Source organism: Gymnodraco acuticeps, unplaced genomic scaffold, assembly GCF_902827175.1.
Source record: "Gymnodraco acuticeps unplaced genomic scaffold, fGymAcu1.1, whole genome shotgun sequence".
Classification (NCBI taxonomy): Eukaryota; Metazoa; Chordata; class Actinopteri; order Perciformes; family Bathydraconidae; genus Gymnodraco; species Gymnodraco acuticeps.
Genome location: NW_022991091.1, coordinates 785 through 72873, shown reverse-complemented (window position 1 = coordinate 72873; position 72089 = coordinate 785). Strand labels below are relative to the sequence as shown.

At 41.2% G+C, this 72089-nt stretch overlaps 1 pseudogene; it reads right to left on the bottom strand.

Annotated features, from left to right (window-relative positions):
- Positions 1-42359: 42359 nt before the first annotated feature.
- Positions 42360-60879, bottom strand: LOC117560073 (annotated as a pseudogene).
- Positions 60880-72089: the final 11210 nt, after the last annotated feature.

Here is a 72089-nt window from a genome sequence, read left to right as displayed (position 1 = left end):
CTCTACCCCACAGTTTGCCGCTTGGGTATAACACATTAATAGGTTCTTAAATATTAAAATCCCTGAGACACAGTGTCGTGAAAAAAAAAAACCCGTTGGGGTTTAACAGCTTAAGAAGGAGTTTTTTTTTTTTTAAAGTAATATTTCAAATAACAGGTACTGGAAGAATATTATACCAAATACAACCAGCCAGAGCAAATGAATAGCTCATATACAGTATCTTCACTTTAAATAGTCAAACTGAATGATAGACTTTATTGGAATAAAGGTGAAAGTGGGGTTACACCTTATCAGGTCGATTCATGCAGAATTGACATTTATATGTAGGTGCTGGGTCCCGGTCTTTTATGGGATTTTCTTTCTGTAAATCCAATGTCATGGAAGCTGAATCTGAATCACAATTTTCTTGTGAGGATTTTTTGTTATGATGTATTCAAAAAAGTGATTGCCCGAGAACTGTACAGCTTCTATCATGAGACGTCGCGGCTGTCTGTTAATCTGCAGAAATGTTTTACCTCTCCTCACAGAATCAGTTTCTGACCCCTTTGTTAGAGGAACAAAAGGTGGGCACGGGGCTAGACCACAGGGAGCTTAGTTTGCATTATTAAAAATACTTTAGTAAGCCTCTTGTTCGGCTACAAGCTCTCTGACTGAAGCGTGTGGATTTATCAGTAAGACATTATGCAGCTGTATCTACCACTGATGCAGCAACTCCAGGGAGACTGCTACTTGCATATAGTTTCATCATGTCCAAAGAAATCCCACAGACGGTACTCCAGTTGTGCATCAAAGAAACTTTGAAGATCCATACGAACCCTTTCTTAAAGTTTGTCAAGCTCTTTCAGATGTGGTCAGTGGTTGAGCAGGTAGAAGTTCAACACCCCATGTTCAGACTCCTGAATGCTGCTGCTCAACAAAAAATAAAAGATGGTCTAGAGTGTGGCTTTATAGTACCGTACAGTGTTTCTGAGGTCAGGGTCAGGGAGGAGGTGCTTTACAGTATGAGTCTAGAATTTGTCCATAAATCATTCATTGGGTGAAGAGATAACAATACCTGGAAAATGATTTGTGGCTCAAATGCTGCAAAAGCAATCATATCTCCTGCAGATACATTTGCACACAAGCAATTTGCTTTGACAAACAGAATTGTGAAAATCTAAGTCCTAGCTGATTTGAAAAAGTGGGAATGATTGTAAATGGACTCAGTTGATTGAGTTGGAAGCGGAAAGGAAATGATCTACTGTTAATGACTGGAGTCAGCATAAAGATAGTCTTTTTCATTATTTCTTCCAGGTTAGGAAAATATTGTGGTTTTGGTCATATTGAAAATGTAAATGTATCTCATCTGATTACAATATTTTAGTACAACCCCTTTCACATATGAACTACACAAGTGAAATGATCAAGGAAGGAGCTATATGTCTGAAAACGAATGACATGTTTTGGATGTCAGGAAAACAAATAAATATGTTTATATACAACATTTCCTTTTAGGAGACTCCAGGCAAGAGTTCTAATAAAACACATTTGCTATAAGTTGTAGGCCAGAAGGGCTAGAAAACAGCCTGTCCACTTTTCATGAGCACATTCAAATGAGTTTGACCACATCATGTTTTGTGTTGTCAAGTTCAAGTTACATTGCGTCCTTTTATGGCGATTCTCCCCAATGCTCTCTCAGATTGTATCTCTTTTCTCCTCTCCGGATCTTTACAGGATGATATTCGCATGTTAATTGAGTGCAGTTTTATTCGGATTCATCATTAGCGGCTCAATGTCGCACAAGTCACACCTTCCTTCCTTTTTCAATGCCTCAATAGCATGACCTTCCCAAAGCTCCGTCTAGCCAATATGTCTCATTACTGCGCCATGGGGGGCTGTCACACACCCACACACACACACACCCACCCACACACACACACACACACACACACACACACACACACACACACACACACACACACACACACACACACACACACACACACACACACACACACACACACACACACACACACACACACATACACACACACACACACATACACACACACACACACACACACAAACAAATGTACACACGCAAATGAAAAAGACACACACAGATCACAGATAAGTAAAGATAGAGAAAATAATACTGACAGGCACACACAAACAAATTATTTGCATACACATAGCTCTGCAACGTTCTACTTCAAGCACACACAAAGATGCTTTGCAGTGTGTGTCTGTGTGTGTCTGTGTGTGACTGACAGAACAACTCCAGAGAAAAAGAAATAGGTCTAAAAAATGAAATAGAATGAAGGTTTGAGTGATTTATGCACACACACGCACACACACAAACACACAACACACACAATCACGCAAAGGAAACCTTCTGCAAAACAAAAGTAGAATAAATAAACACAGAGTATTATTTGAAATGGGTTTTCATATTTGAGGAGAGGGAGGTGTAAACCTCTATAACATGTTTGCCTTTCGTTTGTTCAATAGTCACAAGGTAAAATCTGTCAAGTGGTTTTTATATTAGTTCAGGTTCGGAATACATCACAAAGATGATTGGGGTCTCAAATGTGGTTATTATTTCAAGCAGAGAAATACATTTGGTACAAAGATCTTTTAATCCTTTTTTATGACTTGCTGTTAAAAGTGCTCATGTATTTTAGATGCCAGTGTTCATATTACATCAATAACTAATAAAACAACCCAGAAAAGTGTGTTACGTCAAAGACCAAGGTACCTTAGTTCAGCTTGTGTTGTTGCCCTGAAATGATATGTTGATAGAACATTCAACATTTTTTTAATGTAACGTGTAATGGACATAATTCTGAGTAGATGCTTTAGAGAGAATAACATATTGTCTTGTTAAATCACCGGGATCACAATAAGGAAATGTTCTGCCGCTGCTGCAGGTTTCAGAAAAGTTTCCACCAAAACCTGATCTTCTGCAACATCTCTGTTAACCAATCGAAATAGAAACGTTGCTCTATTGTTTATTTCTCACTGACATCCTTTAGGAAATAACACCCAACTGAGACCTTCAGTCACCCATTTTCACAGCAAACTGTGCAAACTCCAGCTGGTATGTAGGGCGACAGACTTTGATTCCCTGAATAGAGTAATCACACACTTATGGCGTGCCACAGAACACACCCTTCTTTACACACACATTTCATGCAACATTTATCAGGCCCTGGGGCAGTATCTTCTATCCTGGAAAAGACCTCCGCTGTGGAGTGTGGGAGGCGGATTTATCCTCAGATGTTATTGTATTATTCTGAGAGAAAGTGGTTGGTGCCAAAATTGTGTTTTTCCTCTTTCTTCATGTTTTTACAGACTTTAAATAAATTCATTTGGGCTCAATCATTTGTTTCCTCATGCAGTAACTCTCCATTTTTTAGCCATTCCTTATTCATTTTGTATTGCTGCCACGCCCTAAAAAGGGCAGATGAGGTAGTATGGTATCAGAAAACTTTAAAAACCAGGATAAGCAGGAGGAGTGTAAAAACCCTAGCATGAATTCAAAAAGTTAACTGAAACAAAGGGTACAATCTAAACACCAACTCCTGTCTCTCATATGTATACAAATCATGTTTACCTTCTCAGTGTCACATAACTGGAACCAACCAACTTCCCTGCTAAGTATAGGGAGAGTTTAAAAGAGCAAGCATCCAAAACACACAATATAAATAACCAACCATTAATACAACATTCTCTCTTTACTGCTCACATGTCAATATATCTAAAGCATCCAATCTATACCAATGAGTACACCAAATATAAGTATAGAATGTAATTTACTGCAAAACGATATTTTACCTATCTTCCTACATCCAAACAGTGACAGAATTAGACACACCTGTTTGCACTAAATTAAGCTTCCCATGAAGAACAACAGAAATCCTATAAACCCGTCAAACAGTTCAACTTAACAGCCTGTGTCATTTATACACCTTAATTAATTATGTGTCATTAGGCAGACACAGACAAGTTTTAATTATGGAGAACATGAAGTAGTGCAAAGGGAGAAAGACACAGTTTTACCCGTTTTGTTTCAATTAAGAATATATCACAGAATATGCCATTTCTATACATTAATACAAATAATGGTATACAAAGTTGGATTTAAACAGTTGTTTTGCTTTTGAGAGGTTTGAAACAATACAAGGGAGGATTGGTGCATGGTTGAACATATACAGTGAACTTGTTTCATTTTTAGATGCAGGTGACAGGCTAGCACGTCATCAAGGTGGATCATTTGTGGTGCAATCCTGCCATAAAAAAGCAATCAATGTGTGACTCATACAATGTCATTTGGATTTCTCCAAATGGGTATCCCGCCCATAAGTGTGCTATCAGGAATCACAGTCAGACCACTGTCCTAAAAACCAGCTGATGGTATACCTTTTCCAGAAATACTCATGTATGTGACTTAAAAACGCTTGTAATTCTTTACCTTACATTTAATATATCCAACTTCTATCATAAAAAGACTGTAGTTCATCTGCTTCCTCCCCTCGTCACAGTCCAGACGCTTTTATAAATGAAGCACGGGCGTCTGTGGCGACACGGGGGACGATATGATAGCAAAGGGACAGATAATCGAATGTCATCCTTATCATAGACATACATGTACAGAGCTGTAGATGAAAAATGTCAGACTCCCAAATGAAAACATAAATATGCTTTAATGTGAGCGTACAGGGAACCGAAGCCTCGAGGGTGAATTTGTGTGTGTGTGTGTGTGTGTGTGTGTGTGTGTGTGTGTGTGTGTGTGTGACAGGTAGAGCGTGTGTTCACAGATGACAAATAGCCTCTCTAGCAGACTGCGTGTTCTTGCAGTGTCACTCATTTGTCTCCCATGCAGTGCTCACACACACACACACACACACACACACACACACACACACACACACACACACACACACACACACACACACACACACACAATCAAATGTACACGCGCAAATGAAAAAGACAGTGTGTGTCACTATAGTAGTGTAATGGCTTTATTGACCTGGGGCCCAAGGACACCACAGCACTCACTCCCCACCTATGGGTGCTTAATGGATGGCTCTCCTCCTCCTAATTTGATCCACAGTTTCCTCTCTTCCTGATATCCTCCCATCTGGTAGACTCCTTCTTCTTCTGATCCTTCCTCCTCTCCTTAATCTCCTCAATCTTTCTATAATCTCCTGCTCTTCTCAAAGTCCTATATGAGTGAACAGAGAAGAGAGGAATGAAAGACAAGGAACTGTAGCATTTTACTTCCCAAATACACACACACACACACACACACACACACACACACACACACACACACACACACACACACACACACACACACACACACACACACACACACACATACACATACACATACACATACACACACACACACACACACTTTTGACACTCCATTTAAAGTGAAATTGAGTGTCTGGTGAAAGCCGCCCTTCATTTATCCATCAGATAAAATAAGGGGTAGCTTGGATCTGTGCATGAGAGCTGTGTTAGGAGCAAGAACACTGAAATTAAAACATATTTCTGTGTATGTGTGAATTCTCATTATTATATTTAATAAAACTTAAGATTGGTGTGTTTATATTATCTGCCAAGTTTGCATAGAAGTTAGGTTTGATATTAATTATGATGCTAATTTTGGCTAGCAAAACCTTGTCAGGACTCAAGTCATGTTAGGGGCTCTGTGAGGCTCCACTGAGGCAGAGCATTTATTTTAGCTAAATCAATGTGTAAGGATGCTAATACTCTTTCAGGAACAGCGCTAACATTTCAATGTTTAGTAGGTATAATATTTATCATGTTAACCACCGCATGCTAGCTGTGCCTGCTAATTAGCACTCAAAGTATCGCTGAGGCTAGGAACATCCTGTGTTTTTTTTAGACCATCCAAGTATTTAGACATGAAGAAAGGATTGAAAAGTAAAATGTTGACGTGATGGTGGTGTTTGAGGAATAAGGATTTAAGAATTACAATTATTTGAGGGAGACACTAATGTCTGATCCAAACGTATTGGACCAAAGTGGTGAAGTGTTGTTTGTGTGTGTAGCATACATGAGCTACTTTTTACAAAAAGTGTGTTACAACTGTATGACTGTGCACTAATAAGAGGTCTTCACAATTTCATTGGTCACCTGCAGGAAATCTCCAAAGTCCCCTCAGCACTATCAGTGTCTAGCTACTTTTCCACCAGGGAAAACAGTCGTCTGCTGTCTTCACAGGTTGTTAATTAATTTCAGAATGGGGTCTAATCACTTAAGTCCCCTGTGTAAATTCTGTGCTCTTTTGCAATTTCACTCACACAATAAAAACTTTGAAAAGTGACACCATTGGGGGGTGAGGAATCTCAGAGGTGATTTGTTTCTCTCGAGGTGTGACATTTCTGTCATTTATATTCTCTGCTACATCCACTGTTCATTCTCAATCACCCGGATCCACAGATCAATGAACTATGAAATGTTCATCTTGTTTTTTGTGTGACTGGCTTTTGTGTCACTGTAATATGTGTTTGTTTCGATATAAAAATGTTCAGGAAATATATAATAAACCTAGGGGAATTATTTTATCAAAAAACAGGAGAAGGAACAGAATTGTTTTTAATGGATTTCATTTAGCAGGCTCCTTCATGGGCTGACTTTAAATTAAGCATACCCAACAACTTGAATGGCAGAAGATCATAAAAATGTAATTGTAATACCCGCACGTCATCACCTGCTCCTGTAAATGAACGGTGACAAGACTTAAATAAACATGGCGGCACTGACAGCCCTGACAGATGACAGCTATGGAAATAAAGGGTGCGTTAAACTTAAGTTCCTTTAAAGGAAAAACTCTGTTCAAATCATTGAGCTATAATTAGCTGCTGTTACATTTAGATAAGCTTGGGAACCTTTTTATTTCAGCTGGTTACCTCACAAATCTGCATCTGCAGTGTTCCTTGAGATTTAGTCAGACAGTTACTATGATAAAAACACATAAAGAAGGACAGAAAACAACTGACACGCTACAACAACTACTTAGTGATATTTTACCCCTGAAAAAGAGCAGAGGCACACAGCACTTCAATGTCCCTGAGGGGCAATATTTCTCATGGTATAGCTAATATAAAAAGTACATAGGTTAACATTGTCGCTTTTGTAATCATCATTGTCACTGAGCTAGGAATAAGGGGATCACATCCACAGCTGGTAACAGGCCAAATTGCATTTTGTTTAAAACGCCAGTAGCTTGTAGAATACATTACTTCATTTACCTTTTAAGGAGGTAAAACCTCGTCCTAATGGAAGTAAATTAATCTCATTGTGAAGAGGGCACCGGACTTCAGAAGGATGACGATGTCTTTGTCTAGAAATGACTTAATATACGACATGTAAAGTGCATAGGGCCTTTACCAGCATAGACTCCTGCATATACTGCAGCCATTTGTATTCAATTATGAATCAATACAGTTATAAATGTAAACTATTGCTCTATTGCGAAATACATTCTTTTGAGTTTATGACAACAAATCTGTTAGGTGACCAATCACATCATGTCTAACTCATCACAATATATTTACTTTGTATTTATGCACAGACATGTCCTTGCCTTTCTCTGTTTGCTAGCCTGTTGCTCACAAAGACCTTTTCCCATCTGCTTCAATAATGGACTAGGATTGTCTGAGGTACAAACTATTTTCACTAGGGCTGTCAAGTTAACGCGTTAATAAAAAAATAAAAATTAACGCCACTAATTATTTTAACGCGATTAACGCATGTGTATTTTTTTTCCTCGGCCGCCCCGTAGTTTCAGAGCGCATCGAATTTAAAATACCATCTACATGCTGACAGCCCCGCTCCTGCCGCCCGCTTGTGGCAGACCACACTTCCACGCTCACCGGCAGGCACCGACTGGCTGTTGGGAGGACCGGGAGGGTGTGTGTATGTGTGGCCCGAGCGAGCGAGAGAGAGACCTTACGTTAGGGCTGTGCGATTATGGTAAAAATCATAATCACGATTATTTGGTCAATAATTGATATCACGATTATTTTGACGATTATTCATTGACCATTTATTGAACTTTAAAACAAATAATATTTTACCAATAAACAAGATCAACAAATATGTTGGAGCGCACTTCCAAAACCATACTAAACATATATTATTAATATGATAAATAAAAATAAATTAGACCAAATTAAATCAAATATGATGCAGTGCACTGTCACAACCTACTGAAAACTCCTTAACATATAGCCAACATTTTGGTAAAACATATTCAACATATTCCACTCAGTTAAACGTTGAAGGCTGGCCAACCGTCATGGTCCAGAAGTAACAGGAAATAAATGTTGAACTACAATTTAAGACCAAATAAAAATGTTTAGGCCACCATGGCAAATGCTGGTAGGGCTGCTCGTGTCATCTCTTAAAGATTTTTTGCAAGAAACACCAGCCTGTTTACATGGTCTGGTTTCAGAGATGAGCGCAGGCAGGTGACGATATTGCCACCTGTACTGAAGACCCTCAGCCACGCCCCGACACATGGGGTGACGCCGGCCAATCACAAAGCTTTGATGCGTTCAAGTGTATTATTCTGGCACAGGAAGATTATGGCACAGGACATTAACTATAAAACAGAATATTGTTGTTCTATTTTTAGACACATCTCGCGATCGACTGGTTGGGCACCCCTGGGCTAGACCATAGGTATGTTGTGGTAGCAAAGTAGTCAGCTGAAGCCACATCTCTCTCAACTTCCCCACGGCATTTGTCATATAGTGCAGGCAGCGCAGACCTGCTGAAATAATACCGAGACGGCATCGTGTAACGCTTGTCCAACGTGTTGACAAGTTGCTTAAAGCCCTGGTTGGTAACAGTGCTAACTGGGCACATATCTTTAGCGATGTGAAATGTAATGGCACCTGTAATATCTCTGTGTCTCTGTGAGCTCGTCGCGTAGGCCGTTGCTCTGTACAATGCGTCCTGAATCCATGACTGTGATGATCTGGTGGATGAAGTCGAGCGGGCATCTGCTTTTTGTTGTATTACTGCCCGGTCGTATTGCACTTTGTGGTTGTATTTCAGATGATTAAAGAGATTGGTTGTGTTAGCGTGTGGTGCCAACACAACCTGGTAACAAATCCTGCACTCTACTTTATTTTGCTCCACGTCGGACTCCTGAAAGCCAAAGTACTTGCAAATAGTGGAAATAGTTTGACCCTTCTTTTTAACGAGTTGCTGCTCTTGTTCTGACATCTTCGCTCGCGCTGAACACTCACAACACATGTCACTCCCACGTGGCCGAGTGGGTTTTTAGGGAGGGGCGAAAGCGCACCCAGCAAAATAATCGTATTTTGTCAATTATGCTGTTTTCATAATCGTCGCAAACCATAATCGTAATCGCGATTAAAATACGATTAATTGCACAGCCCTACCTTACGTGCATTGTTGTTGTTAGCATCTGGTGCTAGCTAGCTGCGCTAACGGATATAAGGAGCTGTTTAAATGAAAACAGAGGAGCGACATTTCGCCACAACTGCGCCGAGCACTTGACTTTATGCAGGAAGCCAGACAGTGGGACATTGTACGAAAAGTCAGCACACTCAGCACGGATAGTGCGCAACATGATTGCAGCGTCCAGGCAGCTCCCGTTCGAGCATACGCCTTGAGTTGCACATAGCTCCAACGATCCATCACACACAAACACACACACACACACACACACACACACACACACACACACACACACACACGCACCCACACACACACGCGCGCGCACACACACACACACACACACACACACCATTTGTATTGTATTATTGAATGAGAGAGGTTCCAGGTTGAATTGAGGCGAATATTTGTAATGTTCAGAGGTTGTTGTGTTTAATATTCATGAGAATATTTGTCATTGTTCAAATTATAATAAACATTAGCATAAAGCATATTTGTCCACTCATATGTTGATAAGAGTATTAAAAACTTGAAAAATATTCCTCTAAGGTACATTTAGAACAGATCAAAAATGTGCGATTAATTTGCGATTAACTATGGACAATCATGCGATTAATCGCGATTAAATATTTTAATCGACTGACAGCCCTAATTTTCACATATAGTCTGCTCGAGCTCTATAAGGCACATCAGCCAGTGAGAGGTGACACAGATTTCCACGTCACTGGAAACAGGATATGTTAAATGTAATTACAGATTCAAAGATCAGTTGAAGGAGCCACTTTTGGATAACCTCTTAACCCCATGCTTCCTTTCTTGGTGTTTAACATGTGCTGGACCTAACGGAGGTATAATTGATATTCAATTTCTCATCAGATTGTGGGAATTGACGTCAAACAAGCACTTTTCCCCCAATTTGTTTCCAAAATGTGTCACAAAAAGATAACTCACATTGTTAAAGGCCATTACTTCATCAATAACAATTTAAAGATTGAACTTAGTTAGGGAACTCTTAACAGTAACAATCAAAAAGCTGTCACCATTAGGGCCATAACCTGTTACCCATCACTTCTATTTGCTTCAACACTGTGGCGGAATGTGTTGGTAAATTACACCAGGGGGACCTAGATTCTATTCAATTCATGTGTCACACATTGATTCCACTGTAATAGATTATCGACCGTGGTGACGTAGCATTGGGTCAGCATACAAAGTAAAGAAGCTCATTTTGTCTTCTGAAAGGATTGATAGCAACGTGTGATATCACCCGACGCCGTTAGCCCCGTGCTTCACGAGTTACAAGTAGCCTGTATTGCGAGGAAGCAAAGTGGTCTCTTCCCAGAAAAAGAAAGGAAAGGAAGGAGGGATAAGCCAGACACCTGAGAGAGGAGATTGTCATTCAGCAGGCATGTGATGGCTGTCAGGCAGTTTTCCTCCACTGCAGATGTGACGCAAACATAGACTCGGCTCTCCGCTGTGTCATCCTCCTCCCCCTCCTCTCCACTTCCCTTCATCTTCTTCTTTCCTTTCTTTGTCTGCTGTTCTCTCTCTATCTCCTTCCTGCTTTCTTTATAACAATTTGCCCTCCCACCTCTTTATCCCCCCCCATTTCATTCTTCTTCTCTCAATCCTCTCAGCAGAGATGAGTGGGTGGAGGGAAGCATTGTGCCCTGGAGATTGTTGTGTCATCCTCTTTTCAGATGGGCCAGACCATGTGTTTGTGCTGGCTGTGTAAATGTGTTCATGCATGTGTTTGTGTGTGTGTGGGATCGCCCCAACACAACAAGAAAAATGGACAATCCCTTTTTACTAGGGCTTAAATAAATGATCTGAGTTATTGGTTCATCGTTGTTGTCCTACAAATACATACATCTCACTTAAAACATGACAGCCTATTTTCTCTTTCTCCGGCCTTCCCTGCATAGCTTGATTTTACATTTAGCCATTTTTCACAACAATTTTTTTCTCTCTGATTTCTCTCTCCCTCATGGCTTGTCCTCTTATCCTCTTTTTCCTTCCCATGTCAGCTCAGAGAGAAACATATCTCCCATCGTCTCTCGCTATATTCCCACATATCTTTTCACTTACCCTGCTTTCGTCTCCGCCCCTCCTCCTCTACGTCTTTGGACATTTTTAGACAGTAAATCCCACCCTCTTCTACAGTATTTCTCTGAGAGTGTCTGTCTGAGTATGTATGCAAGTGTGTGTGTGTGTGTGTGTGTGTGTGTGTGTGTGTGTGTGTGTGGTGTGTGTGTGTGTGGTGTGTGTGTGTGTGTGTGTGTGTGTGTGCGCGTGTGTGTGAGAGAGAGTGTTTTAAGAAAAAGCAAGGGATGCACTCAACCCTCTTACTGTAAATTCCTAAACACACTGACTGTGATACTGTTAACCTTCAAATGCTATTTTCCAACATTTAATCCTATTTGCATTTGTAGAAAAGTGAGAGGGAAGGCAGTTTTACCAATTCTCCACTACAATAATTGGTTTCACACAGTGCTTAGCTAGAATGGAAAAAAGCGCATCATTGGACGAATCAAGGCAGTTTCCGAATGTTTCCTGAACATTAGTTTGTTGAAACTCATTTGTGATGTTGTTTTCTATTCAAATACATTGGCTGTGCTCTTATTCGGATTATTGGGTTTGTTTACTGTGATTGAGGTGTTTGAGTTTTATTTTCTCTCTTCCACTCTCTGCAAGGTGAGCTGCACTGTTTCTCCTTGAGTTTGTGTGGGTTGCTGAGTGCCATTACCAGTATTTTTCATTTTCTCATCTTCTTAAGTGCTTTCAAATAGTATGTCTAAGCCCAAAACCCTTATATTGTTGATGTTCTATTAGAAATACAGTGGGGCAAACAAGTATTTAGTCAGCCACCAATTGTGCAAGTTCTCCCACTTAAAAAGATGAGAGAGGCCTGTAATTTTCATCCTAGGTACACTTCAACTATGAGAGACAGAATGGGGGGAAAGAATCCAGGAAATCACATTGTAGGATTCTTAATGAATTAATTGGTAAATTCCTCGGTAAAGTAAGTATTTGGTCACCAACAAACAAACAAGATTTCTGGCTCTCACAGACCTGTAACTTCTTCTTTAAGAGCCTCCTCTGTCCTCCACTCGTAAACTGTATTAATGGCACTTGTTTGAACTCGTTATCAGTATAAAAGACACCTCAAACAGTCACACTCCAAACTCCACTATGGCCAAGACCAAAGAGCTGTCAAAGGACACCAGAAACAAAATTGTAGACCTGCACCAGGCTGGGAAGACTGAATCTGCAATAGGTAAGCAGCTTGGTGTGAATAAATCAACTGTGGGAGCAATTATTAGAAAATGGAAGACATACAAGACCACTGATAATCTCCCTTGATCTGGGGCTCCACGCAAGATCTCACCCCGTGGGGTCAAAATGATCACAAGAACGGTGAGCAAAAATCCCAGAACCACACGGGGGGACCTAGTCAATGACCTGCAGAGAGCTGGGACTAAAGTAACAAAGGCTACCATCAGTAACACACTATGCTGCCAGGGACTCAAATCCTGCAGTGCCAGACGTGTCCCCCTGCTTAAGCCAGTACATGTCCAGGCCCGTCTGAAGTCTGCTAGAGAGCATTTAGATGATCCAGAAGAGGATTGGGAGAATGTCATATGGTCAGATGAAACCAAAATATAACTTTTTGGTAAAAACTCAACTAGACGTGTTTGGAGGAGAAAGAATGCTGAGTTGCATCCAAAGAACACCATACCTACTGTAAAACATGGGGGTGGAAACATCATGCTTTGGGGCTGTTTTTCTGCAAAGGGACCAGGACGACTGATCCGTGTAAAGGAAAGAATGAATGGGGCCATGTATCGTGAGATTTTGAGTGACAACCTCCTTCCATCAGCAAGGGCATTGAAGATGAAACGTGGCTGGGTCTTTCAGCATGACAATGATCCCAAACACACCGCCCGGGCAACGAAGGAGTGGCTTCGTAAGAAGCATTTCAAGGTCCTGGAGTGGCCTAGCCAGTATCCAGATCAAAACCCCATAGAAAATCTTTGGAGGGAGTTGAAAGTCTGTGTTGCCCAGCGACAGCCCCAAAACATCACTGCTCTAGAGGAGATCTGCATGGAGGAATGGGCCAAAAATACCAGCAACAGTGTGTGAAAAACTTGTGAAGACTTACAGAAAACGTTTGACCTCTGTCATTGCCAACAAAGGGTATATAACAAAGTATTGAGATGAACTTTTGTTATTGACCAAATACTTATTTTCCACCATAATTTGCAAATTAATTCTTTAAAAATCAGACAATGTGATTTTCGAGATTTTTTTTCTAAATCTCATAGTTGAGGTATACCTAGGATGAAAATTACAGGCCTCTCTCATCTTTTTAAGTGGGAGAACTTGCACAATTGGTGGCTGACTAAATACTTTGTTGCCCCACTGTATATATTTTACAACACTGATCTGTAAAAACTGATCTCAGATACTGGCATTAAAGGTCTATGAAGACCAACATTTAAATGAAGTGTGGGGAGATCACAGATATATCCAAAAGTCAAGACTGCCAATAACTGAAGGGAGACTTTTGTTGTATTATTGTTAAGCAATATCATCTCAATTAACCTGACAATTGGCTCCTATCAGCTGTTTCATAAAGGTGATGAAACTGTGGTATTCTTTTAAGCAACATTACTTACATCACCACATAAAATGATGCCTGGAGCTGTCTGACGTGCTCAACGTACCTCCTGGTTTATATAACAAAGCCCCGGACCTCACTGATATTTGATTGCCATTACCACCTTTAGACTTTCTCTTTACAAAAACCACAATAGACCTTCTTCTCCTTCACCTACACCAGGTACTTTTAATGGAACACTAGAGGCGCTTACTGAGTGGAGCCTGGCAGGTAAGAGAGAGCCATGTCATATATGAGTAATGACCCTCCTAAAATACTGCACGGCAGCAAGTCAAGCTTCTTATAGCTTATTGCATGGTCCATTTAGGGAAATGTAATTTCATTAAGAAAGAGAAGAAGAGGGTTCTTTATTAAAAAATAATCTGTTTTTCACTCTGTTATTGTATACAAACAAACTATACATTATGAATACAGATATGCACAAACACATGTATCATATGGAGAGGTGCTGGAGCAAAGAGGCTGCCAGGTTTTTCTGTACTAGTGAGCAGTTGGGGGTTCAGTAGCTTGCTCAAGGACACCTTGGCAGTGCACAGTAACTGGCACCTCTCCAGCTACTAGTCCAAACTGTGATCTGTTTTTGTCCAAAAGGGACTTTAACCGGCAACCTTTCAGTTCCCAAGCAAAGTCTCTACAGACTGAGCCTCTTAGCCCCACTGAGCTACTGCTGCCCCTCATGTACACAGAATCATATATACAGTATTTCTGCAATATTTAGCAAACAATACACAATACAAAACACACAACTAATGCACACAAATATTATGAGTAAAGACCTGTGTAAAGACCTCCATCTGTATTCATCCTGGCCTCTCACCACCTGCTGCCTACCATATAAACCAGAAACCAAACCGATCTATCTGGCCACACAATTAGACAGCACAGAAGGGTCCATCATTAGAAATAGATTAACTGAGATGCATAGCAAACAAACTGCAGGGATTGAAAAACTGTGAAATGAGAGCTGTGTGATTAGTACATTCTTTATTGGCTCTGCATGAGGTAGGTTACAGAAACGTGGTCCAGATTCTGAGCTGCATGGCAAGGGTTATTAGAGGAAGCCTTAATGTCCTCAGATGTCTGTTGCTTTATTACTTCATCAAAAACAATTAAAAGCCAAATTAAAGCATGATATCTGTAAATGACGTAACAAAGTTGCCTTAAACGAAAAGAACAACACAATTGGTTTCATAGTTGAATTCAATAAATGGGTACTGTATTTCATGGAATATTATAATCATTACATTACATGTCACTTGTTAGACGCTTTTATCCAAAGCGACTTACATACTCAATACTGTGGGCAATCCCCACAGGAGCAACTTGGGGTGAAGTGTCTTGCCCAAGGACACAACGACATGCTGACTGCAGTGGGGTTTGAACCTGTGACCCCCTGATCCGAACACCAACGCACAACCCACTGCACCACACGCCATCACCTTAAATATGACATGATGTAATACAGTTTGTTTTATATGCGTATGTGTTTCTTGTTTCTTGTGCCTAATGTGTGTTCATGTACTGGAACTGCGTGTTTTGTTGATACACTGAACAACTCAACGTGGGTTGACGTCTTTATTTGAAGCTCTGCTGAAGTCTGTGACAACGTTTTAATTTGACAAGGTTATACGGAAAACAAACTTTAAGATTAATCTCCTTTCACGACAAGCGGCCAACGAGGTATGTGTTTTATGTTTTCATGTTTCCTATTTTCATTCATATATGTGTAGCACAATATGCTAATATGTTTGGCTATGTATGTACGTGTTATTCGTTGTTGTAACGGCGTAACGGAAGATGGGAGGCTACAAGATGAAAACTCCAAGAAATAAACGCCCGTTTTAAAGAACCGACCTGTCGTGAAGTGAGCTACAATATCAGTTTCTGTGTTTTTATAATGTAACAATTATTACATTTTTAACAGTCACCAAGGTTAAGTTTTTTTATGTATATGGCCCATTTCAGACACAAGGCAATTCAAAGTGTTTTATAGGCAATAACACATAAAACAATTCAAAATAAAATATGTTGATCAAAAAGACAATTCCTAAAAGAGATAGAAATTGATTAAAAAATAAACATTGTAAATACACATAATGCGATTCTCAGGAAGTTTGTTCCAGATCTGCGGGCATAAAAACTAAAAGCTGCCTTAACAGATTTGGTTGTGACCCTGGGGACGATGAGTAAACCCGCCCCGATGACCTGAGAGCTCTGGGAGGCTCGTAACAGATCAGCATGTCAGACATGTATTGTGGTCCCAGTCCATTCAAAGCTTTATAAGTTAAAAGAAATATTTTGAAGTCTATCCTTTGGGTGATTGTTAACCAGTGGAGAAACATAAATCCCTGTCTTACGTCATATGCCTATGAAGATTTTGGCCACAATGTGACTCAGGCATAGTGAATTAAGGGTGAAATGTTCTTATGTTAGATATGTCAATGCTTTTAAATGCAACATTAAAATGCCATGTTATACAATAAGAATGGACCAGGTGAGGTGTGTGTGTGTCCACCCATCCATCCATCAGAAGCCTTGACAAGGTACACGTTTAACTCAGACCTGGGTTATCTGGCCTTTCCCATAAGCCCCTGCATGCCTGGAAGATTAATGACAGTCTTAATGTAACACGTAGAGACTGTTAATAGATGGACCTCGCACTCTGCAGGGAAAATAGACCCTCATTTTATTTTGTACGTTTTTGTGCTTGTTAGGTTAAGCTTTTTTGTGTTTTGCATATTTTCATAACTCTGACTCAATGATATTCCTTTGAGTCCAGTTCCTCCAAAGAGAAGGTCATTCTGTTTATCGTTTCAGTCACTGAGAAACTCATCAGCGGCTCTATTAGACATCTGCTGCCACATCTGTTTTGCAGACTGACTTCAGATCAGGGAAAACGTTGTTATAACTGTTTGTATTGTGTTGTATTCCCCCCTCTCCTTTTATTTCAGATACATTCACATGATGCCCTTGTGTGCTTCCAACCGTTGTGATTGGTTGCTCCACCCTGATTGGTTCAACCTGTTCCTCATTATCTTGCATAACCCGCTGTAGTTTATAAAATGTATATCTCAATCGAGTACAAGACCGGCACCTACTCAACTGCCCCACAATGCATTGCGTCTAAGACCCGCCATCAGTCATATGACATTGTGAGCCAGGTTACACGCCTTCCCTCTCTTGTGTGTTTGGTCAGCATGTTCCTATTTCAGTGACAAGTGTTGCAAGTGCTTTTGCTTTTTTTGATCCCTGCTTTGTTTTACCTGCTCCTCCTTTATCTGCTCCTCACCTGATTTGATTGTAACTCATTTTAGTCACTCTACTTGTTTATATTTGCCTGTTGCCTGTTTTCCTTGTACTAATCCTCCTCTCCCTGCAACTCCACTCATTTTAATGGACACCTCACCAGAGGTCTAATCAGCCAGGATAACTGAAGACTTAAAGGTCCCATGTCATGGCCATTTCTACTGATCATAATTCCATTGTTGAGGTATACTACAGTAGATTTACATTGTTCAATGTTCCAAAATCACATTGGTTTTCTCATACAGCATCTCTGTATAGTATGTTTATTCACTCTCTGTCCTAAACGGCTTGTTGGAGCTCCTGCCCCCCCCCTCCCTATGAGTCCACTGTGCTCTGATTGGTCAGCTCGCCCACTCTGTTCTGATTAGGGTTAATTTCGTTGACCAAAACTATGACGAAATATGTTCGTCAACTACCTTTTTATCCATGACTAAAACGAGACGATGACAAGACGGCACCGACGGCAGTAAACAATAACTGTAACGAAATCAACATGCAATATCATTGACGAAAAGTGACGAGACGAAAATATAGTTTACTAAATAAAAACTATGCCAAAATCTCTCTTTACTTTCGTTGACGAAAAATGAGGAGACAAAATATTATCAAAGATAACGTTACATATCTGATAGTCAGGTTGCGGTCGGATAATCCAAAAATCAGCTCCTAACGTCTAACCCTATCGTCTATTGCTTGAACTCTGAGTGAAACGTCACGGGGTTAAGGAATAGTGGATAGGAGAATTCAAAAGGACTTTAGAGCAGTGATTCTCAAATGGGGGTACGTTGGGGTACGTGAGATTTAAAAAAAAAAAAAATGTAATTAAAAAAATACCATGCATGATTACAAAAATAATCTTAGTACAATAAGTTAAATAGAAAACACAATTTGATATAAAATATTCCTAGAACCACCTCATATAAACATGGCAAATGTGTGTATTGTATAGTTTTGCATAATATATCATTATTATATCATTACTTTCACTATCCGACGTGTTTATGATGCGCCAGCGGACGTCATGAATGTGCATCTGCTGCTGTGGGAAAACTATAGAAACTACAGTTTTCTATACAGCGGACTACAACATGGATGTTTAAAAAGAACGAGGGACTAATGTAAACTCATCTAGAGACTCTGCACCGTGCTCTGATGCTGTTGCTTTATGCTTTATGAACGGGGACAACAGAGAAACATATTCTTCATGACCAAAGTTGGAATTGAAATAAAAAAGGAAAGTGAAACCTATGCTCGTCGTCACCCTCTCCCTCCGGTCCACATTAATACAAATGATCCCAATACGTATGATTGTATGAACTATGAAAATATCTTAAAATCAATACAAATGTATTTATTATAAACGTTAGTCCTGTGTATATCACCATTCAAACATCTTTTAAAAGTTGAACAACCCCCACACAGCTCAGTAAACACTGTGAAATGTTGACTTTATTTGATCATTTCAGTAAAGACTAATGTTCATATTTCTCTATTTGATTATAATACTGATGAACGTTCAGAAAAAAGCACTTTGGCAACTTACCACATACGTTTTAAAATGCTTAATAAGCACCGTAACTTTCATGATATAATTTCTCGGTCATAATCGGTTGTTTCCGTGAACGGCCGACTGTTGTGTGACGGCAAATGCTGCGGCTGCAAGGCATTGTGGGGCAGCATTTTCTCCTCTCCTTTCGTCAAGGGAGGTCCAGTGGTTCCTAAGCTAAAGGAGGTTATAAAGGAAGTTGGAAACCTCCTTTCCTATCATCTAGAGCAGGGGTACTCAAATACAAATCTTAAAGGTCCAAAATAAATGTTTCAATAAGACAAAGGTCCGTTTATTACGGTCATTCAAACTTTTAAACAATTGCAACAAGATTCTTAACACGAGGTTGCAAAAACAAAAATAATCTGTATGCAGCAGTTTTCATTGTTATTGTGTCTGTGCTTGACCCCTCAGAGTCGCAGTGTAAGAGCTGCACAGGTAGGAATAAAGGCAGCTGCACCCTCTTTCATTCAGCATTCCCATTATTGCTTTATAAATGTCTTGCCCCCTTGTGTGTCCACTGAGGTTCGTCAGGCCCAACACATCTTCAACAAACTCCCCCTTTGCCTCATCATAAAAACTCACAAACACCAGCAACTGAGCATTGTCAGTGGTGTCAGTGGACTCACCCACAGCTAAGGAAATGCACTGTGCATTTTTTATTCCATCACAAAGCTGATGAATCAAATCACCAGCCAGTATTTATGTTCTTCTGGTTGCTGTGCAATCTGAGAGGGGATTTGCTTGATTTGACCTGTTATTTCCTCTTTTTGTTTGCCTTCAACATGGTCTCGATCACTTCAGTCATGCATTCTTTTATACTTCAGTTATTATCCAGTGGAAAGTCCTTACCTACTGGCCTAGTTCAATCAAAGTGGTTACTTTTTTTTGGCTGGGCAGTGTAGTTTTAAACACCGTCTTATTTGACTTTCTCAGGACTTAAAACAGTTTTTTGGGGGCAGACCCCCTCAAAGAAAACAATATATTTACACACGTAAGGTCATCATCTTAATAGTTTTGTATGCTCATCCGTGAGCAGAGCATCAAGTTGGCATGTCTATTACAGCTGAATGCGGCGATTACCATCTTGTTCAGCAAAACGCCTCACAAACGTATTAAGATCAACAGCTTTAGTGCGTTTTGATTCAATGCTGAGTACAGTCAAACTGACAGTCTCTTCTCTGTCATTGTAGACCGCAAATACCTCATTCCTTCAGTGCTTGGGTCCGAATGTTTCTCGTTTTGCGCCGTCCAGTTAAAAATGAAATCGCTGCCAAATCGTATGTCCACGCTCGCGCCAGGACCGGGGGAGGGGTTACATGACGTGCATCTTGTGCTGCATTCACTTGCACTCGGACATTAGAGACTTTCTCTCATAAATGTCCGATGAGCCACAACTTTTCTTTCAAAACAACGCTGCCAACTGGGGTGGCAGCTGGGGTGGCAAGGCCTATTTTTAGGGTGTCAGTTGCCACCCCGGTAGGTGAAACTAGGCTACTAGCTACAGTACAGATGGAACTAGATGAGCTGTTAACTCTCGCTCTGAATTTTTTTTGTTTTGTTTTAATTCTCGCTCTGACTTAGACAGGTTGAAAGAGACACACACATTTTTCCCACCCGCAGTCCGCGAAGACCCGCCCTACTGTGCCTCTGATTCGCAGATTGTTTGGGGGGAAAAAACGCTGACTGGATGCTGAATGTGATTGGACCAAAGCGTTGACACACACAGGTGGAACACAGTGGAACAGTCAGACATGCAGAGCGCTGTTTGCAGTGGACATAGCGGAGAATTTTGACTCGTTGCGAATGCGTTGTGGCGATGTCTCACATATAATACAGAGAGATCATACATATGAAAAGTATAATTTGCTCAGAGTCCGGAGACAGTGGTGGTTCGGTCCGGATCCGGACCGGAGTCCGTAGTTTGAGGATGCCTGATCTAGAGCAAGGGTTCCCAACCTTTATTGTGCCAAGGACCGGCATGGTGACATCCGGTTTCGCTATGAGTGGTCGCATTTTTCGAGAGCTCCCGCTTTGGAGGTTATTCCTCATGATTTTTTACATATTTCATCCTCAACTCATCAATGAGGCAACATCACTTAGAGAAGGAGAATAATGAAAGCGGGGATAAAATGAACCACAATGACTTTTACCTTCTCAACGGCTGGTAAAGGAAACACCTCGCTTTTGGAAGTGCAAGCATTCATGCATTATTAACTGCAAACCCGACGCGAAAGTACTTACCCCCGTCAGGCGAACTAGACCGAAGAAGTATGATCGTCTTGGTCTTATTGTTAGCGGGAGACATCCATCTGAATCCGGGCCCGGTGCAGACAAGAAGCCAGTCCTGCAGGCTCGAGGAGCTAGCATCACAACTAGCATCACAACTAGCATCTCTTCCGCTGCAGCAACAACTACGCGACGACAACAGAGACCGTGGAGACAGCGGAGACTGAGGAATAAACGGAGACTTCGACATTCCCCCGGGGACGCCTCGGCAGACACACATGAGGCAGTGACGAGAGGAAGAGAACCGAGATCCGAGGGAACAAATATCCGCCATGTTATTAGCCATGTTGTTAGCCAACCTGCTAGCATATCAACGGCTAAAGCTAAAACGGAGCCTCCCTCCCCCCACCACCACCCCACCGCTCCAAACACCACGGCAGGCCGCAAGCCGGTTGCTGTAACGGACAAATATCTGCAAGCTGATGACATTGTGCATTTAAGCAACAAAAATGGACTACATATTTTTCATCTGAACACTAACAGCCTGAGACACAAACTGGCTGAACTCAGGCAGCTATTCATGAACGGTAAGGCAAGCATATTATGCTTTTCTGAGACCAAATTGGACAATACCATTACAGATTCAGAAATTGAAGATTATCTTGTAGTGAGAAGGGACAGGAACGTGAATGGAGGTGGTGTCTGCATGTACATACATAAAGACACCAATTTCAAAAACCGTACTGACGTGCATCATGAAAATATTGAATCTCTGTTTGATTAATTGATTGAAAAGTTTATTAACAGCTTGTATATTGGGTACAGTACAGTTCAAAACATACAATTGTTAAGGGGATGCAGACCAGAGAAAGACTTTCGTCTTGTTTGCATCAGGGTCCCCCATTTCCAATTCATCATATCATTTAAGACATATAAGACATATTTGACATACAGATGGCTTATTTACAATTGACATACAGGTGGTTTTTTACATACAGATTGCTTATTTACAATTTTCATTTTAGATTTCGTTCTAATACATCCTAACCGGACATTTAAGACATACCAGGCCTACAGATATACAGTTAGTAACAGAGTCTAAAATGCGAGTATATACATAGATGGGGGGGGAAGCTGTCCATTGAACGACAGGTTGAGATTTGTACCATTACCGGGGCCAGTTTTGCAATGCTCTCCCCCGAAGGTGCTCTTTAAAAGAGGTTTTGAAGGTAAGTATAGTTTTACTTTCCTTTACAGTTGTGGGAAGAGCGTTCCACCTTGATGTGGCATAATTGCGAAACGTGTATTCCCCCTTTTTTGTGCCAAATCTGGGTTTCACATGATTTGTGGAGCTCCCTCTGGTGTTATGATCATGGTATTCCTTGACCTTTGGGAAGAATGTTGACATGTACATGGGTACCATCGAGGTGTAGTGGATCTTGTAGACCAGGCCCATTGCAAGTAGCTGTACTCTGTCGTCTACTCTAAGCCATCCTAGGTTGTCAAAGTGGGCAGAGGTGAGGTGGGTTCTAGATGAAAGGTCAAGCAGTAGTCTGACCAGTTTATTTTGCGATGTTTGAATTTTAATTTGTAGCGCCTTGGAGGTGCTATGGTACCATGACGTGCAAGCATAGTCATAGTACCCTTGAATGAGTGCTCCTGCCAGAGTTTTCAGGGTGTTTTTGTTTACCAGAGAGGAGATCCGGTATAGGAATCTAGTTCTTTGATTGACTTTTTTTATTACATTGGATGCCATTTTGTCACAGGAGAGGTTTGCCTCAAGAATAGATCCTAGGTATGTAATTTCCTTCTTACTTGTGACAATAATGTCGCCCACTGCAACTGAGAAGTCGTCGGATTTGCTGAGATTATGTTTCGAACCGAAGAGAATGGACTCTGTTTTACCCAGGTGTAATGATAATTTATTATCGGCGAGCCAGGTGCAGATTCTGCCGAGCTCGGAGCTGAGGGTTTTTTCAACCTGCAATCTGCTCCTGTCCGAGACCAGCAGAACCAGAGTCATCCGCGAACAGGAACAAGTTGCAGTCACATGCTGATGACATGTAATTTACATAAATTAGGAACAGTAACAGACCTAATATGCTTCCTTGTGGAACACCACAGCTCACTGGGAGGGGGGGGGACAGAGTACCGTTTACCTCCACCATCTGTTCTCTTCCCTCCAGGTAGGATTGCATCCAGCTCACCGATAGTTTATCAAAACCAATTGTTTTTAGCTTGTCAATCAGAATGGGGTGATTGACAGTGTCGAAAGCCTTTTGTAGGTCCAGCATCACCATGCCGCAGTATTTGCCCTCGTCCACCTCTTGTTTGATGTGGTCGCTCAAATAAAGAAGGCATGTGTCAGTGGAGTGGGATGTTCTAAAGCCAGATTGAAATTCATAGATTAGTTTATTTTCCGCGAGGTACTTTTCGACCTATTCATATACTATTTTTTCCATGACTTTCGAGATGGAGGTAAGTATAGAAACAGGGTGGTAGTTGCCTGGGTCCAATTTGCTGCCCTTTTTGTGCAGGGGGGTTACTCTTGCAATTTTGAAGTCTTTGGGTACTTTTCCCTGTTTTATGGAGAGGTTAATTATGTGAGCTATGACTGGTGAGATGGCGGTTGCTGTGTCTCTGAGGAATTTGGAGGGGATATTGTTGTGGCCAGTGGCCTTGTTAGGTTGGAGGGCGCTCAGTTTAATGAGTACCTCTGCTGTTGTTACCCTTGCTAGACTGAAATCATCTTTGCGTACCCCTAGGTTTTTGTAGTAGGTCATGATGTGATCTACTCCAAAAAGCCCTGAGTGGGAGGGTAATTTATTTACAAGAGTTGTGGCTATGTTTGTGAAAAAAATGTTCAAGTACTTGGCCACATCCAGTTTGTCTGTGATGAGCCTGTTATCTGTCTTTATGTTTAAGTTAGAAAATCTCGTTTTGAGTTTTTTACTGCAGCCAAGCTGGTTATTGAGTAATTTCCAAAGTTCACAGGGTTTATTTTTGTTTTCCTCAGTTTTGACATTGATGAAATTCTTTTTGGCAGTTTTGATCATGGAGCTTACGTCATTTCTTAGTCTGTTTCTTTCAATTTTTAGTTCAGTCACGTGGGCCTGGAGTTCACTGCTCGTGCTTTTGGAAAGCATTGACTGACTTTTATGAAACTCAGAGCATTTTTTGTCTCTGGTTTTCATGGCGGTCAGTATGCCGGAGTACATCCACGGCTCAGCGCGATTTTTTACCCTGGTTGTTCTTAGGGGGGCCAAATCATTGAGTATTGCAGAGAATTTGTTTTTGAAACCAAGCCATGTTTCTTCAACTTGTGTACCACTGAGCTCATCTGACCAGTCCAGGCTCTCCAGTTCTAGGTTAAAGGCCTCGCTAGAGTAGTTTTTGTGGTCTCTAGATATGACTGTTTTGTGACAGCCGGCCCTTTGTTTTAGCTTTTTGCGGGTACAGAATATCATATAATGATCACTTAAACCGCATGCTATAACCCCTTTACTGGAGATCCTGGACTTGTCAGAGGTCAGAATGAGATCAATGGTAGTTTGTGTTGTTTCACATACCCGGGTGGGTTGGGTGATTAGCTGGCTGAAGCCGTGCAGATCACAAATCCTACTGATGGACTTGAAGACGGACGTGTCTTTACGTTGCATATCCATGTTCCAGTCTCCAATAATAATTGTCTCTACATCCCCCACATCAGCCAAACACCCATCCAATGTATCATAAAAGTCACTCTGTTCCGGTGGTCTATAGATTGTCCCGACTATTACAGATTTAGCATTGTCAAAAAGAATTTCAACCCACACAGATTCAATATTTTCATGATGCAGGTCAGTACGGTTTTTGAAATTGGTGTCTTTATGTATGTACATGCAGACACCACCTCCATTTACGTTCCTGTCCCTTCTCACTACAAGATAATCTTCAATTTCAATCTCTGAATCTGTAATGGAATTGTCCAATTTGGTCTCAGAAAAGCATAATATGCTTGCCTTACCGTTCATGAATAGCTGCCTGAGTTCAGCCAGTTTGTGTCTCAGGCTGTTAGTGTTCAGATGAAAAATATGTAGTCCATTTTTGTTGCTTAAATGCACAATGTCATCAGCTTGCAGATATTTATCCGTTACAGCAACCGGCTTGCGGCCTGCCGTGGTGTTTGGAGCGGTGGGGTGGTGGTGGGGGGAGGGAGGCTCCGTTGTAGCTTTAGCCGTTGATATGCTAGCAGGGTGGCTAACAACATGGCTAACAACATGGCGGATATTTGTTCCCTCGGATCTCGGTTCTCTTCCTCTCGTCACTGCCTCATGTGTGTCTGTCTGCCGAGGCGTCCCCGGGGGAATGTCGAAGTCTCCGTTTATTCCTCGGTCTCCGCTGTCTCCACGGTCTCTGTTGTCGTCGCGTAGTTGTTGCTGCAGCGGAAGAGATGCTAGTTGTGATGCTAGTTGTGATGCTAGCTCCTCGAGCATGCAGGACTGGCTTCTTGTCTGCACCGGGCCCGGATTCAGATGGATGTCTCCCGCTAACAATAAGACCAAGACCATCTGTGTGGGTTGAAATTCTTTTTCACACACACACAGAGCCGAGCTTGAATGACACAAACATCTTCTCAAATATGTTGATTACTCTCTGCGAAACCAGTTAAATGGGCTAACGAGAGAGAGGCGCTCCAGGATTGACGTGGCAACTCTCCCGTGCAGTCAGACCGTGGCTGCTGTGACTTGTGATGTGAATTCTCCGGCCGAAGCTCCAAATAAACCATCAGTGTTTGACATCAAAGCTCCTGCTCTTCCCGTGTCTCTTTCCTGAGTCGGTGACTCCCACTGCATTGCTACACAGAAGTTTCCCTTACAAATTGGCGTTGTCGGCAGGATACCAACAAATCTTCAGAACTGGTAAGTGTAATTTCAAATCTACATTTGGACATTGCCTTACCAGAATCTGTGATTGACGGTATCCTAAAATTACCTGTGAAACTGAGCGGCTGTGTTTCATTTTTGGTTAATGAACATTTGGGGATAATAAACCCAGGGGATCAGTGTCTGGGGACTCAGTCCTGGCTGATTTCCTCTGTGTATGCTGCTCGGGGCGAAAGTGCCATACAAGCATACACAGCTCATGTTTAGAGAAACCTTAAAGAAAGGCATCAGTAGAGTGGAGCTTCTGTATGAAAGCAATGTAAAGATTTGTATTGAACGAATCGCCGAATTCTGGGGGTTTCAGTGGCCAACACAGCAGTTGAAAATAAGCAGTCGGAGATATTACTCCTATCGCCTCTGTAAACACGGCTCCAGCTGCAGCCGCGGGTGTGTGTGTAAAACCTCCCCGTGTTTGTGGGGCTGGAGAAGTGCAGCTGAGAGGGAGAAAGTCACAGCTTTTTGTCTATAGCTTTAACTCACACCACCGCCGTCTCTATTACAAACGAGATGGTCTAAAAGCACTCGTTGTTTGTGACCATTTTCTATGTGCATGGTAAGACGGGGCAGCGCGAGGTGCGTGCATCGCCCGATGCGCCACAGTTCCCTTCTTTGCTAGTGGAGCTGGTGCCGGTCCGGGGTGCATACATAAAATGATGAAGTGTAGAACAAAACTGTGTTTCATCGTTGTGATGAACTCGATAGCGAGTGTATAGGCTGGTCGTGTCGGACTACAGTCAACCGTGCTGTTGTTGGAGAGAAAGGGTAGCGGAAAAAGTCTGTGCGCTCCTGATCGGGGGGCACAGCGCCACTAGATTAGAGTAGTGGTGTCGCAAGAGGATAAGCTAGTTATCACTCTTGGACGGTCTTCAGGCACCGATCTTGAAGGACTTGTATACAAGGGTGGACGCGTGAGTCAAGGCGCCCCACTAGAGATAATTCCCTACCCCCTCTGAAACCTCTTAATTCTGACTAAATTGAGCTGGATGAGCTTGGCTGTCACGCTGGTGTTTATTACGAGTTCATGTTTGTTTGTCTGATTGTTTGTATGGGGGGTCTATATTGGTTTGTCTACCTGCCGTCTTGTGTATGTTTTGTAACAACTAATAATCAATCAGTCCATAGCAAGGGTAAAATGAACTAAACTTTAGTTATCTCACCAAAAGTAAATGACTTGAGAAAAATAAATAATATAAAGATGTAAAGCAGAATTCTGGTCGTATAAATGTGCTGCAAAATGAAAATAAATAGCAAAAGAGTGTTTTTATGTCCTGCATCTGAGTGTGCAGGGGAAAATGTAAACAAGAAGCCCACTGTTCAGGGTGTGCGCTAGGTGTAAGAAGAAAAGAAGATTATATTGCTTTAAGAATCCATTCTTAAATTGTATTGCTGGTATGTTAATGTTTGTGACCTTGTATAAACCCTATGCCCCGTCCTGCGCCACGAGACCCTCAGAGACCTGCCTGAGGAGATCAGGGTTGCAAAATCATTTTTTTTTTTAGGTCAATGTTGTATTATTTGTTTAATATATTCTTAAATCTATGTATTGTCTGGTAATAATGAATACAAACGTAATGTATTGAACACATTCCGAAACAAAGCAGATAAAACAGAACTAGACTCAGACATAATACTAATTGTTGTTGAAACCTTTTGCACTGTTGCTGCAAAATGGAAACTTTGTTGATTGTCTATTCCAACTGGCCACTGGAATCAGATGATTAATATAAGTTGAAGTTCAATTACAGTTTTAAAAATAGTTTAACATTCTTTATTAAACTGCTTCAAATTATTTCTCGTATCAACCAATTGGTCTCCATAGACATTACTAAAATTAAAATAGTTGTTAAACTACTGACACGTTTTCTGAAACCGAGCTTATGAACAACAGAGTAAAGGTCGCTGGTTAAGCCAGGATCAATATATTTGTTGAAGTTTTTATTGTGTGCATAATAAATGTGTTAAATTAATTGAGCAATTCTTTAAAAAGTATAATGTTGCAATCTCTTTAAAATAAGTAATTACAGTTAAAAAATAGATGTTGTTTTCCAAGGGCCTCTCCTTCACAGACCCACACTTTGAATCATGACACTTCCAAGTCCTAGACAGAGATCAGTATCACTTTGTGTTGAAAGCCAAATCCAGGGGTTCTACTCGAGCCCAATTTCAATACCATGAAGAAAAGTATTGAACCCAGCTCAAGCTAAATGTCAAATGTATTTAATTAATGTGCAAGTGTTTTTGATTTATTTAAAATGTTCCAGTCTAGCTTCCTTAGAGTTTAGTGTAAACAACAGATTGGTTCTCATAACATTCTCACTGCTGTGCTGTCCCAAATGTTTTAAACCTTGGGCAGACAAGCTGTGTGTGTGTGTGTGTGTATGTGTATACACACACACACACACACACACACACACACACACACACACACACACACACACACACACACACACACACACACACACACACACACACACACACACACACACACACACACACACACACACACACACACACACACACACACACACACACACACACACACACACACACACACACACACACACACACACACACACACACACACACACACACACACACACACACACACACACACACACACGGCTAGGGGTACAAAAGGGAAACGACACGACCAGTTTGGAATTGGTAATTGTTACCGGTGGTTTATTTGTAACCAAAAATGATAAACCCAAAAATGTACACAAACAGTTTGACACCAACAAAGGGCCAAACTGTTATGATTTAACAAAAAGGGGAACTCCAAAAGAGAGTTGCACAATATAATACCAAAGAAAGAAAGTACCACTTCTAAAGTGGAACAAAACACTAACCAGAATGAGGCTGTGTGGGAACACAGCTGTTGCTGATCAACCGGTGCTAATCACCGGGGTCTAAGCAATACTTTCACAAATGCTGATCTACAGGCGCTAAGCTAACCTGGGTCTAAGCTGTTTCACAATGTCAATATCCTAAATGCTGTTCTACAGGAGCTAAGCAACCTGGATCTAAGCAATACACACACACAAACCCTATACTAAACACAGAATACTACGACACACTGCTAATCAGTGTGCTCGCACAGAACCCTACTGAACATACTGCTAGGCAGTCTAACGAGGCACAGAATACACACTGCTAGGCAGTCTAAGGAATCACAGAAGATGCACTTGTCACAATGAGAGGCTTGAGGCGTCTGTCACACAATACAGAGCCTCCCGAATGGTGTCCGTTCCCGGCCGTTATACTCCTCCCCCGGATGACGTGGCAGAAACTGGCGGGGATTGGGTGACGTCCGTCCAATCACCGCGGATGTTGCGTGGTCGGGACGGCCAATGACAGGAGAGGAACTGCACAGCTAATTTACATACCCACACACAAACAGAGTTAAGGGCACAAGGTAACAGCGGCTTTAACACACACACACACACACACACACGCACACACACACACACACACACACACACACACACACACACACACACACACACACACACACACACACACACACACACTTTGGATAAGTATTCACCTTATCCACATTGTAAATGGTTGCCTTCTTTAAAGTTATTAGTAATTCAAGATTAATTATTAAATTAAATGTGGTATATAACATAGAATAAATAAAATAACTTTGACTTGATAATTTTGTTCACAACATTAGACCTGTCCTCTAATCTCTACTAGAATAAGATATGTGTGCATGTTTGGGTGTTTTAACACTCCTGTAATGTACCTAATCTTGTTATCCTTTTCATTACAGAGCTGGGAAAATGGTGTATTGCTTAGATTCTGATCCGTGCAAGTCCAATTTTGACTGACTTTAGTTCTAATGTTAATGTTAATTTGACTTCAACCCATAGGTAATTATTTAGATTAACTCAACATTTCACATGATGGATTAGTGTTCCACATTTTTTTTCCACTCATTTGTTGTGCAATTAGGCCAAAGGTAAAGAGAGACATTGATGACCTTGTGTCCCTTTTGTTGGTACGTGGTTCCATTTTGTCTATGGCCTTGGACGGCTTCACTAAGAGTCACCCAGTTCTGCCCTGCTACAGTCCGGCTGAGTGCAGTCACAGAGATGCTATGGCTGCTCTACATGAAATGACATTAATGGTCTGGTCCGAGAATGGACACCATTTCCTGCTCCCAGAGAGAATGACGCTCCTCAAACTGAACAATACAGCCATTGATACTGTCTCACGTGGGTCTGCTCCCCCCCACCGAGCCATGAACTGAAAGCTTGACATCTGCTTTCATCTGCACTTGGAAGCCTCCCTGTCACACCAGCACCAACCCTTGGGTCAGTCAGATGAGACTAACGGCTTCACTTAGGGCATTTGGTTCAGATACATGACTCTCGTTACCGCAGAGTGGGTTGTTTTTTTAAGGCTATATTCATACTGCTATGCAGAGGATGCCTGTAAGTTGGCAAGCTGTTAAAATCCCCTACTATTTTTTAAAATAGGCCTAATATCAGGGGCCTCTTAGTTCTACATGTATTCACATTATATGGACCATGTTTCCACCTGGTAAAACTAGAGGCTGCATGGTACTCAGGCTACAATACGACCATTCTGTTCTGCTCTAACGATTCAATTGATAGATTCTACATCAAAACAATTAGCTTTTATTGTTTCCAATAATAACGTCACTTTAAGTGGAGGAATGCAAACCTGTTTTCAAATGTAAGGTTTTGAATTTGTTTGACGTTTCTCAGTAATAACACCCTCAGACACCCAATTCCATTCATGCTATGCCATCAGTAGTGACTCAGATGTTAAAGGAATGCTCCACTCATTAGATAATTAATCAAAACTTCAGTATTTAGTGAAACATTATGTTTAAACCATACCCTGAAGAAATCAGCGATATTCCCCGGTAAATAATGATTTTATTGCTCTTTTTTATCAAAACCTGTATATTCCGTCAGGCCGCTGCCATTTTGGCCATTTTCAGTAGTCACGTGATGGTCGTGACGTCATCCATGCGTTCACTTTGTAAACACACGAAAACATGGCGGAGTATTTGAGTTCGGACTCGTCAGCCGAGGAAGAAGTTTTGAGCAATATGAAGAGATTGGATGGGGGAATTCAGCCATACAGGTTCGAGCCTACTTAGTACTACTTAGTAGATACAATGATTTTGATGACTAGATATGTATGCATGTAGTACCACCCTTGCTAGCGATTCCCTCTCTAGTTTAGCATACTGAGCTTCGTTGTCCCTGGCCCTAGAACCACGATTTTATGGGGCCGGAAAAACTGGGGGAAAATACCCACTAGCCGGTACTACGCTATATGGAAAGGCCACCAGAAACTGGCCTGGTCTGGACGATAAAGGACGTTTAAACGGGGCTACCCGCTGCAATGGAAATGCGCTATAACAACCCTTATTCTTACTCCGAGCACTACTTCTGGTCCTCCGTCGCTTCACACTTGCAGAGGGCGATTTCTCAACTGGCCGAACTGGTGTCCTGGTCAGTGATGACACCAGAAAGACCGATGGTACTGCATCTCCATTAAGTAATGGTTGTTCAATAAATCCCATGTTATGTTTTATCATACTCTCAGAGTAGTCGTCCGGAAACTTGAAATGTTCGCTGCATACATGCGCCTGTGGATCTTTCGGTTCGGGCCGGCCACATTTCGCTAGCCACTGCCTCCGAACGTACTTCCTACGCTTACCTTTTGGCAACAAAACTTGTAAACTTGTAATCCCTATCTGATCAAATCAGATTTGGATTTTGGGGAGTTCAAAACCAAAAAACAGGATTAGGATCACTTTGATATCCGATCAGATCAGGAAATCCAATCCAAGCTTTAATCTGGATCAAATCTTCAAAACGGGTAGTTCAAACCGACAACACAGGATTGGGATCAATTTGATCCCAAAAAACTGGATTATCCTGATCCCACCAGAGGGGTGGATTTCCAGTGGATTACCAGAGCAAAATGTACTGTACAATTTATTTTAAAATATGTTTCAATTTAAATTAGATGGCAAAGTTTGTTAACTGAAATAATAAACAATTTTTAAGCCTTCATGGAAAATACATTTTATTTTTCCATTTTTGCTCACGTTTGTGGTGGCCTATTTTGTTTTCAACCAAATGTTGATGACATACATTTGTATGCTCATATAAGTATCACAACAAAGATTGTCAATCACAAATGTAATTTAGATTAAATTAATAAATATCTTCAACAAAAGAAAGTCCATCATCTGTCATCACCTTTCAAAAGTAATTGCGGACAATAGATGTCTCTGCAATGTGGTCTCTTGTCTTCCTTGTATTATTTTTCATGTCCACTAGATGGAGCTCAGTAGGATTAAAGCACTGATATTCAGGATCTTGTCATCTTGAAAAGTCGTAATCTGGATCAGGGTGATCCTATCCTGAATTGCTTTGAACTCCAGGGACAACATTTGGCCGATTTGTCTGATCCTGGATCACAAAAAATGGGATTTCAAAATCTGATCGGATCTGATTGAGATTAAAAGTTGGCCCAGGAGTTCAAAACTTGTAATCCCTATCTGATCAAATCAGATTTGGATTTTGGGGAGTTCAAAACCAAAAAACAGGATTAGGATCACTTTGATATCCGATCAGATCAGGAAATCCAATCCAAGCTTTAATCTGGATCAAATCTTCAAAACGGGTAGTTCAAACCGACAACACAGGATTGGGATCAGTTTGATCCCAAAAAACTGGATTATCCTGATCCCACCAGAGGGGTGGATTTCCAGTGGATTACCAGAGCAAAATGTGCTGTACAATTTATTTAAAAATATGTTTCAATTTAAATAAGATGGCAACGTTTGTTAACTGAAATAATACACCATTTTTAGCCTTCATGGGAAATACATTTTATTTTTTCCATTTTTGCTCACGTTTGTCGTGGCCTACTTTGTTTTCAACCAAATGTTGATGACATAAATGTTTATGCTCATAAAAGTATCACAGCAAAGATTGTCAATCACAAATGTAATTTAGATTAAAGAAAAAAATATCTTCAACAAAAAAAAAGTCCATCATCTGTCATCACCTTTCAAAAGTAATTGCGGACAATAGCATCTCACCTTGCACCACCACTCATGCAGCTTTCACACGAGCGCTTTTCCCTTTCTAGCTCCGAGCGGGAGCTTTTCTGGTTCAGCTCCGGTTTCCCTTTTCTGCTCCCGCTCTGTTCACACCGCCCAGAGCTGCCGCTGCTGCGTCATGACGTCACCGTTTACGTGCCTGCTTCATAAAATCCAAACCGCGCGGAAATCCATCACATCGACAACAACAACAATGGCCGATTGTATTGAAGCGCTGTTCGCTTTGGTTATCCTCTTACGAAACGAAATGGAAGGCATCGGACGACTTTACAAGGGACGACTTTACTTGGAACTTTACAAACATCACATGCGAAATGCAAGACTTCTTTGTGGTCTTCAGCATCTACTTCAACCCGCCTCGACGTAAGAGAGACGTAAGCGACGCCGCCTCTTATAGCTCCGAAGCTCTTGCCTCTAGACCGACAATTTTTGGAGCGCCTCTGCGGTGTGAACAGGAAAAACCGGTACTTTTCAGGCTCCAGCTCCGAGCCGGAGCTGAAAACGCGTTGGTGTGAAAGGGGCATCAGTCTCTCATTTAGAGGGAAATCCGTAGGTGGGCCTAGATCATCAGCAGGTGCGAGGGGCTCTGGGGGATCATCGATGTCAGAGAGGGGGACTCTGCGATGGACAGCGATATTGTTTAGCACAATACAAGCCAGTGTTATGCGGCATGCTCCTTGGGGTTCCACTCTCAGATAGTTGAGGCATGCAAAACGCCTCTTCAGTACTCCATTCAAGCGCTCAATGGCACACCTTGTTCTTCCATGGGCATTGTTGTAGCCAGTACTCAAGTTGTAAAAAAAAATCAGGGGGGATGGTGGATTTTATCATATGGGGACATAATTTGTGCTGATAACCCGCCGAGGGTGGGAGACCAACCAGCATAAAGATAATTATTATACTCCTAAAACAACATGCATGTTATGGATGTTCAGATACTCCTTTCATTGCTCTTGACCAAGGCACCTCATAATTAGAGTCGGTCCCCGGGCTGCCATGGCACCACTAACATTTAGGGTCAAATGCAGAGGACAATTCATGCAAAATCTTTTTTTCACTTTAATTTAAAGGAGGGGGGGGGATACAAAAATGTGGTTATAATGGAAGTATATGGTACAAATCTTGTAGGTTAACAGTCCCTCATTTATTATTCAGATGGATCAACTGATATTAATAATAAAGTCAAAATAGTTTTTAGAATATTGAATTATAGTGTATTTTTTCAAAAAAGCAGTTACTGCTATACGTTCAAAACTGGTATCTAAAGGGTTACATTTGTATCGTAATTAATTAAATCATTATGTAAATTCTTCATGAAAAATGTGAGGAAAAAAATTAGAAAAAAATTGATCCGTCATCATTTTATTGCAGTTCAAATACAAATATTTTATGTTAACATTCCCAATGTTACTTTTTTTAACAGGGCATTAAGTGCAAATTGAAATTGTTTACAAAATATGAAAATATATTAAAAGATTATACAGATAATACAAAATAGGACCAATGTTGTCAATGGCTGCCTACTCCACTCTCCCCCATCTCATAGAAGTTTCCAAAGATTTTCATAATCATGCTTTTTGGTCTGAATTTTTCTGGCTCTTGCTTTCGGATTGTTAGCTAAGCAATGGCTTTGAAGCCAAGTCTTGACATACCTCTGGTCTGAACTTGTTCAGTGGAGGGCCAACACTTGATGAAAAGCAAGGCTGACATGCTTTTTACCTCTAGGGAGCTTCTAGTTGTGGTTAAAATGTTCATCTGACTAAACCCACGTTCACACTCAGCTGTGGAGATGACCAGAGTGTTCACTGCTTGAAGGAAGGGTTTCAGCTCTTCTGGTGCTGGTGGTATCATTTCATCAACAGTTTTGAGTCTTACCAGCTAGCTAACACGAGAGAAAAGCGTATAACTCCAAACTAAGTTGTTATTGCTGCTTATGTCCATAGATTCCACCTTTGGTGACTAAAGTAGTGAGTAATGACTAAGATTACTGGCTCTTGACTTACCTGAAATGTTATTTTTAGTATTTTTAAATATGAAGTCCCTCAGATCGCGTTGTCCTCCTGGTCGCTTGGCCATTGTGATGACCGTTACCTGCGCTTCTGGCATCGATTAAACAGGCGCATCACGGCGCTCTGGCGCCCTCTAGGGCACTCGCATAGTATAGCGTCAGTGACTTGGTAAAAATGTCCTTGCATGTGTGCGTGCTCCCTCGCCCACAGTATTTTACTCAAAATGCGCAAAATTAATGTTGAAATAGCAGTAATACCAGTGCCACGTTCATTGATAAAATTCCATAAGGGATGGAAAGGGGGAATGGCAGTTTTAGAAGGGGGATGATTTTGACCGTTTTTATTTCAGGGGGGATGCCATCCCCCCTCAACTCGAGTACTGCGCCTCTGTGAGGGAGTGTTGGCCGTGGGAAAAGGTGTCATCACCCATGGTAGGAGTGAGTAGGCACTGTCGGCTAATATAACTCCATCCGGCCTGTTGGTTTGGAATTCAGTGAACAACCGGCTCTCTCTGAAGATACGTGCATCGTGGACTGACCCAGGCCATCTCAAAACACAGTTGGTGATGGCAAGGTCAGCATCTCACACAAGTTGCACATCCCTTTCCTGTTGACATATTCCCACATATTCCCACTCCCTCTGACGAGGTGCTTGAATATGCACATGGGTGCAGTCGATCACCCCAATGGTGTTGGGCATGTCTCCCAGAAGAAAAAACTTCTGCTTCACTTTGGCAATCTGGCCATCATTGGGAAAAGTCACAAAGTGATCCAGCAGGCGAGCCAGTGCATCAGACACAGCTGTCACCACTTCACCCACTGTTGTCCTGTGGACTCCCATGCTGTCAACTATGACATGATAAAATGTTCCACATGCGTAAAAGCACAGGGCAATGAGGACCTGTTCCTCTACAGTCAGAGCATGACTCCGCAAGGTTCTGCACTGCAGTTGTGGCCTGACCAGATCAGCAATGTAGTTGATGTTATCAAGTCCAAATCGAAAACGATTGTACAGTTCTTCTGTTGTGTACTGTTGGAGAGGTTTGGGGCGCTCGGTGTGGACCCTTTGGCGGTAACCTCTCCTTCCAGCATGGAAGATGTGAACAATCCCTGCCATGACTGTGTTCTGACTGTTCTTTCAGTCAGTAGGCCTACATCAGTCTCTAAATAACAACTAATTGGAATGCATGTCCAGATTGGTTAGGGCCTGTGGTTAATTATGTAATTAATAGCAAGGCCAGACCTATACAACTAATTGGTGACCTGACCAAACCATTGAGTTGGAAAGATGGACAAAAAGGGGCCTAATTTGACATCTGCTGAGACCCATGCACTGCTGCAGGGTGTAAGGAACAATTATGACTCCATAGTTGGTAGCTTTAACAGAGAGGGTGGAGCGACTAAAGTAAAGAGCGGAATATGGATGGAAGTTACAGACAATGTGAATGCCACAGGATCTGGACACAAGAGGGCGGTGGACCAAGTGAGGTTGAGGTGGAAGCATTTGAAGCAGCAAGCTAACAAAGACCACAGCCAGGCTAAAAACCCACAGATGGGTAACAAACCATATAAAAGGGGACAATACACAGATGTGGTACTTGATATCATTGGTGGTCAGCAGTCACAATCTTTACATGGAATACCAAACGTTGTACTGGATGGTGAGTCGCAGGTATGTGTGATTTTATCCTTGTCCCTATAGAACTACAATTATTATCTTGTATAATTGTTATTTTCATAGTACTACAATGGCTATATGTGTTATATAGCATCCTAGTACTACAATTTTCCAGGAGCTTGCATGCTTGTGATCATCTTATTAAGGGGTATAAAGTATATTGATAAACTTTCATTTCAGGTCGTCAATGCACCTGATGTGACACACACCATTGAAGATGAGGTCCTCCTGACCCATGTGGATCCAGAAGCTGGACCTTCAGCCAGGCCTGATGACACAGTGCAAGAGCCACCTCTAAAGATAAAATTCAAGCGCACCGGAAAACCTTTTGGTAGAGGGGGATGATGCCTACGAGACTCTGCTGAACCGTGAAACGGAGAGGGCAGAGATGCAGATCCGTCTGGCCGAAGAACAAATACAGCTGTGCCGGCTTCAGCAAACTGAAACCTCACTGAGAATTCAGCTCCTCAAAGCACGCCTGGATTATCCAGCTTTTAGTCGACTAAATCTTGACTAAAATAGTTACTGTTTTCTTTGACTAAAATAAGACTAAAATGCTCAGACTTTTAATTGACTAAAACTTGACTAAATAAAAACAGGATGAAGGTGACTAAATATGAAATTTAACACAGGACTAAAACTAAATTAAAAAATAGCTGACGAAATTAACACTAGTTCTGATGAGTCCACCACCGTTACAGCGGAACATCAGTGATTATGTTATTATGAGAGCACTTAGTTGGCATACAGGGAACTGCTTTAGACTGGTTTAGGTCCTATCTATCTGAACGCTCTCAGTTTGTACGTGTCAATGATGAATCTTCCACGCAAACCAAAGTTAGCCATGGAGTGCCACAGGGCTCAGTGCTCGGACCTATTTTGTTCACATTATATATGCTTCCGTTAGGCAATATTATAAGGAATCATTCTGTAAACTTTCATTGTTATGCGGATGATACTCAACTATATTTATCAATCAAGCCTGATGAAATTAATCATCTAAATAAAATTCAAGACTGCCTTAAGGACTTAAAAACATGGATGACCTTAAACTTTTTGATGTTAAACACGACCAAAACTGAAGTTATTGTACTTGGCCCGAAGAATCTACGAAACAAATTATCTAAGGATATACTAACTATGGATGGCATTAATTTGGCCTCCAGTGAGACTGTAAGGAATCTTGGTGTTATATTTGATCAGGATTTATCCTTTAACGCCCACATAAAATCAATTTCAAGGACCGCCTACTTCCATCTACGTAACATTGCAAAAATCAGGCATATCTTGCCTCAAAACGATGCAGAGAAACTAGTCCATGCATTTGTTACTTCAAGGCTGGATTATTGTAACTCTTTATTATCAGGGTGTACCAAGAAGTCAGTCAAGTCGCTTCAGCTGATTCAAAATGCTGCGGCTCGTGTACTAACCAGAGTTAGGAAAAGGGACCACATTACTCCTGTTCTGGCTGCCTTACACTGGCTCCCTATAGAACACAGGATAGAATTTAAAATTCTTCTTCTCGCCTACAAAGCCCTTAATGGGCAGGCGCCATCTTACCTTAAAGAACTCATTATACCCTACTGTCCTACTAGGGCATTGCGTTCCAAGAATGCAGGGTTGTTGGTTGTTCCTAGAGTCTCTAAAAGTACAATGGGAGCCAGAGCCTTTTCTTATCAAGCTCCACATTTGTGGAATCAGCTTCCAGTTTGTGTTCGGGCGGCAGACACCCTATCCGTTTTTAAGAGTGCGCTTAAGACCTTCCTTTTTGATAAAGCTTATAGTTAGGGCTGATTAGATTCAGCCCCTAGTTTTGCTGATATAGGCTTAGTTTGTCGGGGGACATCTTACTTCTTCCTTCTCTCTGTCTATACCTGTGTACTCTCATGTTACTCTCAGCTTCCCCAAATGTCTTTCTTTTTGGTGTCTATATACGCCGGGATCCGGAGTCATGGATGATCCTGCGCTCCTCTGTCCTGGATCGCGAGCCCTGGATCTTGAGTCGTGGCTGTGGTCCTGGATCATAGGTCCTGGATGGATATCCTCGTGGATTCATCTTCCTATTATACACACATGCATTTCCAAACATTTGGACTACCTATGTTGCAAATGTATTATCTTTTCAATTTACACACGGCATCTATTGCACGTCTGTCCGTCCTGGGAGAGGGATCCCTCCTCTGTTGCTCTCCCTGAGGTTTCTCCCATTTTCCCCTTTAAACTGTGGGTTTTCTTCGGAAGTTTTTCCTTGTACGATGTGAGGGTCTAAGGACAGAGGGTGTCATATTGTCATACTGATATTTTGTACAAACTGTAAAGTCCACTGAGACAAATGTAACATTTGTGATATTGGGCTATATAAATAAACATTGATTGATTGATTGATTGATTATGTGTTACAATGGCGTTTGTTAGCAACCAGAAAATGACACCAGTAATGACAAACAGATGAGAATGCTGCGGGGGGTCTGGGTGCCGTGTTGGCGAGATGTTGCAGGGCTTGCTGCTCCGCCCTTTGAAGCTCGAGGAGCGGACAGTGTGAGCTGTAATACTGGTGTCGTTTCCTGGTTGCTGCGTGGGGTCTGCGAGACAGCGAGACACCACGGAACTCAGCCTGACCACACAGCCAGGCTGTTTGCCACACAGTTCACCACATTGTGTGTGTGTGTGTGTGTGTGTGTGTGTGTGTGTGTGTGTGTGTGTGTGTGTGGTGTGTGTGTGTGTGTGTGTGTGTGTGTGTGTGTGTGTGTGTGTGTGTGTGTGTGTGTGTGTGTGTGTGTGTGTGTGTGTGGTGTGTGTGTGTGTGTGTGTGTGTGTGTGTGTGTGTGTGTGTGTGTGTGTGTGTGTGTGTGTGTGTGTGTGTGTGTGTGTGTGTGTGTGTGTGTGTGGAAAACACAGCGGAGTAGCGCGGCTGAGAAAAGACAAGGCTGAGTGAGTGTGTGTGTGAGGAGCTCCACGGATTGGTCCATTTGGTCATCGTTTCGTCACTGTGACCAGGAAGAAGAAAAAATGGAAGAAGAGAAATCTCCAACGAGGCCTTCTGGGGTAGCATAGACAGGTATTTTCTGTGTTAGAGTTTTACTCGCTACAGGGTGTACTTTGAGGGTTTGTGACTTTGCAGACCGTTTACATGCATAAAAAGCTACATAACACACAAGGGGATGGGTAATAACCGGAAAAGCATGACATGGGACCTTTAATTTGAAAAGTTACTATAGCTGCTGTCAAATGAATGTAGTTGAGATCAATAGTTACATAACGTTGAAATACTTAAGTAAAGAACCCGTGTGTAAAATTGTGCTTGAGTAAAGTGCTGGAGTAAGTTGTGATATATCTTTTAAACTAAGTCAGTTTAGATAAGAAATGCTAACTTTTAGTGAGTGACATTAGCCTACTCCGCCATTTTAATTGAAACATGACATTTGACATTTTGATCATTTACACAGGCAATCATTTTGGAGACATTGAAACAGATGTAATGAGAGGAATTTGGTGTCCTTTTGCCCCAATTCAGTAAGTGACACAATATGACAACTGAGATGTGAAGAAGCCAGGCTATTGAGACGTGCACGGTCGTGAATGGACTATGAGACGTACATATTGCAGGTTGAAAAATGATCACATGTGTACAACCAGGCCTCTCTTGAATAAGGCTCTAAATAATGTCTTCTCAGTCATTAGATAAATGAATGCTTATTTCCTTCCTGGTTTATGAGTGAGCATACAATAACTTCCTTAAATCTCCCATAAGGAATTTATGGAGGAAGAGTTGCCACTTACTGGATGAATAAGGAGCTATTAATGTGTTTATAATGCCTTGCAGATTGTACTCATTGTTATAAAGGATAATCTGTCCCTATATGAGCATCAATTACCAGGACATGAATGAGGGTGAGTATTTTGTCATTTCAGTTGCTCTTTCTTTCCCCTCTCGCTGTTTTCTGCCCGGATGAGCTCACACGGCAGTCAGTCTAGAGCAGACACATTATATTGCATGTCATTGTGTTACAAAGAGCAAAAGAGACGTCCACTCATTCTCCTCATTCTCCTTATTGTGTCAGAAACTCATTCTAACAAGTTGACATTTGCATGATGTTCTTCTGCTCGCCTGCCATTCAAATGCACCTTACATTTTTCCAGCTATTTGATTGTCTGCAGTGATTCTTGCTGATTTGTGTGTCATGTTGGCTCTGCTGCCTAATGAAGTACGTCAATGGCACTTTTCTTTTAGAGTACATGAAAGCAACTCTTCTCTGCCTCCTGTATTATCAACTCTATTTTCAGGTATGCAGGAAAAAGAGATGTCTGATTCATTTTGTGCACTGTCTGGGTCCAAGGTTTATGAATATATTTAGTGGGGAGCAAAGGAGAGGGATTCTTTGTTTGGCTTTTCATTTTCCTTTCCGAAATATGATCCTCAGTTGAAGTCTGAGCAGGCATGTTAAACACTCTCGTCTCTCTTATAAGCACCATGCATGAAAACAAGAACACCTTCTTCAGCTCCTTCAAAACATTGCACAATTGCAATGGAAAAGAAAACGTTAAATCATGCTTTAATTTAAAAAGATATGTGCTTGTGATAAGGAAATGAAAATTTAAATAACTGCTTCAAAAATATTAAAGGGGCCCTATTATGCTCATTTTTTACCGTGACATGTTTACATGCTTTATTTTTCTCATACTGCCTGTAATTCAGCACCTTATTTCACCCTCTGTTTGAAACGAGAGCACAGTCTGCTCTGATTGGTTAGCTTGTTGGCTCTGTTGTTATTGGTCAATTGCTTAGATGTGCCGCCCCTTAGCCTATCACAAACAATGTGTAGGAGCGCTTGCCAATAGAAGCGCAAGGGTTTCATAGTCATGTCACTATGTCATAGAAGTAAACAAAGGAGTCCAATCGAGGCATTGGAGGGGATTTTGGGGGATTTTAGCCTTTGCAGACCATTTACATGCACAAGAAACTATATTACACACTACAGGAAAGTAATCCCAAAAAAGCATAATAGTGCCACTTTAAGATACATTTCACATTAAATTACTTTTGTCATGCACATTAAGTTGAATGTATTTGTTGGCTTATGAAGATGAACTGATGTGGCAGCTGGAATCATCTACAAAAAGGACGTTTAAGTCTTTAAAGTTCAATGTTATTGACAACAGATGGTCAAATAACAAATTGACAGCTGAACACAAATTGATTTTGCCAGTACTGGTGTTGAAAACTTGACTGCACAATATGTTATATTTAATATAGGACACACTGCAATGTGACCCGGTAAGTAAATGTGTGAGAAAGTTTCCAGGGCTGATCTGAGAATATCTGTAAAGATCAGACTGCGCTGGAGGCTGGCTGTCTCACGCTGCGTGTCATCAGTCTGACAGTTTCTCTCTCAAACAGTAAAGGACAGAGAGCAAGAATGGCACAATGATATGTTTATTGAGAGGCTTTGGATAATAGAAAAGGTGGTGGCTGCTGCTGCTGGAATGTCACAACCATTGACAAAAAACATGAACTCATCTAGACACACACATACACACTCACTCACGCACGCATGCACACAAACACACACACAAACCCATCACTCCAAAAAGAGAATACGGCAATACACAGGACAAGACGATAATCACAGATCCTACAAGCTCATTTCTACATGTAAAATTCACGGTTACACATTTATGAGGGAGATTTTCTTTTTAGGCACAGCAAAAGCAATAAGATGTGTATTTCAACAACAACAAATTAATAATAAAAAATCAAACATCTTGCACATTTCATACATCCTCAGGGGGTTAGATGGACTGAGTGTTTACGCTGGACTCCTCTATATGCAGCCCGTAGGGACTCTGGTGAAAAGGTTGCACTATAGCACCAAAGGAGAACATGTTATAAGGGGATATGGCGATAAAGGTGAAAGGATAGATAAATGTCAGCATGGTTTTTTTAAATAACTAGGACTAGTACCAGTATAAGGACTCAGTCCATCTGGTTTCCCCCTGTATACATCTTTATATTATGTCTTTCTTTCTATACATATACACATTTGCAGATCTTGGGACTGAAACATTTAATATAAATGTAATCCCAGGTCAGACAGTAAAATGGCTATTAGAACATTTTCAGTCTACATATAGCTCCACTGATCAACGTCCAGCAGCTTCGAAATAGAGTAAATCACACACAGACAATATCATAGACAGTTACTTGAGCCTTTTTGCTCTTTTTCTATATTCTCAATTCAAGTTCAGAAAGTTGACTGTGTAGAACGCTTCAGGATCATGGTAATATAACGATAATTTAGCAGTCCTCTTCTACAACAAGAAACCCAAATCAGACCCTCACGATCCCCCTCGCCTCGTCTTTGGAAAACCTTGTGCTCAGGTAAGAAAGACAGTCAGGTTTTAGAACATCTGCTGTAGCGGCTGGACTGTGAGAAACACAGTAGTTCTTTGACTGTGGCCTTGTACTTTTGAAATGAGCACTGCAGAGTAGTAGTGTTTTCATTTATGTGAAGGGAAGGCTTTGTTTAAGCAAGTCTTTGTTTTGTCGTTTTGTTATTCTGTTGTTTAGTCAGAAACCTCGGGGAAGCACACAGTCAAACAAGGAAGCACTGAGGCGATTAACTGTTTGTTTTTGAGCAGTTATAAAAGGCATTATTCACAATTTCAACCTGATGGGTTTTAGGTGAAATTACTGAAACCTGGCTTGATTGAAAACATTTAAGTTATTATGTGATTGAAGAAAATCTTAAACTGTGATGTATTTTCCTGGATTTATGCTGCTTTCATGTCATATCGGAATTTTCAGATTTATTTATGTAGCTCCCAACTTGTACATTTGCAATGTGATACGCCAACAAAAGCTATTACGGAAGACAATACAGTATGTGCTTGTCTTTAAAATTGCAGTTTAGTTCTATGGTAACTTCATATTTCTGGGGTTTGCAATAATTCTTTATGTGCTAGTCGACTGCTCAGCAGTGCATTCAGGCGATCTTTGTCAACTCATTAAGTCATGTGATCATGATATATTTACCAGACGTTGAAGTGAGGTGATCTATCGCTGGTCATCATATCACATGGATTGCACCAACACTTGGTTGTAAATAATGGAAGGCATGCATGAACTCCACTATTTGCAGCATGGACGTGTTAATCACAGGGCATCACAGATAAATGGAAGTATCATGGATACATTAACTTATAACCTGGTCCACTGTTTACCTGCTGTTCGTCATGTTGATGTTAAACGTCATAGCTCTAAACTTTACATGATTTGACGAGGAGAGCTTGAACACACCATTAGTTTCTATCTGTGGGTTACATTGGGGACAATATAGCTTTCAATTTAACCATTCGGAAACGCATCAACAGCCACTGCTTCAATGAACATTTTCTCTCTACATGTAGACAGAAGACATTTTGAATTCCTGATATTATGGATAACTTGAAGCTGGTATTTTTTATATTTACACGTTCACACTTTTGGGTTTGTTTTACTTGTGTGAATGCCTGTCTCTGTGCTACTGGCTGAATCAGCTTCCACAGTGATACTATTGCTTCACATACGGCAGATATTAACAATTACTGGATGCTCAGTGGCAGTATTCAAAGCAACAATATACACACACAGCAATGGGATGGCATGTTGGGGCAGGATTTGTAGCCAAAACTTGTTCATTTCAGATCAAACTTTTCATCTTCACAGCTAAAATGGTTTATCACAGTGGAGATGGCATTATGGCGCAGTGTGTGTGTGTACGTGTGTGTGAGTATGTTCCTGCATGAGTAACAGACGTGATTGTTTGCAATGTGCTTGTTTAAATAAGCCAGCTCAGCAGATGGAGTTTGCCTCTCACCGCTGGGAAATCTCAAACCCATAATGCACTGGGAGCATCGCCAAATGAGGAAGTGGCAGCAATGAGGAACCAATCATAGCTTGAATACTGGAGGAAAAAAAAGTGCTTTCCCTCCCTCTCCACTTCCCGTCGCAGTTCCTCCAGGAATGGCCATTGTTGTGCTATCCATCAACATGAACTGAGTCTAGAGCAGGAGTTAAGTCCTAACTCATGTGAACAAACACCACACACACACACACACACACACACACACACACACACACACACACACACACACACACACACACACACACACACACACACACCACACACCACACACACACACACACACACCACGGACACAGTAAAAGCGATTAACACAGAGCACAAAAGGAAAATGGGGACAGAGTGAAGTGCGGTTTGGTCCCCATCATTACGGTTTGCTTTCTGTGCAGGAAAAAACAAACCATGCTGGAAATCCTTGCATCAATTCAATGTCAACACCAGGAAATTATTCCAAATGTAGTCCTACTTTTACATCCGATCCCTTTCTTTTGTCTTCCTAAATCCCCTGATCAGTAAGTGGGAATGTCTTTCAATGGATTATCATGATCACGTTTTCCCAGCATCTTCATGAGGAAAGCATATTTCACCAAAAACACAGCTTACCAGCAGTTAGCATGATGATTCAGCATTAACTTGTAAAAGCAGCGAATGAACCAAACACAAAGGGCTCCCAGTCAAACCAAATGATGGTGAGATGTTCATTGCGATGTGTGAATGCAAACTAATCACGTTCCTCTGCCAGCACAAGGCGGATTCAGATTTCAGTTCATTGTCGTGGTGCATGAATGTGTGGAGCCAGTACACAATGGTAAAATTCAGCTTTTCAATTGAATAATTTGCCCGAAATGCATCTTAATGTTTGCTAAGATGTTTATTTGTTCGGTTTTTAGAAGCCTGTGAAACAGTATTTAGTTCACTGAGGGTCAATGAAGATCTTTACTGAAAGCCAGACATTAAGGCAGAGTGAGGCAGCTGTCATTGTATGTTTTTGAACATGATACTATTGAATTATTTCTCCGGCCTGACATCAGGTTTTTTTCTATTTATGATCAGGAAATAAACTTGACTAAAGGCCAATCTGAGCAGCTGCCCAGTATCTGTGAATCCTATAATGATATAATCCTATTCTTATTCTCCTCAAAACGTCTTTCATTCCCTGTAGCCCTTCTTTGGCTTGTCTAAATAAAAAAAGACATATTTTCCTCCCCTAATAAACAATCACAGTCCAGCGGTGGATTGTCAGATTGTCAACATAAATCGCTACGAACACCTTGATGTGAGGTGCGGATGGAAACACTGAGAAATAGGGAGATGATGGCAAGTTTGCCCGAGTGTCTTAAAGCCAATCTGATGTTTTCTTTCAGGTTTAGCCCAGTTAGTCCTTTTGTCCACTGCTACTGCAGGCCCAGCAACTGGACGCTGGTTTCCCATAGGCTTAGCTGCAACTGGGGGTCAAAGGACGTGGGTGTTGTCATCTCCCTGTGTCCATTGGCCCAGTAGCCTCCTCCACATTCTCCCCCCTCCAGGGCCGGTGACAGCGCGGCAAACAGCACAGTGGTGGCGCCTTCTGCGGGAGTCTGAGGAAAACAAACAAACACACACACACACACATTAATGTGTTTTTAATTATAAAATCCAAATCCAAAAGCATAAACTTCAAAAGGAATAGGAGGGACTTCAGAATGACAAGTTCAACATCAAGTCATAACTGCAAAAAACTAATATCGTGTCTCAGTCTGTGTGTGAATGCCAGAGGAGGGCTGATGTCACTGGATGTTAGCGTCAGTGTAAAGGAGACTCAGGGTGTGTGTGTCGTGTGTGTGTGTGTGTGTGTGTGTGTGTGGTATGTGTGTGTGTGTGTGTGTGTGTGTGGTGTGTGTGTGTGTGTGTCGGCATGGTTTGTGTGAGTATCTCATGTTGATGCCACTTTAACAATGATCTCAGTGTCAGCTGTAAGACCAGGAGCAGGTTCCAGAGCAGAGATCACTTCCAGCAAGCATCAACAGTAAACAAGAATACTTTGTGTGTAAACCAATGCCAGTGTGTGTGTGTGTGTGTGTGTGTGTGTGTGTGTGTGTGTGTGTGTGTGTTGTAGTACTCCACAATATTTCAAAAACATACATATTAAATGTTCTTTTAAATGAATTATTATTTTGCTTGCACGGCTTTATGTTTCAGTACAATTAACGATACAGGCAAACACAACTTGTTCTTCATTATTCATGTTGCTCTCTGTTCACTTAGAGAGCTTTAAGCGTGGAAAAGGAAAGTTTCTTTGTGTAAAGACATTTTTTATTTCCATAGCAACAAGCCACTCATTTCATTGCTGATTATGTCTGATTGTTGCAAAACTCACTGTCCTAGTTATTGTGTAGATGAAGTTTTTTTCTTGAGTAAACCATACGTCTGGTTTCGCTTACAGGGCTATTACTTTGTATACATTTCTTCATAGACCAGTTTATGTGTAGTTGTTCTTATCATTTTATGTAAATGTTTCAAGTTTAAAGTGTTTGAGATAAGTATTGAGCGTGGTTTCCTTTTTAATTCATGAAGATAAATTGATTTATACTATAGTGTCAACAACAGCATCAATTCAGCATCCATGTTTTTTTTATTTCCCAAAGTCTCTATTCATGTGCCAAAGCTAAAGGCTTTAAGCGGACATAGCAACTGTCTATTACTAACTCATCCCTGCCTTCATGTCGAATGGGAGAACCCTCTATTCATAGCTGAAATAGATTTTTAATAGGGTTTGGCAGCAGAAAAATAAACGGTGTCAATTGGTTTCTGATGGCAATATAATTGAATTGAATGAACTGATAAAAAAGTATATCTGACAAGATGCCAACTTCTGAGGCCGGTTAAGCTCTGGCTCAGGAGGTAGAGCCTGTCGACCGTTAATCAAAATGTTGGCGGCAGCTGTGTCTCTAACTTGTTCAAATGATTTGGATTTGATATCAATGGAACAAGTAGCTGAAACTCTTGAGGATGTAATATCGATTTCACAGACATTAAGGCTCTAATGGTGACAGAGGGGTCCCCACCTTGACACCCCTCTTTGCCTCAACCACCCTGTGACCAGGGTGGGAATTTCACGACGGCCACGACGGCCATGGCCGTCGTTGCCCCGCACTTTGGCCGTGATGCCCTGTGAAAAAAAATGCAATTCACGGCCAAAGTGGCCTTGGTGCCCCTGTCAAAAGTTCCAGTGTAAACAACGCTAGTAAAGTCATATTAGTGCGCGCAGTAGGATAGTCCCGGGCGATGCCTGTGCCCTGTGGATCAGAGCGATTGCTCTGCTGTGATTGTTCCGTCAGAAATGCCTGTAGGGGCCCGACAGCCTCCTCCTCAGCCGCGGGAGCAAGACAAGCACAGGTAAGCAAGCGGACCAAGCTGTTTTGATATGATTTAACTGAAGTATGTGGTAGTATTTGAAAGGACTTAACATTTACGTGTTTATAGAAAGTACTATTGATAGGTAATTACCATTGTATTAGCCTATTTAAAGTCGACTCGTTACATTTTGTCATGAAAACTAGCGATAGCTAGCTAGTTTGGATAGCGCTAACGTCTTCCCTTCAAGGGGTCTACATCTAGTGTTGCTTCTACAAGCTAACAGATAGCTGTCACCTTTGAATCTAGTATTTTTCTTGCTAAGCGGTTTTGATATAATACATGACTGACTTATGTGGTTTATGGCTGAACTTAACGTATACGTTAAAGAAACACTATTGCTATTCAGCCATTTGTAAAACGACTGGTGTTGACGTTAGTGCTACACTTTTCAGTCATGTTGATTGACCAGCGTAATTGAACCCCAAACGGCCTTTCTGTGGCCCGGTCATGTGGCCTTTGTGCCCTTGAAAAAATGTTGAACGGGAAGGCCAAATGGCCTTGCCCCTAAAATGACGAAATTCCAAGCCTGCCTGTGACTGTCTATTGTCTGTTCCTGGACATTATTTAAAACAAAGGAATCAGGTTTCAGTGTACTTAGTCATCTATTGTATCTGACTTTACTGCTTTACTTTGCCAAGGATATTGCATTTTCCTAGCTATCTTAGTGATTAGAATGACTTCTTCCTCCGAATAATGACTGCAGCTCGCTGCCTATAGGTGCTGCTGGTTTCATCGACTTTCTAAGAGCATCACAATACATGAGAGCATTGCGCTTTATTTTCTTCTTTTTATTCCTCTTCCTATATATCTTTCTAGCCTTTGGCTCTGCATGTACCAAAATGTAACGGCTCTGGATTAAAAGGTGTCGTAACAGGAGAAATCACTGTTTGTGTGTTATGTGCGGTAGTAATGATTACATGCATGAGTTTTGTTTGATTAATGTGTTTGCGTATGTGGGGCAGAACCAACCCAGAGGTTGTTCTCGGAGGCAAATGCCTGTGACAATTGCCATTTTTGGCTCGACCACGCACACACGTCTCCTTTCATTAAATCCCAGGGACATTAACGGCATCCTGCGGCCAGCGCTTTAAGCTATGCACGAAATGTTTTAAAATATAACACAGTGAACAGCCTGGCTTGGTTTTTATTAGCACTTCCATGTTCAGTGATTTTGAAAGGCTGTGCGTGTATGCATGTGCGCATGCATGAGCGTTCTGTGTTTCATCCTGAAGAACGTCTGCAACGAGTTTGTTGTTTTGGGTCACTGTGGTACACCCTTGAACAAACTTAAACTGTGACGCAGTTTCACACTTTGGTAAAGAGATCTCAAGTATTTGACTTGAAAGATAAAGGAGAGGAATGAGCAGTTTTCAAAGGAACACTTAAAACGCTTCTGGCTACAAGCTCTTGATTTTTGTTTTAAAACTGCAAAGATATTTGAAGTGCCGTTTACCACAGCAGAAGAAATAACTTGCAATGTTTCTCAGATTGTGACTGAACACACTTAGATAATACATTTTAAAGTAACCATTTACAGTAAGTAACTGAATCTTAATCAAGAGTTAGAGGCAAAGTATTTGGGGTTGGGAGAAGACCACTCAGTGGTGAAGTAGAAAAAATACCCGGTTTGTACTTGTGGGAGAGTAAACTTACTGGGGTAAAAAAATATATTGATAAATGTAGAATGACATAAATCACGTGTGAATAGCAGATGAGTATACGGACAGTGTTTTACCCTGAAAAGCAGCCGAGCAATAGTGCTCTGTGCCAGGCAGAGGGGTGTCCACAGGTGGCGATAGAGAGCAGTGTCCACCATGCCAGGGTCCACAGCACAGGAACTCAGTGGGAAACCTCCGCACTGCAGCTCCTGGTGGAGGTGTGGAACTAAACCACAGCTGGGCCAGCTTACTGTGGCAATAAGCAGCATGGGCTGAATAACTCTGGCTCTAAAAGAAAGGAAACAAAAAACACGATCCAGACTGTACCATTAAAAGTGCCTCAGTTTTTATATAACAAGTATACAATGCTAGTAAACTGTGGTTCTCAGTGGAAATGTATAAAGAACTCTATGAGTCCTCAGGACTAAAACACATCTGAGACAAGACTGGAGTTTTTTTACACAGCCTTTTTATAAGTGCAGTATGGGTTAATTCCGGTATAGCACATATTTGTGTTTATTTGGATTTTGTTGACATCTTGTGTGATCATCTGACAGATGTTGCCCAAACTTCCAGGTCTTATCAAAAAGTACCGAAATATGATTTCAGTTTAAATAAACTGGAATTTCCTTTTAAACATTGTTTAAATGTTCTTTAAAAATCACCTTTTTGTGAATGCAAGCTTTGTATTATATCATTTAATAAAGTTGTGATTGCTAAATGTGGGCAAGTGTGTTTGTTGAGCTTACCAGCTATTTTAAATCATTTAGTCTAATCTCGCCCAATGCGGTGGGCAGAGGAGCAGACATGACCACTCGTGAGAAGTAACCACATTTCCCAGAATCCTTCAGTGTATCCAGGAGCAGCCAGGTCAACAGGAAGTGGCCTAGGTAATTCACGCCAAAGTGCTGCCTCAAATCCATCCTCAGTACGGCCTTCGGGAAGCAGCACTGACCCCCGCTACACACACAAACACACACAAGCTTTTAGAGCACAGTAGTAGTCTCTAATAAATGACGTGCAGTTGCTAACACAGAGGAAGTTATGGTAGGTGTTATCAATGACATTGAAGCTCATATGAGAGGGGCTGTGGGCAAATATCAGACCTAAAAGGGTTGCTCTGATTGATGAAGCCAACCCTGGCAAAAAACCTCTTAATTCCCACCGCTGCTGTGAGAGGATTTTTACTTTCCTCATGAATACTAGATGAACTACTGCATATGCAGCATGCAGCCGACACGGAAAAGAACATGACATCTCCATCACTCACCATTATTGACCAGGATGTTTAGCGGCAGGTCCCGCTCCTTGAAGCTCTGGACAAATTGACGGACAGGACTGCAACGACGCTAGGTGCCAGTTTTGGTGAACTCCACTGGGTTGGACCACACATACCACACACAGATGGACACACATGAGAGCCATTGTGAACAGATTATTTCTTCAAGCAGTTTTGGATGTAAGACATCAAAGAGTGTTTTTAATCATCTATTACAGCAGGCTCGGTGGGTTCTTAAAGTACAATACTGGCAGCGCTACGCTTCTGTTGCTACAGCACATTATTTCAAACCTAATACTTCCTCCTGAGCTCCATCAAAGCTCAACACACCGTTCTATCAGGTCTAATGTGTGATAAGACACAGGTAAAGACGGCGAGGCACAGGAGCTGCTATCATCAAAGTGTGAAAGTGATTTAGTGTGCTTAAGTGGTATGCTGTGTGCAGAGGAAATGACTTTGTAAAGGCTGAGTATACTTAAAGAAAATTGACAAATACTTTTTGTGAGGACCTCTACTTGGCACGATAAAAAGAGGCAAGATATTTTATTACCTGCAGAGCCATATGACAGCAATGAAATGACCCCTTTAATTAGCCAATACATGATAAGGGATTGCTGTAAATGTTGTTTGTCGCTCATGTCAGTCATGTAATGGTTTTACTCCATGTTTGTCAATGTCAGAGAAAGTAAAGAAATCTTCTCTCAGTTGATTGCAGTGTTTTGAAGATTCAATTCCAACATTTCTGATTCAGTGTTTACTCTTACTTTCTGTACAGCTCTGGAGCTTTGTATCCCTTCTTATTTTAGTCCTCCTTTATTTACTGTTGCAATAAATAACGCGTGAGATGAATTGGAAGATGTTCATCTGTCTTTCCCCTGCAGGCTCGCTGATGGTGAATGACCTTCCCAATTCCACAGGACTGCACAGTCACTCCTAATCTTAAAAAGCAAATTGAAATCTCATCTCATCAAGAAGGCTTTAAATTGCCACTCCACGTCCTCTGTGTGCAAATTACAGCCTTTAATTTTCATTTCCAGATATTTGCTAGGAAAACAAATGATTGGATCTTTAAAATACTGCTTGTCCTTTTGAAACTTTGAATGGGAAATTGGCATCGGTTTGCAGCGAACCCCAAAACCTCTCATCAAAATAAAAGTAATATAAGTGCGTGCGTCGACATCAAGAGTACAAATAACTGAAATAAGGTTTCCTTTTCAATAGTTCAAGACTGCTATTGAGTGAGGTTGTTTCAATTCTTCCCTGTTTTACTTTTTAATTTAACTGGATGAAAGGAGTAATGTTCTATATCTATGTGACATGTATGCCTCAATATGCAAGAAGCTTCAGAATCGTTCACATTTTTCAAACAGTAATTGCTTTAAATCCTGCCCAAACACTCAAAATGCATGGAAAATCTGAATGAACGCCATACAAATATGTAAATATACTCGTTTCCTCTTGGTTATGAAGGACCTTTTTGAATATTTGATACATTATTAAAATGAATAGAAAAATGCGGGGAAGAAACGAGGAACTAAAACTATAGCACACTGCCATTACACAGAAAGAAGGACCATGTACTTCAATCATCAGGAAAAGTATACATCGTCCCTCCCTATACATTTGTTCATCCTGTAAGGTCAAACATAATGGACAAAGACAGGAAGGGACGGAGGAAAGCGCGTTGATGGAGCACATATAGGAAAAAGCCACCCTGACGGATGAGAGTGCATCCATTCCTGATGAAGGTCTGATAGCAGCCTTATCTCTACGCCACGCCACTCACCTCCCCCTAGAGAGAGAGAGAGTGTGTGTGTGTGTGTGTGTGTGTGTGTGTGTGTGTGTGTGTGTGTGTGTGTGTGTGTGTGTGTGTGTGTGTGTGCCTGTGTGTGTTTGTGTTTGTGTGTAAGAGAGTGAGAAAGGAAAATAAAAGAACAACAGTATCAGAGAAAGCAATTATATCCGTTTGAATAAACTTAAACAGAAATATGCCTCAGTGAGTGTGTGTGCATTTGGCTAACATATGTCTGCAAGAAAAAGTGGATGTGTGTGTGTGTGTATAAGTGTGCCCAGCCTGTCAGTCCCCTCCTGTCCTGTTGAGTGGGCTCCCTCGGGACCCGGCCCTTTCAGACAGGCCAGTCATATCTACAAAGCTCACTGGGGGTGAAATGCCATCGATCCGGTGGAGGCTTGCTGCCACGAGCCCTCATGTACGACACCGTGATCTTCTATAGAGCTCAGCTTCTTCACTCGACCTCTGATTTGTTTGTGTTTTTATAACAGGGGAATTATGTTCAATTGAACGACAGGAACTACCTTTAGAGACACACTCATGCAGTTTTAGAAGCACTTGTTACCATTTCTAATTATTTATGAATGCAGAGGTCTTGAGGGGGGCAGAAGTCAAAGGATGGTTTCATGGGAGAGTAGTGATGTCTAACTCCGGCTTAGAGCTTGTGAACAACTATTCAAAAGAAGTGCCGGAGGATCTCTGTGGGCTCGCGCCGGTGGCTGCTGGCCTAGCAGCTGGACCAACATCCACACCATTGAAGGACTGCGGGTCCGCGCCGATGGCTAGCAGCCTAGCGGCAGAGATCCATATAAACCATCAGCTAGCTTTGACTGTTCCACTGTCTACAATGGCACCGAGGTAAAACCTAGAAATCCAGTATTTAAAAAACACTGTTGCACAAAAAAGTTTCAACCAATCAAGCCAAAATAGTGTGGGATCCTCGGTGCAAGCCGAAGGGACTATTCAGTGGACATTTTCCGCAGCATCTGCAATAAACATGAACAGCTAGAACATCTCCTCCTTGAGTCCAATATTGATTGTTTGGGAATATCGGAATCTTGGCTAAAACAGTCGTCACCATCCACTCTTGTATCTATGTCAGGATATAATGTGTTTAGGAAGGACAGACTGAAGGGAAAAGGAAGGGGTGTGTTGCTTTATGTGAGGCATACCTTTACTTGGGAGATTGCACTCCCAGCTAATATTGATTTGATTGTGTTGGTGTGGAAATCAACTATCTGAGGAAATGTCCCTCACCATGATTTGCCTATATCGACAACCCACCGCTAAGGTGGATTTCTATGACCAGGTAAAACTCATGCTGAATTCCTGTGACTCCAACAAAGATCTAATTATTTAGGAGACTTTAACATCAACTGGAATGACAAACAAAATAGAAAGAACTTAAAACGGATCACGGATAAACACAACTTAATACAACTAATGGATCAACCGACTAGAATAACCAAAACCTCCAAGACTATGATAGATTTATTATTTACAAACAAAGCTGACAGAATAGTTAAAACCTACAACTTCCTGACTGGTCTTTCTGACCATAATCTTATTTTTTTACCAGGAAACTCAAAAAAAAAGGTTCATGGCCACACCTAAAACCCCTGCCTTCGGTTCTCGCTTCATCCCCAAAAACCTGCAACAACGTTTTATGGATGCAGTGAAAATGATTGATTGGGGGGACACTCTCCTCTGAAGACATTGGTGAAAACAGTGATCTGTTATATCTAAAATGAATGATACAATGTCTTCCTTCTCAAGGAGAGGGTGCCTTAGGGACAGGAAGGAACATCATCTTCCCTGGCTGAATCTACAGTGCAGGAATCTCATGAAATCTAGAGACCAACTATTGAAGCAGAGCTTGAAATCCGGACTATCCACTGATAGACAGAAATGCACTCATGCTCGTAACAAGGTAACACAAACAATAAGACAGGCCAAAGCTAACTTTTCATCAATATAATTGAAGGTGCGAAAGGTAACGGTAAAAAGTTTGGCAAACCTTAAATAAAACTATTAGGTAAACAAACAAAACAGGAAAATAATGTTCTAGAATTAAAAATCAATGATGCCCTGATAAAAGACCCTGCAGTGTTGGCCAGCTCTCTAAATGAGTATTTCTTAAATAGTGCTTTGGACATTACAAAGCTCTTCCCGCCATCTGAGGTCTCACCTAGCCCGACTGTGGATACACACCCCCTTTTGACCTGGAGGAAATCACAGAGGCTGAAGTAGAACATATAATCTTAGGGTTAAAAGGTTCTAAGGCTAGGGATGCAGATGATTTCGACACCAACGTTATAATAAAACCAATTACTATGCTAGTGAATCCATCTATCAGCACGAGGGAAGTTCCATCATCCTGGAAGGTGGCCACGGTGACACCGATCTTTAAATCTGGGGATAAGGCAATGATGTCCAATTAATCACCAAACATTTAGACAAAGGTTTCGCTCCACTCCACCCAATGCAGTTTGGTTTTCGTGCTCAACACTCCACTGAGACAGCTAACTATGTATTTGTGGAAAAGGTTAAAAGTATGTTGGACACAAGCCCATATGTAAGTGCCGTCTTCCTTGATCTCAGGAAGGCTTTTGACACTGTTGACCACCAAGTGCTCCTTACAAAGCTGACGTATTTAAATTATTTCGGCCGTTTCAATACATTGGCTCAAATCTTACTTATCGAACAGAAAACAGTGTGTTTTGTCAACCCTGTTGGGGTTCCACAAGGTTCCATTCTTGGACCATTACTGTTTTCACTGTACATTATGACTTGCCTAATGTATGTCCTGAGTTGAATGTGCAAATGTATGCCGATGATGCGGTCATCTTTATACAAAGGAAAAAGAGTGAAATAATCTCATCTTGTCTCTCAAATGCTTTGGACAAGGTTCAACACTGGCTGAACAACATTTGCTTACAGTTAAACGTAAACAAAACAGTATGCATGATGTTCAGTAAACGACCAGTCAAAATAGAAGGATCCAAAGTATTTTTAAACGGAGCAGAAATAGAACTAGTCTCCCACTTCAAGTATCTTGGAGTCATATTGGACTCGAACTTGACTTTTAAGAAAGTATCCAATACCATTAAATTCAACTTGCAACATTTTAAACAAATTAGACCTTTCTTAACTGTCAATGCTGCAAAGTCATACCTCCACTGTATGATTCTATCCCACATTGAATACTGTTTGACAAACTAGTCGTTTGCTTGTGCCACAAACCTGAAGCCCATAGAACAGCTACAAGAGAGCTATCAAGGTGTTTGACAGAAAGCCACATTCATACCACAACTGTACCATCCTTGAAAAACACAATTTCTTGAGTTTTGACAATTTTTTACTGGCCCCCCCTCCCTTAGGGGAATTCATCCACAAAAAACACATTGGACGCTGCACTAGGTGAGAAGCCAGAGGAGACTGTGAAGTCCACCGCAGACGGACCACTTTTGGACAAAATGTCCTCTCCATTAAAGGCAGCTCATTGTGGAATAGCCTCCCAACTGAGATACAGGATTGTCCCCTCAATAGTTTTAAAGGTCAACTCAAAGAATGGTTGAGAAACAACCAGACGTGCAATCACCGCTAAATGCACTTTAACACAGGGGTATCTCCTCTTGAACTTTATGTAGCTCTTGTATCTTCTCTTGCACTTTATATGTCGTTGCTGCTATATTGTACTGCCATGTGGTAAATACTTGTGTATGCTGCTCTTGCTCTTTTTGCATATCATGTATTTATTTTTGCTATCTTTATAAATGTCATGTTGTATGTGACGGGACTGCGGATGGAAGTTTATTCAGATTTCATAAAAAAACATGTTACTTAACAGTTTCATAGTTGAGTCTATTCAAACTAATTATTTGAACAGATGCATGGCAGTTCAGACTGTCAAATGAAAAACATTTTTCAGTAGTTAATCCCATTTCTTCTAGCTTGGTGCAATAGTTCGTTCTTCCACCTAGACTTCCACATACAGTAGACTCTGTAAAAGCTAACCTTTACATGCTCTGCTGCACTCCTACTTTTACAAATACCCTCATCCTTCGAGCTCATGCTGAACTAATTATATTGTAAGACAGCTAAGGCCCACATCTCATACTCATAGTGCAAGAGTTTAATTTCTGGCCTTCATTCTGCACCCTCTTCACCTAAATTACCTAAAAAAATAATGATAAGGGAGGACTGCCTACTACTCTAACTATAAAGTCCCCTTTTTCAACCTGGGATTAACGTTCATCATTGTGACATCATAAAGTATGATTAAGAAGGATTATAACTAAATCTGATATTGCAATGCATCGGTTCCAATGGCGCATTACTGCATTACTCATACATGCTTTACAATTGACTGTAAGCACCACGACGTGCAATGCATTTTTGGAGAGGAAAAACAAGGTTGTGAAATGTGTTTAGTTTCAATTTGATATTTTTTCGCTGAAAACACCCACGGCAAAAGATGATTGTCAAGTCATGTTTTCACCGCTGGTTGTAATTCCCCTGGATCCCATCTTGCTAGAGCTTCTAACCTTACTATGATGCTGGATAAATAGACTGTCCCCCTCTGAAACAATTTCTTACGAGGTGTCAAGGGAGTATACATAGTTTCACTTTGAACTTTCTGCTAAACAACACAGTGATATCTAAGAGTCTGGGCATCGTGCCAGTGGAAGCTCCTCATAAGACTTTTTCTTTCAGCTAATATGAAGAGAGGAGGCTGACTGGCGCCCTGTGGTGTTAAAGTGATGATACAGTCAATACAGCTTTACATCTACATCTGGATATACTGTAAGGATGTCTTACATGGACAAATAATATAGCAATTATACAAATAAACACACCTAAAAATAAACCAAACATTTGCAACACCACAGCTTTTCACGAATGCACTGCCATGGTTTAAATTTGCACAAAAACAAATAAACATGATCTAATAACGGCAGTCTTTTACTATCTTTGAACTAAGAAGTGATTGGTTCAAAGGCGACTCAAAATTGTGTTAATTGGGGTGAAAGAGCTTAGGTAAAATAACATTTTTGTAGGGAGGGAGCAGCTGGGTTACCAAAGCGAGACACACAAACAGACAGACACACACACACACGTTACCATGCTTTACACTGTTAATGTAGGCCCATGGTTTGAGGCACAAAGTGTTACTTTCAAGTGCACCGTGACTAAAGTTAGTGGACAGATAGCGCTGCCTTTGGCAAAAAATACAGAAATACCCTGTGTGTGTGTGTGTGTGTGTGTGTGTGTGTGCGTGCGTGCGTGCGTGCGTGCGTGCGTGCGTGCGTGCGTGCGTGCTTTAAGCCTCACTGACTGAAGCCCACATGCAGTCTAAAGTCATTAGCATATTTCTACAGGATTGTCCTCAGGGTTTCCCAGCTTGAGGACCTTTTTACCACAGGCTGTGTGTAATACATTATAAATATAAAAACACCATACACGTTTAAATTGAGAATGAAAAAAAAGTAGATGACGCTAAACCCCTCGGATCTTTGCTGCAATTTCAATTATTCTTACACTTATGCTTATACACTTTGAAATAAATGTTATTATAAGTTCATAAAAACCTGTTTATATTATTATATACACAGTCATATTCTTGGTATAATAAAAGCTCATTAAAACAACTTAAAGGCATACAAACATTCCTTTATTAGTGTTCAAAGTCACTCCAATTAATACTATCTTTTATATTCTATAAAGTATATCAAAAAGCCTCCTAGTGAAATACATTTTTTTGTCATTGGTGACACCCAGATGTCCTTTAAAGGACCCTTACAGTTTTCCCCAGGTCTCCAGTTTGAAACCCACCTCTGCAGGTGACATATTTATCAGGAGCTGTCTACTGTTTCTCCTAACAGACAAATGAGCAAAGAATAGGAAGGATGCCAAAGGGCGTCAGGACGGAGATGTTTAAAGCGCCTGCCTGACATACTAATGAGAATCCATTACAGTCTCATTCAAACACACACACACACACACCAACACATTCAGTGCACAAGCATCTGGCTACAGAACCTCCCTTGTCCCCTATGCCTCAGTGCCTGCCAATTACAAAATAAGTAATCAATTCCACCACGGCCTCGTCCAGGGAGATAGACTTCAATGACACCAGCTACATGGCCGCTGTATCAGTACCTGACACACTTACACACACAGCGACCAGCCAGCTCTCTGCGGCTCTCCACTGAAGGCCAAGCAGCAGAAACACTGCTTGTTTCCAAGTGAAGGATTCACAATGACCTGTAACCACCTCCACCGGGGAGCACTTATGAAGAGCTGACAAACACAGTTACCACAGGTTTGCTATTATCTGATGATCAGTGTTTTACTCAGTGCAGTTTAACATCACAGACATGGTTTCAATTAAACAGTATACAGTATTAAATAGATAAGAGGACAATCTTCAGTGGTACATTTAAGCTTAAAATGTGATGAGATTATCTTTATCTTATTAAATGCTGTTGTTATAATGAGGTCTGGATTTGACTTGTTTCTGAATCGGCAAAGAACAATGTGCGTCAATGAAACAAAGAACTTGTTTACAAATACATGAGAACACAATTGTGTAAAGCAGTGTGCTGCTCTCCCAGCTCTGTGTAAGAGGTCCATTATAGAACTAAATCTCAAGACACCATTCCTACAAATATGTCTGATAACATTGGTATACTCTTCAAAAAAGGAGATATATAAAAGTATGTTAAAGCATAGCAAAATTCATATACTGTACATAAAAAATGTTCTATTATTACAAATCTTTGAACATCCCCTGAGTAAACATTACAAAACAAACTACAAATACTCTGTTATTGTACTTTTGAACTACATTTCCAAAATACTTGAGTATTTGTTTCCTCTGACAACTTTTTACTTTGATCTCATATTCTTTTTAAACAAATATCTGTAATAATGTTTCGATAAAAAAAGGCTTGTTACTTTTTTAATATATATATTTGCATGACATGGCCTCCCAACATCATTTCAGATTTTAACTTCAATGGATGGGAGAAAAAAAAGTGTTACTTTGACATTCGGAGTACATTTCAGAGCCTGTACTCGATAAAAGAAGTTGAAGCAGTACTTCCACTTTCACAAGACTCTGTATCTGTACTTCTCCTTCTTGAGTAATGAATGTGTGAACACTTGACACCTCTGCCTACTGACAAGCCTTGGAAGGTGATAAAGACTCAAGGCTGTTTGGTAAAGTGAAGAATAACTTACGTGTCTCATAAGCCATGAGGCTATGGTGGAATTTATGATGCTGTGAAGGTCAGACCGAGCAATTTCTCAACATGGAGTTATAGAGAACACTGTAAGTGTTAGTCAATGGATTAATAAATCTCTTGGATGCTATCGTTTGTCTCCTCTCATCACCGTTGACTCCCATGCACCTCCATTTTCACCCCACCTCGTCTTTCTCCCCGCCCCGTCTTATTTTCCTCTATTTGCCCATCTGTCATGTTCCCCTCCACCCCTTTGCCTCCTTCAAGGTCCACCTCTACCCCGCCTCTCTCACATTTCGCCTGACTTATTTCCCCTCGTCGTTGTCTCATAGCCTTTCTCCCCCCCATCCACCTCTTCCTCAACAACACTGCTTACATTGGACAGCCAGCGAGGGAGATCTGTGTGTCTGTGTATGAGTGTGAATACCTGCAAGTGTGCAATTATGTGTGTGCGCCAAGTAAGAACTGTGCAAACAAGCCTGAGGGACACACCGCTGCAGCTGTGCCCTTTATCCTCAAACACTGGCACACAAAAGGAGGTACACAACTGCATGTTCACGTGTGTGTTTGTGCATGTGTTTGTAATGTTACCTTTGGCCTCTTTGTATTCTTCACAGATCCTTCTGACGGCCGCCAGACCCTCCTGCTCATCCCTCCCACCTGAAAGGAAGAGGACGCAAAGATTAATATGATATCTGACAAGTCCTTAGAGGCTTTTAATAAAACAACAAGGATTGGCCTATGGCCTTTTTTCTTTCTCATAGCTGTGTTCTTTCATCTTATAATACGTACTACCACCAAGGGTTCTTCAAATGAAAAGAGTTGTTGACAACTATTTATCCCTTGAAGCAGAACCCTGGTTTCAAAGACTTTAAAGTACTTTCATAGTACAATTAATTATACCATCAATTATGTATAAGATATCAAATAAAAGGGATGCCTGATGGTAAAGAAAGAGCAACATTATCAAAATAGCTGTTTTGAAATCATAGCAGGCATCCAAGTACTATTGAATAAAATATAATCCTGGTATATAAAACATTTTCTGACAAGAAATAGGAAACCAAATATCAACCAAACAGTCTTTTACTTTAAAGGGGACCTATCATGCAAAATGCACTTTTATACGTCTTTTATACATGAATATGTGTCCCCGGTGTGTCAGGGAACTCACCAAGTGTCAGAAAACACAACCCTCTCTCTTTTCCTCCATACCCAAATCTCTAAAAACGGGGCTGTAACGGATCTGATACAGACTGATACAGATTTGAAATATCTCTGACGTCAGAAACGAGGAGCTCCGCCTATATGGGCAACTCTCCACCTATCAGGAGGAGACAGCCACGACCATTGCCGTTTGAAAGCGCTGGAGACGCTGTAGTGCATATGCCAGGCCTGTAGGTGGCGCTCTAGGCTGCCACAAAAGCAGCGAAGAAGACTTCTCAGATTCAGCCCTTGCAAAAACAGGGCTAAAAAAGAGCAAATAGAGCGAAATGAGGCATGGCTAAAATGCATGATCTGTTTGGTATTTTGAAAAAAAAACTTCGCAGGCATGTTTTATATAGGTATGGCCCTACAATATATTATTCAAATATAGCATGATAAGTCCACTTTAAGATTGATTACAGCACATTAGATATTTCCATATCTTGGACACGCTCGGATACCCTGTTGAATATACACAGTCTCTCTGACTCAGGACAGTTTCTGTTTACAGATGATGTTTGCATAAGAAATTAACCCTGCTGCTAAGAAAGAAAGAAAACATATATTTAGAAATGTATGCAAAAATATGAGAGAGAGAAATACAAAAAACCAAGAGCTGTTGGTGTTATTTACTGAGCCTCGTTTCAAAATAACAACTTCAAGTATGACGCATTTACAGACAAAGGCACCTACAAAGGCAGACACAATCACTTCATAAAGTCATGTCCTACAAGTCAATACAGACAATAAATCAAGTAAGCAATGAGTAAATTATAAAAACACGAGTTTGTTCTCAAATAAAAAAATGTGAAGATTTGCGGAATGCTGATACACACTGTGTGTGTATTCACACACAAGCAAACTCTCTTTATACCCATATTCATAGGGACAAATAGCCCGCTCTGTGCACACACACAAACACACTAATCTTGGATTATCACGCCGGCCTTTTGAAGGGCACAGCCAGTGCTTGAATTGGAATGAAAAAGGTGACAGTACTCTAAAATCAGCAACTTTTTCAAGTCAATTTTATATATACAGCCCACAAACAAGAATTTGGCTACTATAATGCTGGTGGGTTTGTCTCTTTACTACTGTATATTTTAGAAAGGTTCACTGTACTTAACATTTTTTATGATAGGCAGCGGATATGGCTAAAGCTCAGTAAGGTCAATATTAACTGAAAATATAGCAATCAAAGTCTAGATCTTCTGCTGAAGACACATGAAGCAGAGACCTTTCAGGTGAGAGCCCCTCTGGTGGTGTTCAACATTAATGACAAGGAAACAAAGCTCTGGTCAGAAGCATTTTTTATAAAAAGCTTTAACAAAATTAAGTATTTCTGTACATTTTGAATGCAATCTAACTTTCCAACTCAGAAAACGAAAAACGAAAAAGTGCCAAAAGTCTTCTCACATGGCTGAGCTGCTTTGCAATATACTTCACCACTGAAGAATACAAATATGTATAAAGTAAACTATGATGCAATCTAACTTTCCAACTCAGAAAAATGATAAAGAGCATGAACAAAGATCATGTAAAAAAAATGCAAAATTTGCACAATCTAAAATGAGAAACTGTAACTGCAAGTAACAAAGTCTGAGCCATGGTAAAGAGTTACATTGAACACCAAGCTGATCAGATAACTCCCTGGTTGGTCTGAAGTCCTTCTATCTCCAGGATCTGTACAAATCGGCACATTATGCCAAAAGTCTTCTCACTGGGTGAGCTGCTTTGCAATATACTTCACATTGTTAGAAAAGGCTCCAGAAGGCCTTGGGGACATCAGTATCAGGGGCTGGAGCTGGACAGGCTCTTTCATCAGCACTTCTCCTTCCCTTTGCCAGCCAGGACCTCACATACTGTTCCGGATTGAACTGTCCTAGTGATGGTCCATTACATTTAATGAAAACCAGGCTGGACAGTCGGCTGACAGAGAGAGCATTCCTTTTTGCAGTAAGGATATCGTTCATGCAGCTGAATGCCCGCTCACACTCACTAGTGGAGACAGCGATGGTTCGGACTGCTTTCAGTAGAGGCTCCATGGCAGCAGGTGTACGGGATGCCCTGGTTTCCTTGTATTCGCGAAAGCCCTGAACAGTCTCTCTTGTGTCCACTTTCAGCACTTCGCACAAACGTAGCACCTCTACGTCCCCATACTGTACGTCTAACTCCTCTTCAGGCCAACTTCCAGGATGGATAACTTTCATGTCCTGGATTAGCTGATTGTCCCGGGCCTCCCGGCCATGTAATGGGATTTCTCTTGTGCTGACATGAGAGGAGGTTGTGGAAGTCATTCTGTGTCTCAGATTCTCTACCATACTGCGGAAAAACTGACCTGCATGAATCTGTACAAGCCTGCCATTCTCACGCAGGGCAACACCCTTGAAGGACTTCTCAGCTAGAGCTGTATGAACTGTAGTCATGTGTGGGCCAGGCATGGTGACCATGGATTCAAAAACTCGTATTTCTCGAGTTAAGAGCCTATCTGCTGTAGGCAGTGTCATCTCTCTTTTTTGGAGTTGCCGAGAGAGGTCGCTGAGCTCTGTGAGCGCATCGTACATCAGTCCCAGATTGCTGACAAACGTTGCAGATGTGAGCACATCATCCAGGCCTTTGTACTTTGCTCTGTCTCTGGAATCCCTGCTCGTGTCGTTTGCAGCATTTGTGAAGTGATCATGAAGCACTCGGTAGTTTTCCCAGACTGCTCTGATGCTCCTTTCACTTGAAGCCACCCAGCGGCTGGACAAAACACGCCCTATCACCAGGAGACGCTGTCCGACTGCTTGCGCACACTGCGCTAACTGCCTCTGATTTTTGGGGGAGGCATGGAACAAGGAATAGAGTTTGTCAAAAAATATCTGGAAATGATTGAGCCCTGAGACCTCCTTGACCACATCCCCAACTGCCAGCTCTAGACGATGATTGGAGCAGTGCCACACAAACAGGCTTGGGAATTTACTACACAACTGGGTAGCAACGCCTGTTCTCTTCCCTAGCATGACTGAAGACCCATCACATGCAAAAGAAACGAAACACTGACCTAAAAAGTCCTCGTTAAAATCTCTTCCAAGACACTCCATTAACGCCTTTGTGATGTCATCAGCCGTTGTTCCATCCAACTCGATCAGCTCCCAAAAAAACGTTTCGGGCTCAGCATCAGCTAATGCTGAGCGTAGACACACAACAAGCACCGTTTTACCACTAATAGTGGTAGATTCATCGACCAAAACACAGAGTTTTCTTTGGTTTTCTGTAATGTATTTTGCCATTTTTTTCTTCAGCTCATGAGCTATGTGGTCGATGATTTCGCCACAGGTTTTATTGGAGTGCAAAACCCGGCCCACGTTCAGCCCATTCAGTTTCTGTACATTCAAATCAATTGGCATGTCTGTGAATGGCCGGCTATGTTTGCCAATTTTATATGCCGTTCGAAAAACTCTGATAGTGGTGTCTAATTCAGATTTATGCATAGACTGCACTTGATGTTGAATAGTTTCACGTGAAGCAGATGTAAGGATGTCAGCAGCTTTTACATGGGCTTGTGATTCTTTATGTTCTTTGATTTTTTTTCTCAGGCTAGCTTGTTGTTTGCCCTTGTCAACACCGAAATGAGACACTGCACACTCACCCCATTCAGTTGACAGTTTCAGTCCTTGTCCAGTGTGTATTCCCAAATATTTGACATCTCTGCATATCCGACATCCTAGCTTCTTATCTTTAAGAAGGAGCCATGCATTGGTCTTGCAAAAATATTGCACCTGGTCCGTTGTCCAGCAGTCAGGTGCATCGCTTTGCCCGGTGTTGGTGGTGGCAGTTGAGCCAGCAGCAGCTAACGTTAGAGGCTCTGGAGGAGGCGGCGGAGCTAGTGCTAATGCTAATGCACTAGAACTTGGAGCAGGAGGATCAACCAAAGAAAGCTCCCCATCAGACACAATTTCCAACACAGGCACAGCATTCTCTGTATTTGAAGTTTCTTCCGGCGACAACCGCTGTCTTTTTGCACTTTTATTAATCCACGCTAACATTTTAGAAATGCTAATTTGTGACGTGACTTGCTTTCCTTCTCTCGGGGGCGTGCCTGCTCTGTTCTATCACTCTACATAGCCACCCACTGGGTGGGAGTTGCACTGCATAAACACAACACACGTGCATCTAGGTATGTAAATTGTAAAGCATTAAAACATGGTTTTACTAACAGTTTTCAGTATGTTGTTACTTCGGCATTATTATTATTATTATTTTGAAACGTGTATTACTATTAAATCACGGTCAAATAGGTTAATTTTGACATAGTCGTTTCCACCACAGTATTTACATGGAGAAGATAAGCCCCGCCCCCTCTCCAGCACGTTCTGTTTGAATGACAGGAGTAAACAGCTGACAGCCGCTGTGAAACTCCAGCGGTTAGAGCGATGAGAATGTCCGTTCGGCACCTCATGACGCATCTACTGATACTGGGCGGCTGTATATATATATATATGGATGTATAATAAGAACGGCGGGAGAGTGTTGAGTACTGGCACGGTGCATGAGTACCGGAGTACCGCCAGCATGCCGGTACTGAGCAAGAAGTGCCGGTATTCCATGGGTCAGAACCAGAAGTGCCGGTACTGCGTACCGGTGAGTACCGGCCCAATTCCAGCACTGGGCACAGCATCATTTACCCCGATGCACTGCCGTTCATGCTGAGTTTAAGGATGCAGGTCTTCTGGTTGACTTGTCACAAGGGTCATACAAACAAGACCCACGCAGAGTGATCTCGCACAAATGAATCATTTCATACAAATAGTTGATCTTTATAACGCTACTCTGCTTATGGACCAACAGTCGCTGAGAACGCTGCATGGCATTAAATACACAATTCTGCTTTCGGTCAAAAAAATCTCCATTAAAATAGCCCCTGTTTAAAAAATGCCCAAAGGTATTAATTTGCCTAATAAATAATCCGGACCGGGGGGTAAAATTGTAACCTGATTAATTTACGTAAATAATCTTATCAAGTTTAAGAAAGAGTAAAAATGTACGCCTGGGAAAAAATACATCAAATTCAATACTAATCTCCTGTCTGTGTGGTAATTAGAGCGCTGAAAACATCACTAAAACTCATTCTCACTCACTCTTATTCATTCAATGTTTCTGTTTTGCTTACCTGCAAATGCAACAGCGTATTGAAGCTGTTTCTAAAAAATATAAATATCTACAAATCCATGCAGTCATTTAAAGCAACATTTCTAGTTATACATCTTCTATATATAAGATTATTTAGCAGACACCATCATTGTGTCTGCCCAGGTCTCCTTTTTTGGTTTGGAACAATTAAAAAAGGCGACAATTTCTCACCACATCCAAGACCTGGCTTATATAAGTGTAAAAGGATGTGCACATCATCGCAAGTACATATGTACACTTCTTGTTTAATTGGGTAAAGTTGGCTTCAGAATACATTTACTTCCATTGTAGCAAAAGTAGATTTTCAAAGCACAAAGGGTGATTTCTTTTCTGAGTCCAATTCATTAAACCCACATTTGAATATGTGTAATTTAAAGCTTATTAAATGACACAGATTAAAGTAATGAAGTACTACTCTCAGCTTTATTCGCATATTTGAAGCACTGATAAAGTGTTCTGTCATTGGCATCCGCCTTTATTCATATCTTTATGAAATGTAGGACATTGGCACTGATAAGGACACAGGAGAGTGCCGTACCACAATGTTTTGTCTGGAAATGATTAGTAGTATGAAAACACAAAGTCTGGTTTTGATATTTAGGTGAGTTACTTTTTTCCAAACCATGAAGAAGCTGATTCACCAAGTTGCCCTGTTTTCTTGAAAGTCTATGAAGTTCCCCACAGCAGGCCAAAGGTTATCCACAATGACTTTTGTTTGCCAAATATAATTCTTAATATATCAAATTACTCAAGAAGATATACTGAATATTTGCTATTTGAGTATAGTTTGACATTTTATATTTCATTTTTTTTTAATTGTTTATTTGAACCGGGACAGTGCACATTGATGAACACTTTCAAACAAAAATAATGCTTACAAGTGTAAATGAGCCGGATTTTAGCTTTGAGCTCATTTCCATCCGTAGTCCCCTCACATACAACATATAAGAACATGACATTTATATACATAGCAAAAATAAATACATGATATGCAGGAAGAGCATGAGCAGCATACAAGCATTTACCACATGGCAGTACAATGTAGCAGCTATGATATATAAAGTGCAAGAGAAGATACAAGAGATACATAAAGTGTAAGAGGAGATACCCCTGTGTTAAAGTGCATTTAGCGGTGATTGCACATCTGTTTGTTTCTCGACCATTCTTTGAGTTGATCTTTAAAACTATTGAGAGTGGGACAATCCCGTATCTCCGTTGGGAGGCTATTCCACAAAGAGCTGCCTTTAATGGAGAGGACATTTTGTCCAAAAGTGCTCCGTCTCTACGGTGGACCTCACAGTCTCCTCTGGTTTCTGACCTAGTGCAGCGTCCAGTGTCTTTTTGTGGATGATTCCTATAAGGGGGGGGGGGGCCAGTCCATGTAAACATTTATAAAAAAAGCACATACTTTTAAAAGACTTAAAATTGTCAAAACTCAAGAAATTGTGTTTATCAAGGATGGGACAGTGGTGGTATGAATGTGGCTTTCTGTCAAACACCTTGATAGCTCTCTTGTACAGCTGTTCTATGGGTTTCAGGTTTGTGGCACAAGCAAACGACCAGTTGTAAAACAGTATTCAATGTGGGATAGAATCATACAGTGGAGGTATGACTTTGCAGCATTGACAGTTAAGAAGGGTCTAACTTGTTTAAAATGTTGCATGTTGAATTTAATGATATTGGATACTTTCTTAATATGTTTCTTAAAAGTCAAGTTTGAGTCCGTTCTCTCTACTCCAAGATGTGAGGGAATAATTTAAATAATAAACTACCAGTGTTTGACATCAAAGCTCCAACTCTCCTTGTGTCTCTCTGAGTCCTGACTCTCTATTGCTGCAGAAGTTTCCCTTACACAAGACACTTGAAGTGGGAGACTAGTTATATTTCTGCTCCGTTTAAAAACACATTGGATCCTTCGATTTTGACTGGTCGTTAACTGAACATCATGCATACTGTTTTTTTTGCATTTAACTGTAAGCAAATGTTGTTCAGCCAGTGTTGAACCTTGTTCAAAGCATTTGAGAGACAAGATGAGATTATTTCATTGTTTTTCCCATGTACAAAGATGACCGCATCATCGGCATACATTTGCATACATTTGCATATTCAACTCAGGACATACATTAGGCAAGTCATAATGTACAGTGAAAACAGTAATGGTCCAAGAATGGAACCTTGTGGAACCCCAACAGGGTTGACAAAACACACTGTTTTCTGTTCGATAAGTAAGACTTAACCCACTGTATTGAATCTGCTGAAAAATTGAAATGAGTCAGCTTTGTAGGGAGCACTTGGTGGTCAACAGTGTCAAAAGCCTTCCTGAGATCAAGGAAGACAGCACCTACGTATGGGCTTGTGTCCAACATACATTTAACCTTTTCCACAAAGACAGTTAGCTGTCTCAGTGGAGTGGTGAGCACGAAAACCAAACTGCATTGGGTGGAGTGGAGCGAAACCTTTGTCTATAAATGTTTGGTGATTAGTTTTGACACCCATTTCTCAGCTACCTTAGAGACACAGAGGAGGATGCTGATAGGTCTGTAATTCGACATTATTGCCTTATCCCCAGATTTAAAGATCGGTGTCACCGTGGCCACCTTCCAGGATGATGGAACTTCCCTCGTGCTGATAGATTGATTTACTAGTAATTGGTTTTATTAGAATGTCGATATTTGTTTTTATAAAGTTGGTGTCTAAATCATCTGCATCCCTAGCCTTATAATAATAATAGTAATACATGGGACTTTTATAGCGCTTTTCATGAAACTCAAAGACGCTTTGTGTTAGAACCTCTTAACCCTAAGATTATATTTTCTACCTCAGCCTCTGTGATTTCCTCCAGGTCATAACAGGGTGTGTATCCACAGTCGGGCTATGGGAGACCCCAGATGGCGGGAAGAGCTTTGTAATGTCCAAAGCACTATTTAAGGAATACTCACTGAGCGAGCTGGCCAACACTGCAGGGTCTTTTATCAGGGCATCATTGATTTTTAATTCTAGAACATTATTTTCCTGTTTGGTTTGTTTACCTAATAGTTTATTTACTACTGCCAAACTTATTTACCGTTACCTTTCGCACCTTTAATTATATTGATGAAAAAGTTTGCTTTGGCCTGTCTTATTGTTTGTGTTACCTTGTTACAAGCATTAGTGCATTTCTGTCTATCAGTGGATAGTCCGGATTTCAAGCTCTGCTTCAATAGTTGGTCTCTAGATTTCATTAAATTCCTGCACTGTAGATTCAGCCAGGGAAGATGATGTTCCTTCCTGTACCTAAGGCACCCTCTCCTTGAGAAGGAAGACATTGTATCATTCATTTGAGATATAAACAGATCACTGTTTTCACCAATATCTTCAGAGGACAGAGCATTCCCCCAATTAATAATGTTCACTGCATCCATAAAATGTTGTTGCAGGTTTTTGGGGATGAAGCGTGAACCCAAGGCAGGGGTTTTAGGTGTGACCTTGTTTAATTCCTTTTTTTTGTATTATGGAAGGATTTATACATGTAGGTGCAGCTTTGCATAACATGCTGTAATTTAGTTCTATTCATACCATTCGTTTTATATTTTGCAGCTGCAAAGACTTCATTTTCCAATTCGAATGACTTTAAATGATGTTAGGTTATCTTAAAAACACTCCAAAAGGAACCATTTTAATTCAAAATGTACTTAAAAACCCTTGAAGCGTAACTGCATCCTGGTTAATATCCAACTGGTGTTTGACAGAGCAGAGGCTCAAACAATGAATTCTACTCATACAAGCACTATGCTTACACTCCATCTGAAATATGCATCCACTCCATTACCAGAGGGATCCACTTTACCATAAATATCCACACATGAATTATCTCAAGAGTTGGGGATATTGGAAATAAAGATATACTTAAGTGTCCCGTAGGATCAGCGTCAATAAAGATTGTACAACAGTAGCTTGTATTAATTTGTGTGCAATTACGTAGGACTCAAGTCATTTGTGTGTTCTGCACCAATCGTTTCTAAGGATACTCTGACATTGCGGTATGTTCACTGTGACTGGATGAATAAAGCAGAGTTATCTTCAAAGTTTTGTAGCTCGTGAACTGAATGAAAAAGGGAGAACCAAGAGACAGAAAACATATTGTTGCACGGAATGTTGGAGGGGTTTGGATTTTGCAGTGGGAGAGTGTTTTTTTTAAAAGTTCCTTGGCAGTAACCGTAGTTGTCACTGCAAATGTCTGTAACTTATAGTAGTAATGGTCTACTGATAATGCTAAGCACCCCCTTGCCCGCTTGCCTCCTCACTATGTCGTCTTGACTGATTTGAAAGCTGCCAGCAACAATGAACAGGTCCTCGCACATCCATTAGCATCAGGGTTAAATGATAAAGGAATGCAATATACAGAATCATAAAGAAAAGGACAATTTTATATGGCTCTTGTTTTCACAGTTGTTCTAAGTACCAATTAATAATGCAACTAGTTTCTTGGTTTTGTTCCACCTCATCCAAATTTGATTTTGGAGCTCAAAGCTTAGTTTGGAACACAATTCCTATAAGATATAGCTGAATACATGAGCCAACCAAAAGGCTTGTTTAAATGGGCTAATCCTTTGTGAATTAAGTAAAAGTAGAAAACGTAATTCTACAGAATGTAAAATGTAAAACCCTGTTTGGACAATACAAATGTACGGAGCCCTGAAGGGTTAATAGAGAGAAAAATAAATAAAACGTGGCCACGTTTTACTTTCTCGTGCGCACGAGTTAATAAAGCATGGACTCGTTGTGTGTGTGTGTGTGTGTGTGTGTGTGTGTGTGTGTGTGTGTGTGTGTGCTGTTCGTGGTAATTTGAAAACAAATGCCGGTGGTGTCGGATACACACGAACACATAGCGGAGCACACCCACACACACACACACACACACACACACACACACACACACACACCACACACACACACACACCACACACCACACACACACACACACACACCACACACACACACACACACACACACACCACACACACACACACACACACACACACACACACCACACACACACACACACACACACACACACACACACACACCCACACAACACACACACACACACACACACACACACACACACACACACATCACCCCCTGACAGGACATCTCCTTCATAAAGCGAGGGGGAATACTCTGGTAGTTCGATGTGTGTATAGGTGTGTGTGGTTAAACGTAGCAGCCTCGATCTCTATTCAGCGGTTCTAATGAAGGGAAACGCAGTGAAGTAAACAGTAAAAGGCACAGCTCTTTGCAGCTGGTGCTGCTCTTCTCAGATTCTGCTGAGTTACACGTTACTGCCTCCAGTGCCCTGTACGACGAAGCCAGTTCAACAGACCCTGGACCTGGATATGTTCGATTTACCCGGCTTAACTAACCCTAACAAACGCGATGTCGATAAGCGGTCCTACGAAGCTGGTTATCAACTCAGTAAATCAACCAGGGTTTCTCTGTCCGGCTGAGAGCGC